This window comes from Dromiciops gliroides, chromosome 5 (assembly GCF_019393635.1).
Source record: "Dromiciops gliroides isolate mDroGli1 chromosome 5, mDroGli1.pri, whole genome shotgun sequence".
In the NCBI taxonomy this organism is placed as follows: domain Eukaryota; kingdom Metazoa; phylum Chordata; class Mammalia; order Microbiotheria; family Microbiotheriidae; genus Dromiciops; species Dromiciops gliroides.
In genome coordinates, this window is record NC_057865.1 from 200,085,112 (window position 1) to 200,146,059 (window position 60,948).

The window sequence follows — 60,948 nt, forward strand, 5'->3', positions numbered from 1 at the left end:
CACTACAGCAGGATATCTTTTAAAATAAAGTAGTAATAAATGTGAAAACTCCTAAAATTCTGTAAATAAGAGGAAACTCTACTATAGCACAAGCCAATGTATCATAATAACAATTATGTGGGGTTTTTCCGTTCTCCATATTCATTTTAGTTTTCTGTTATGTCTACACTGTACAGTATCTTCACATAAATCTCTAAAAATGTGTTTTTAGAGTTTTAAAAACATTTTAAACAGTGCCCAACACCAGTATCTTCATCAAAATGGTCATCATGATCCAATGTGTTCAGCAAACCAAAGGGTAAACACTGTCAAGTAGATAAAGGACCCGGGACCTGGATTCTTAAACCACCTCAGTTACCAACTGGCTATTTGACCTTGAGCACTTTCTGTAAGCCCTTTCTTTATGTTTCAGTTCTTCAGAGTGTCCTCCCCTTCTCACGTACTCATCTCCCTTGTCCTACGTACCAAGAGTAGGAGATGTTTCAGCTTCTATAGCACTGTGAGTTCCGCAGAAGAGATACATAAATCGGAGGTAACAGGAACATAAATATCTAGGATCAAAGTACCTGAACGTTTTCCTTCATTCAGAACATCGATAAGTACTGAAGCTGAGAGCTCCTTCTCCCTTGGGTTTAAAGGGCCAGCGACGTCTCCCTGCCTGCCTGGCCTTGGCAATGCCCCCTCGATGCAGCTGTAAGCAGCACCGTGTCACTAGTCCTAAGGGACACCTAAGTCTCCCCACGCCTCGTTAAGATACCCACAAGGCCAAAGCCCGAAATGGAGGAGTGGGAAAGCACTTGGAGCAAGTTAGAATCGAACCAGGGAGAGGAAGCTGGGAAGGAGACAACAACAAAGCGGCGCAGACGGAGCCGCCCCACCCTCGCCCCCCCGCCCCGTCAGCATCCCAGGGCGCCCCCTCCATCTGGACAAGACTGGGGGTGGAGGGGCGGGAGAGTTGGGGGGGGGTCACAGGAGCCTCCCTCCCAACACAACAGATGATTCAAGAGAGCCTTCTCCACAGAGGTGGCCGAGCACCGAGATCACCACTCCCCCGGAACCCGAGCCTCAAAGCTGCGGAAACTGAGGCAAAGAGCAGCCGACCCCACCCCCGTACCTTGGGAGGTCGGATCTTGCAAATGCCGGTTTTCTCGGCCAGGGGCCGGATCCGACCGATGAAGCTGAGCGGGTCGGTGAACTCCTCCCAACTGGGCTCGAAGACCGGGCACTCCGGGGGCGGCACGAACTCGGCCGCGTAGCCCCCTGGCCCCGCACCCGCCATGTCCACACGGAGGGGACCCCTCCCGGGGCTGTGGGCAAGAGGGAAAGTCAGAGATGAGGGGACGGCAGGAGCCCAGCCGGGTCCTTTCACGTCCCGCTGCAGGGAATATAGCTCATAGTCCAACGAGGACCAGAGCCGCCAGAGAGAGCCGGGGAACTTCCTCCTCCTCCTGTTTGTTATTGTTTCTTTAGGGCCTTTTTCCTCTCGAGCCCCCACGGACGCCCCCGGAAGTCAAAGCGGAGTCAGATCCCTCCGCTACATCATCGAAACGCAGAATCCTTCCGCCGCTGCCTTAAAGACCCCTTAACTAGATTGCTCACAACTCCGCCGGAACGAGGGCTTCACCCGCCCCGCCTTCCCCCTCAAAGGGGCACTCGAGCCCCTTCCACAACCCTCCTCTGAGGGAGCTGCCAGAAGAAAGAGGAATTGGGCGGAGGGAGGAAAGAAAAAAAAAAAACGCCGCGTTCTTCCGGCGCGGAGGAATGTGTAATCCCCTAGAGGGTAAAGGTTTTGCTTCCGCTTACAGGTTCCATTTCCTCTTTTGTGTAGAGGTGGCTACTGTGGAGCCCAGATTCACTGAGCCAATGGCATCAGTTTGGGGTCACTTCCCTCGCCAGGTCCACAACACTGCTGCTGCTGCGTGGGCTGGGTCACTGCACAACGAGCGGGCCCAGTTTCCACCACAGCCAGTTTCACTCAAACCCACGTCGGAACCTCTCCCCGCCCCCCACCCCCACCCCCGGCTTTGCTACCTACCAATTGGATTAATACCCCTGCTTCATTCCCACGGCAACTCACTAAATTAAGGAATTCCTTCGCAGCAGTCAGGGTCACGGCGTGTTCTCCTAGCTGCCTTTTCTGTCATCACTCAAAACCTTCATAATCTTCCCTGAGATGTACAAAGGTAGAAAATAACTGCTACTCCTGTGGACGTAAGCGATCGTGGATAGAAATCCACCCCCTAACAATGCGGATTGCACCTGTTCTTTCTGGGTAATCCTTAACCTTCATTTAGCAGAGGATGATCCGTGCAGTAGTAAGATGGGAAATACCTGCTGCCCTTGTCGATGTGAGCATTCCTAATTGAAAGCACTGACATTTTAATACAAGTACACCCACTAACAATGCAGACTGCAACTGTTCTCTTTGCGTGATCCTCAGTTCTGCAGAGATTTTGATATTCACCACTGGAAGCCATAGAACATCAGTTCATAAACCCTGAACAGACACACTGCAAATGGATAATGAGCTGTGCTCAGAACTGAACAGGAGGAACAGAAGGGAGTGGATTGCATTTGGGAAACTTGGCGGTTCTTTTACTGATTCCACACTTCTCCCTAAAGCAAAAACCCATATGTTTAACACTAACATTTTTCCTGTGCTATTGTTGATTTTGATATGAGATACTATCTAGGTAACCTCCAAGAATGGAAGTTGTTTATCCACCTAAAAGGCAAGAGAGAGGTTCACAGTGAGCAACCCTAAACAAATTAAATGATAAATTATGGAGAAGTGGTGTAAAGAATGTCATAAAAACATATAACCATGGGGGGAAATGGACTGGTCATGTTAGGAGAGTTTTAGTCAATAAACAATCCATATGCCTCACTGATAACCCAGAAGTGGGAAGAAAACAAGAGGAAGTCCCCCAGGAGTTTAGGGCAGGAGGCACTGCTTGTGGCAAATTTATGGAAGGACGGGAACAAATATCACACAGGAAGGGCAGGGTAGAGGAGTTGTACATCACTGAAGAGACTACTACCCTTATTAATGAGATCACAGAAATATTGAAATTTTGGAGTATATGCTCTACAAAGAACATAATAGAAGGCACAAAAGAAGAAAACTGAGTGAGTGGTTATGAGCAAGTATAAATATAAGAAATACTATAATAGTTTAGATTCACAGGTTCAGATAATCTGGAATTTTTTCTCTGACATTCATACATGATCATGGTCAAGCTAGAGAGGGACAGCATAGAAATAGAACTATGTATAACAATGATAATGAATATTGATGCAAAAAAGGGAAGGGAATAAGCATCTGTATACTTTGTTATACCCATTTAACAGTTGAGGAAACTGAGGCAAACAGTTTAAGTGACTGCCCAATTTCACACAGCTTACTAATGTCTGGGGCCTGGTTTGAACTTAGGAGCCCAGCAAAAAGGCAAAAAGACTAAACAAAATCTTCACAACAAGAATGTAGCAATATATCTGAGAAATTATTCATTATGATCAAGTTGAGTTTATACTATAGAAAAATGGTTCAATGTTACATAGATTCAGAAACAACCTTAGACAAAATAAACCACTCATTTAATTTTTTAAATCCTCAAAGCCATAGATGCAGAAGGGCCATTGTTTAATATAATCAAAAACATATATCTGATACCAAGAACCAGTGGTATTGCAATGGAGAAAGATTGGAAGCTATAGCAATAAGTTTGGGGGTTAAGCTAGACCTAGCCACTATCAACCAGCTATGAGGTTCTTCTGGTTCAAAGTAACAGAACTACAGACCACACTTTGATCTGAGATTCCTGCCCTGATTATTCCAATGTAGGCTCCAGGCTGATGTGGGTGCTCCTGGGGTTTGAGTCACATTGCTCCTGCTTGCTTCTAAACTTGCTCCTCTGTTTTACCTCCTAAGACCTGAGACTTGAGAGTAGGAAGATAGAAGGGGGGAAAGGGGGAAATGGAAGGGGCAGGGCCCTTCATTGATCACTTTATTTTTTTATTTTTATTTATTTTGGGGGGGGTGAGGCAATTGGGGTTAAGTGACTTGCCCAGGTTCACACAGCTAGTAAGTGTCAAGGGTCTGAGTCCAGATTTGAACTCAGGTCCTCCTGAATCCAAGGCCGATGCTCTATCCACTGTGCCACCTAGCTGCCCCCCATGGATCACTTTAGACCCAGAACTTCGTAGTGCACAACAAAGCTTCCAGTTCTCACCTGTCCCCATAGTGTTATGGATCTGGGACTAGGCACTAGTGTGTTCATCATCAGACCTGATCATTGTCTGCAAATACTACTGTCTCTGTCTCCCTATACTGATTTGGGCTAGAAAATTATCACTTTTTTCTTGACCTTCCTCATCAGTATTCAGTCTGGTGCATTTTCTAGATCTGTTTGGAGGAGTTTGGGGAGGGGCTCCTCTCTGAACTACTTCACTCCATCTATCAGAGATTGACCCCTCCAACCACTACTTCCAATGCCATCCCTAAAGCTACTCATCCATGGCCACTGCCAACCCCATCTTTTACTTCAATGTTGCTGTCAGTAACCCCCTGGGCTGAAGACAAAATTTCAAAGACAAGAAAAATTCTGTGCTCTGAGCAGTAGAAAGAAGGGATTTGGCTACAATGAAGCCTGCTTTCACAGAATCATTCCTGAGTTCATGTGCCAGGGTGATTGCATGTGCACTGGTGGCTAATCCATTTACAGGAAGGAATTGATTGGCTAATGAGAACTTCACCCTGGAGCACATGGGTTCTGACACCTTGTAAATGCTGGCCCCAACACAAATGGTTTTTGATTTCTTCATCTATATTTCAAAAACTCCATCAGTTCTTTGTCCTGGAAATGGATGATATTTTTCATCGTAAGTCCTTTGAATTGTCTTGGATCATTGTATTGCTAAGAATAGCTCAATCACTCAGTGTTGATCATCACACAACATTGCTGATACTGTGTACAATGATATCTCCTGGTTCTCTTCCCTTCATTTTCATCAATTCACATAAGTCTTCCCAGGTTTTTCTTCTAGCAACCTACTCATCATTTCTTATAGTACAGTAGCATTCCATCACAATTATATACCACAATTTGTTGAGCCATTCCCCAATTGATGGGCATTCCCTCAATTTCCAATTCTTTGCCACCATAAAAGGGCTGCTATAAATATTTTTGTGCATATAGGTCCTTTTCCTTCTTCTTTGATCTCTTTGGGATACAGACCCAGTAGTGGTATTTCTGGATCAAAAGGGTATGCACAATTTTATAGCCCTTTGGGCATAGTTCCAAATTGCTCTCCCAAATGGATCGGTTCACAATTCCACCAAAAGTGCTTCAGTGTCCCAATTTTTCCACACCTCCAACATTTGTCATTTTTCTTTTCTGTCATATAAGCCAACCTGATATGTATGAGGTAGTATTTCAGAGTTGTTTTAATATGCATTTCTCTCATCAATAGAGATTTAGAGCATTTTTTCATATGACTAGAGATAGCTTTGATTTCTTCTTCTGAAAAATGGTTGTTCATATCCTTTGACCATTTCTCAACAGGGGAATGACTCATAGTCTTATAAATTGGATTTAATTTAGAAATTGATATTTAGAAATATAAATATCAATTTATAAATTTTGACTTATATTTGAGAAATGAGGGCTTTATGAGAGAAACTTGCTGTAACATTTTTTTCCAAGTTTCCTGCTTTCCTTCTAATTTGACTGTATTGGTTTTGTTTGTGCAAAAGACCTTTTAAATTTTACATAATCAAAATGATCCATTTCACATCCTGTAATGATCTCAATCTCTTGTTTGGTCATAAATTCTTCCCTTATCCATAAATCTGACAGGTAAAATTGTTCATGCTCCCCTTCATTTGCTTATGATATCACCCTTTATGTCTAAATCATGTACTCATTTGTACCTTATCTTGGTGTACCTGTGAGATATTAGCTTATACCTGTTTTCTGCCAAACTGCTTTCCAGTTTTCCCAGCAATTTTTGTCATATAGTGAATTATTGTGCCAAAAGCTTAGATATTTGGGTTTATCAAATATTAGATTATTAAGGTCATTTTCTACTGTGTATTGTGTGCCTAATCTATTATGCTGATCTACCACTCTATTTCTTTCTTTCTTTCTTTTTTGGTGGGGCAATGAGGGTTAAGTGACTTGCCCAGGTTCACACAGCTAGTAAGTGTCAAGGGTCTGAGTCCAGATTTGAACTCAGGTCCTCCTGAATCTAAGGCCAGTGTTTTATCTACTGCGCCACCTAGCAGCCCTTACCACTCTATTTCTTAGCCAGTACCAGATTGTTTTGATGATTACTGCTTTGTAATACAGTTTGATAGGGGGCAGCTAGATGGCGCAGTGGATAGAGCACTGGCCCTGGAGTCAGGAGGACCTGAGTTCAAATCCAGCCTCAGACACTTAACACTTACTAGCTGTGTGACCCTGGGCAAGTCACTTAACCCCAATTGCCTCACTAAAAAATAAAATAAATAAAAACATAAAAAAAATACAGTTTGATATCTGGTACTGACAGATTCACATTTTTTTTCATTAATGCCCTTGATATTCTTGACCTTTTGTTCTTGGGTGTGGTGATTTAAATGTTCTTGGCATCCATATTGATTCCTGGAGAGAGTAGACTCAAATTTAAAGCTTCTACATAGCATTCAACCTACCAAATTTAATTCTTTTTTTTTTTTTTTAAGTGAGGCAATGGGGGTTAAGTGACTTGCCCAGGGTCACACAGCTAGTAAGTGTGTAAAGTGTTTGAGGCCGCATTTGAACTCAGGTACTCCTGACTCCAGGGCCGGTGCTCTATACACTGCGCCACCTAGCTGCCCCAAATTTAATTCTGAATGTAGCATAGCTGAGTCACTATCATTCCCTCTTGGCAACATTGTACACAGTATCAACAACATGCTATGATTATCAACTGTGATAGACTCAGCTATTAAGAAATGAGAATGTAGGGGCAGCTAGGTGGCACAGTGGTTAAAGCACCGGCCCTGGATTCAGGAGGACCTGAGTTCAAATGCGGCCTCACTTACTAGCTGTGTGACCCTGGGCAAGTCACTTAACCCTCATTGCCCTGCCAAAAAGAAAAAAAAAGAAATGAGAATGTTATACATGTTATCATTACCAGACAACCCATATACTCCTGGGTGTGATGCCTTCTCTTTTACACAGCCTTATGTTGCATCACTACCCTTCACTCCGTCTATATTCTAGCTGGATGACTACTTGTTCTCCAAACTCAACATTATGTTCTCTTCTTTCATGCATGGTTGCTAGAGTGGGAATGATGGGAACCTTGGGGGGAAAGTGTCCACTCCTTTTTTAGAATTTGTGACAGAAAGAGAAGGAAAGTCTAACATTCATCTAAATTTTAGTAAAACAAATTTCAAAGGGTTAAGGCAAACAAAATCAGTAAAATAAAGTTCTACAGAGGAAGTCAGTCCAAGACATATTAGAAACTCTAAAGAAAGAAATTCCGAATATGGAAATAGAAGAAATTCTAATGAATGCCTGCCACAAAATGAGCTTTTAATAAATGTCTATTGGTAGATTTAAAAATGGGAAATTATCTAAAGAGGTTCCTTGAATATATAAGGAACTAGTTGACTAAATTAGATTTTTTTTCTTTAGTCTGTGTTTAATCAGTCTCAGTTCTTTCTTTGGAGGTGGACATGCTTTATCATTAGTCCTTTGGGATTGTCTTGGATCTTTCTATTGCTGAGAATAGTCAAGTCATTCACAATTCATCAAAAAATATTACTGTCACTGTGCACAATGTTCTCCTGGTTCCCAGCTCTTTCTGAAATCATCCTGTTCATCATTTCTTATAGTACAATAATATTCCATCACAATCATATGCCACAGCTTGTTTAGCAATCCCCCAATTGATGGGAATTCCTTTGATTTCCAATTCTTAGCCACCACAAAAAGAGCTGCTATAAATATTTTTGTACAAATAGGTCTTTTTCTCTTTTGGGGGATGTCTTTGGGTTATAGATCTGGCAGTGGTATTGCTGGATCAAAGGGTATACACAGCTTTATAACCCTTTGGGCATAGTTCCAAATTATTCTCCTGAATGGTTGGATCATTTCACAACTCCATCAACAGTGGATTAGTGTCCCAGTTTTCCCACATCCCTGACAACATCCAACATTTTCCTTTTTTGTTATATTTGCCACTCTGGTAAGTGTGAGGTGATACCTCAGAGTTGTTTTAATTTGCATTTCTCTTATCATCAGTGATTTAGATAAATTTTTTATATGACTATAGATAGCTCTGATTTCTTTGAATTGCCTGTTCATGTCCTTTGACCATTTATCAATAGAATGACTTGTATTTTTATAAATTTGACTTATTTCTCTATATATTTGAGAAATGAGGCCTTCATCTCTACTCTTTTTTTTTTCCCAGCAACAAACATTTATTTTATTTTCCAGTTACATGTAAGGGTAGTTTTCAACATTCATTTTCATAAGATTTAGAGTTCCAAATTTTTCTCCCTCCCTCCCTTTCCTCCCCCCTCCACAAAATCGCAATCAGGTTATATATGTACAATCCACAAGTGTTCTTTTTATCAGTTCTTTCTACAGGGGTGCATAGTAAGCTTCCTCATTAGTTCCTTGGGATTGTCTTGGATCATTGCACTGCTGAGAGTAAGTAATTCACAGTTGCTCATTGAACAATACTGCTGTCACTACACACAATGTCCTCTCAGCTCTGCTCACTTTGCTATACATTGATGTTCATTAGTCTTTCCAGGTTTTTCGGGGATCGTTCTGTTTGTCATTTCCTATAGCACAAGACCATTCCACTACAATCATATAACACAGCTTTTTCCATCATTCCTCAATTGATGGATATTCCCTTGATTCTCAATTCTTAGCCTCCACCAAGAGTTGCTATAAATATTTTTTGTACAGTTTTCCCCCCTTTTCTCTTTTTCATGAATACTATTGTGTCATGGGGTGCAGAGCACCCCAGAATTTCTCTGGGGCACATCAAGGAATCTTCTCTTTGAGAAAATAAACCAGAGGACAGATAAGACCTAGAGAGATAAGAGGAACCAAATCGGACTGAGCTAGCTTCGGATTCCTACCCTTTATTCTGGTCTCCCTTGGGTGTGGCTGTGGCCTTTGTGTCCTGAAGAGAGAGCCACCCCTCTAGTCACTACCAGTGGGGGATGGTCCTCCACTCCTCACCCAATTCCCCCAGCTACCACCAGTTGGGGATGGTCCTCCCTCACTAAAGGAACTTTTCACAGGCAGATGGTCCACCCCATCAGTCCTCTATAAAAGTATCTTCCAGTCTCCTGTTCGAGGAGATTGGTACCTCTGAGCCATGTGCTTTGTGCCTATCTCCTGATAAATCCAAGGATTTCTTCCATGGTTTCCCTCCCCCCACCCTACTCTTCCCTTGCTCCTAAATAAACTACCACCTTATTCTAACTACTTTGTGTGCAAGAGGGTGTAATTCTTTAAAGAGGAATTCCTAAGAACCCCAACCTCATCCCCTAACCAAACCCATACCCCATTTCCCCCGTATCAAATTGTTAACTGTTTCCCTTCCATCTTATTCCCTTCCCTATGAAATTTATTCTATTATCTATCTTCTTTCATCCTATCACTCTTCAAAAGGGATTTGCTTCGGTCTGTCCCCTCCCCCACTCTGCCCTTCCTTCTTTTGCCCCTCTCTCTTTATCCCCTTCCCCTCCTATTTTCCTGCAGGGTTAGAGAGATTACTCCACCCAATTGAGTGTGTACATTATTCCCTCCCTGAGCCAATTCTAATGAGATTGAGGTCTTTGAGCCAATTCTGTTGAGTGTTAGTTAGTCAAATGAGTTTAAGGTCTTTGAGCCTTTTCTGATGAGTATAAAATTCATCTACTGCCCTGCTCCTCTCCCATCTCTTCCCTCACTCCATAAGCCTTTTCCTGTTACTTTCATGTAGGATTTCACTTCTGCCCTTCCCCCTCCCCCAGTGAATTCCCTTCACCCCTCAATTTAACCCTAAAGGTGTTATCATCTAGCTAAGTGACACAGTGGACAAATCATCTGATCACTTTTTAAAGTCTAGATAATAAAATAATTAATCAAGCCTTGATTTGTGACATTTGTAGATTTTGAAGGTGTAAATGCTCAAAATTTAACAATTACCTGTCAGAGCTGGCTCTGTCACATCCAATAGCAAAAACTTGGAAACAAAGTACATATTCATGGGTCAAAGAATAGTTAAACAAATTGTGATAAACAAGTTGTGGCAGCTACGTAGCGCCTAGATAGGGCACCGAGCCTGGAGCCAGGAAGACCCCAGTTCAAATTTTACTTCAAATATGACACTGGGCAAGTCACTTAACCTGTCTGCCTCAGTTTCTTCATCTATAAAATGGAGATAATAATAGCACCTACTTCCCAGGGTTGTTATGTGGATCAAATGAGATCATATTTGCAAAGTACTTAGCACTCCCTGGCTATGTTTGGTCAGAGAGACACTATAAGTTCCTGAAATGGGGCTAGGTCTTGGGTCTTTCCTATGTGTGGCCCATGAATACAGGCTTCTGATTTTTCCTGATTTAAGGGAAGATTATCGACAGCTCTGACTTTGAGAGCTTCAAATAGTCATGTTTGGGGAAAACTGCCTCAGTTTACCCAAATAACTCGAGGAGACCACCAAGTCAGGCAGAGACAGATTTATTACATTCCCATGGGAATGGGCAAACTCAATAACTGAGTCGCAATAGCTAATACATGCCTTGACCTTTTATAGGAATGTTGGTCAGAGGGGAAGTCCCCACGCACACTAGGGCGAGCTCACAATCTAACATCCAATCCTGTCTCACCCAGGGTGCGTGTTTAGCTCGTGATCAATGTATGGAGATATGCATACGTGTTCTAGGAACAAGAGGGAAAAGGGGAGGGGGAACAAGGTCAAACCGAAGGAAGAAGGAAGGGGTGGGTGGGGGGGGTGGGGAGTGACAGTCAGATGTTTCAGACCTCACAGTTCCCACTGACTCCCCTCTTCTGGCCTCTATCTCTAAAGATATTCAACTTGAATAACAGGAAGAGTCACTCAGGTGTTTCAGCATTGTTTTGTAGTTGTGTTACTTTTAGAAGGATGACAGGGTTAAAATTTATCTTCGGCTATGTTGGGAAATCAAAGAAATAGAATAAAGAATAAAAGAATAATCCATTGTTGGGAACCTAGGGTCAAGGGGATTCTGCTCTGAGAAAAAGAGACATATCACTTAACACCTGGTCTCAACTTAATTGCCGCATCCTGTGCTGAGCCTTGTCCTTTGTTCTTGAGTCCCGAGTATTGAATTGGTGGGCAAACTCCCCGACCCACTCAACAAGGACTGGGGTTCTGACACATGATGGATTCCAGAAAAAATTAATATGTAGCTGACAAGTGGGGAGACTGAGCAGAAGTAAAAATACTGTTAATTGGCAATAAAACTTAAAGGAGACAGTGAGAATTTGACAAGCAATAAACTTTTAAACTAACTATACCGGGGCAGGGCTGGGTACCTTCCAGACCCCATCCTCAGAGTTTAATCTGACTCAAATCCATAATCATCTCATACAGTCGGGAGAGAAAGCCACTAGAAGTCTAGGAGTAGGGGGGGAAGCTAGATGGCACAGTGGGTAAAGCACTGGCCCTGGATTCAGGAGGATCTGAGTTCAAATCTGACCTCAGACACTTGACACTAGCTGTGTGACCCTGGGCAAGTCACTTAATCCATAATTGCCACCCTGCCACCCCCCCACAAAAGAAGAAGTCTAGGAGTAGCAGTCCATCCTGGGATTTGCCAGAAGCTATATGATGAGGGGCCAAGTTCTTCTTCTTTTTTTTTTTTTTTTTTTGGTTTTGCAGAACAATTGGGGTTAAGTGACTTGCCCAGGGTCACACAGCTAGTAAGTGTTAAGTGTCTGAGGCCAGATTTGAACTCAGGTCCTCCTACATCCAGGGCCAGTGCTCTATCCACTGCGCCACCTAGCTGCCCTCAAGGAGCCAAGTTCTAATCAACCTACCAGTCTAGGTCTAACCAGAGCAGAGCTGCAGATTCATGGGATCATTGTGTATTTGATAATGAGTGATTATAAGAATAAGTTGTCATGTGGCCTCAGGCCCATTGTAGGGTTCCCGAAAAGCTTTGTTGCTGAGCCCATCATTGAAGCCTTTCTGGCTCCTGCCAGAGCTTTCTTTCTTCCATTCCTCATTGGTAAAGCTGCTGGATTAGTTATTAACAAACTAAATTTAAATAGCCTTGGAGTTAATAAGTGTGAATCAAGCCTCAAACACTTGCCTGAGGCAAGGGTTTTGCAAACTTTAAAGCAATATGTTAACTCATTATGAAGTAAAGGAGAGAGATTTTAAAATTAAAAAAAATTTTTTTTTTTGCAGGGCAATGAAGGTTAAGTGACTTGCCCAGACTCACACAGCCAGTACATGTCAAGTGTCTGAGGTCAGATTTGAACTCAGGTGCTCTTGATTCCAGGGCCGGTGCTTTATTCACTGCGCCACCTAACTGCCCCGCCCCCCCCCCCCCCCCCCCCGCGGCCCCCGCACACACACCTAGCTAGCGCCAAGGAGGGAGAATTTGTGGTGAAATATCCACAATTTGTTGGGTGGACCTCCTATAGTTTATTTGTGAAAGGATATGGACGAGAACCTCCCAGTATCAACAGGCATAAGTGTTGTGTTGTGCATAGGAGAAAAGAGAATGTTTGAAAGAATTTGAGTAGAGAAAACAGTGATGTCCGTATTGATGTTTAGGGAGAGAACGTAGTTTGGCCAAATTTAACCCGGTGCACACTAGAGCTGTGGTGGGCACATCTGGCAAGCCGGCCGCGTGACTCCCCACTAAGTGGTTCAGAGAAAGCAAAAAATTCCTGGAAGAGAGTAGGGGGTGAGAAGAGAAAAGACAGAACTACATTTCCCAGAGATCTTTGCGGAAGTTAGCTGATACAGGTGAAATGCCTTGTGGGGTGTGGAGGAAAGGCGTGCCTGAAATTCACCACGCCCTAATCCGCTTTACCATTGGTCGGGAACCGAAGAACTTTGTAACCCTCGGGGCGATTGGTTGGTTTCTGTGGCGCCATGTTTCTCTCTCTTTCAACTTGGGTATTTCCGTTGGGACCGCGTACTTGGATAAATCGTGGTTTGTTTTGAGTATAGGTACCCCGGAACGTGTAGACTGAGGGAGACGTAGTTGGCCTCGGTTCGGAAGATCCGGTGAGCGGGACGAGGTCTCGTCTTCGGGGCCTGAATTTGGGGTAGGAGGACTTGGGTGGACGCCAGAGACCTCTGGGCGGATTAGTTTCAGCTCGCTTATTTTACAGATAAGGAAGCTGAGGCCCAAAGAGGCGACCCGACCTGTCCCAAATCACAGAGGTACTACTAACTAAGCCTAAAAGTTAGGATTGGTAGGGGCAGCTAGGTGGCGCAGTGGATAGAGCACCGGCCCTGGAGTCAGGAGGACCTGAGTTCAAATCCGACCTCAGACACTTGACACTAGCTGCGTGACTCTTGGGCAAGTCACTTAACCCCAATTGCCTTACCAAAAAAAAAAAAACACCTTAGGATTGGAACCCAGGCCCCCAGATCTGAAGGGACGGCGATGCCCTCGTCGCTACACCGGTCTGCGAAAAGGACAAGTAGAAGGGTCTGGGGGTCAGCCTCAGGAATGGCGAGGGACATTTGGGGGTCAGCCAGACGTTTGTTGGGGTACCTCCTCTCCACTTTTTAGTCAGACGAATAACACAGGGACAGGACATTTCAGAGCCGGGGCCTGATTTCTAGTAGTTCCAGATGAACAGCTCCTCCCTCCCCTTCCCCCCGGTTTCTTGGTCATTGCAATCAGTTGTGAGCAATGCCCATCTCTGAGAAAGAAAAAACGAAATAAAATCCAGGTCCTGCCCCCAAGGAGCTTACTTTTTAGTAGGGGATACAGGCCATGTACACAAATAACTTGTAGATAATGGAGTATGGTGAAGTGCAAAGGAGAGAGCTACACAAAGTGCTGCTGGAGGAATTGGTCACAGTGGGTTGGTAGAGTTGATAAAACTGCACTAAAGCTAAAGCATTGTGCTGTAAACAGATTCTTGTGCATAAATTTCATTAACATTGTGCCAGAATTTTACTGGTTCTGAAACAGATGAAGAGTATTATTAATAATGAACAATTTGGGGGGCAGCTAGGATAGAGCACCGGTTCTGGAGTCAGGAGGACCTGAGTTCAAATATGAACTCAGACACTTGACACTTACTAGCAGTGTGACCCTGGGCAAGTCACTTAGCCCCAATTGCCTCACAAAAACAAAAACTAAAACAACAACAAAAAGATAATGAACAATTTTGCTGCTACTTTCCAAGCCTTTTCTGCTTATTTTTCCTAGGAGGGAGAAGTGAAAAAACCAAAAACCAAAATAAGCCAAAAAACCCATTGTTTAAATCTCTATGACACCCAGCCATTAATCAATTATGTCATTAATACCCATTCTATTTAATTCTTGTTAGAAATTGAAAGGAAAAAAAATTGATTGGCCAGATTTTATTAAGGAGAGAAATTGAATCCTCTTCATCCAGTTTCCTAATTGAAATACTGCATATTCTGAAAACATCTTGATAGGAAAGTAGAATTTCTTGAGAATTCAATCTAGTGGTCGATTTTCTGGAAACAGGTGGGCATGTTGGATGTTGAGATGCTGCTGAGGAAATGATTAACACTGACTGGGTAATAGAAATTTTGTGCTGCACAATTTCTTTTATGTTCACATATTCTGAACTTTTGTTTCTTTGGCAGGTGCTGGAGAAGGCAGTATGTACCAGGGTACCCCACCCTCTACCCCCGTCTCCAAAAAGTAAGAAGAAGTCTTCCCATTTTAGAGGGTTTAAGATGATGAGACACATTGACTCTAACCTTTGTCCATAATAACACTTTTCTTATGGCAGCCCTTTTGACCCCCATATTTTGGCTTCCCTAGTCATCATTTTCATAGCATGGTATGGGCAAGTGGGTATTGTCTATAGAAAATTGAAATTTCTGTACCTTAATGATTTCTATTCATATTTATGTAGAATTTGCAACAAAATAACTTAGTATATTGATACTACTAGTAACCAATAGTTGGTAATACTGGGATACAAACTCTTTATATTTAGCTGTGTCAACCATATCTGTAGCAGTAACTCATATTTATATGGAACTTTAAGTTTTACAGTTAACTTCCCCTCCCCCACAACAACCATTTACGATGAATATTTCAAATATTACTAGTCTTCCAACAGTGTCAGAGCCAGGGTTTAAGCCCAGGCCTCCTGACTACAGATGCAGAGCTCTTTCTGATACACCACACCACTTTCTTATTGTAGAACCAGGAATTGTAATCCTGTAAACTAGTCATATATGATTCTTACCCCCTATTTCAAACCTCCATCCACAGCCCCTACATCTGCAAAATGTCAGCAGTACTCGTAATACTAACTTGTTTCCCAGAGCTGTTATAAGGGATAACTGGAGGTAATGACATCTTTTGAAAATACAAAATTAAAAAAAAGAAAGAAAATACAACATCTTATGTAGAATGATAATTCCCACATTTTAAATGATTTTTAAAAGGTTGCTTCCTCTCATATATTTATTTTACTGTCTTCTACCTATTCCTAAATGTTTTGTATGATAATAACAACACAAAATATATCTGGAACCATCACTTCCTTTCCCCCGTTTGAGTCTTCATCCTCTACTTCTTTACACATCTTTTCATAGGAGATTGTGATCTTAAACTGGCAAGCACTGGGTATAAAATGAATCTGCCAAACTCTTATGTCTTGACATTCTGTAAGGTAGGGACACTTTAAAATTTTCAGATCAGGGTTTCTGGCTACAATTTCGTATTTGCTGAAAACGTAATAACTTCTTAGACCTTTGTTGATCAGGGTCCATTGCCATTTAGAGCACCCTTTACTTAAAATTTAAAAATTCAGGTGCTAATGGTATACATTTGTTAACTAAATAGTACTTTTTGGAGATTATATTCATTTTAAATTACCATAACCAGTCCAAGTATTCAAATGCATAAATAAAAGCATAAGAAAATTTAAGAACTAATGAACCCTCTTCAAAGGAGAGGTCCACGTTTGGAGACTTATTTACTAAATGTGAACTTTTATTAATTAGAACTCTGTTCTAACAGTCATTGTTCTTGTTTTTATGATGCTTTTTGCCTTTTGTTCTTTTTCTTTCTTTTAATACTTTTATTTATAGTTTTGGGTTCCAATTTTTATCCCTCTTTTCCTCCCCTCCCCCTTCCCCAAGGTAGCAAACAATCAAATATGGGTTATACATATATGATTATGTAAAACATTGCCTTGCTTGTCATTTTGTACAAAAAAATTTGATTAAAAGAAAAAATGAAAGTGAAAAATAGCATGCTTCAGTCTGTTCCATCAATATCAGTTCTTTCTTTGGAGGTGGATAGTATGTTTCATCAATAGTCCTTTGGGATTGTCTTGGATCATTGTATTGTTGAGAATAGTCAAGTCATTCACAGTTCTTCCTCAAACAATATTGCTGTTTCTGTGTACAATGTTGTCTTTGTTCTGCTCACTTCACTATGCATCATTTCATACATGTCTTTCCAGGCCTTTCTGAAGTCATCCTGCTTGTCATTTCTTATAGCACAATAATATTCTATCACCATCATATACCACAGTTTATTTTGCCATTCCCCTATTGATGGGCATTCCTTTGATTTCCAATTCTTAGCCACCCCAAAAAGAGCTGCTTTTTGCCTTTTTCAGTGTATTTAACATGGATTTCTTGCTGTTATTGTAGTAATCAATTTATATAGTTGTAGGAATTACACATAATCTTTTGGTTTTGCTTTTTTTGTTCTACATCATTTCATGTCATATTTAAATACTTTGTAATTTCTTATGGTACAATAATATTCCAATAAGTTTTGACATCCATATCTGTTGTATGCATGATACTATACTAGGCCCTAGGAACAAATACAAAGGCAAAAATGGAAAAAATCCCTGTATTTCAGGGGCAGCTGAGGGAGGAAAGAATATGCAGGAAGAGGAGAATGAGGTGGTCACTATTGTAAAAAGCTGCTGAGAGGTCAAGTTAAATAAGAAATTAGAAAAGGCTGTTGAATTTAGCAGTTAAGGGATCATTGGTATCCTTGGAAGGAACAATTTTCATTGAGTGTTAGGGTGGGAAGCCAGGATGTAAGAGTTTGAGAAGAGTGGGAGGTGAGGAAATGGAGGCATGTAGATGACCCTTTTAAAAAATAGAATTTTTTTTTGCATCTTTTGCTTTAACATCGATTAAATTTCCTCTTTTTTGTTTTTTTGTTTGTTTTGGAGAGGTAATGAGGGTTAAATGACTTGTCCAGGGTCACACAGCTAGTAACTGTCAAGTGTCTGAGACTGGATTTGAACTCAGGTACTCCTGAATCCAAGGCCAGTGCTTTATCCACTGCGCCACCTAGCTGCCCCCACATTTCCTCTTTTATCACTTCCCTCCCATAAGGATATCCTAACAAAGTATTTGTTTTAAAGAAAAAAGTAAAAAAAAATTAACATTTTTTTTTTAATCTGAAAAAAAAAAAGCCATATTCCATACCTGTGATCTCCCACCTCTGCAAAGGAATTGGGACAGGGAGGAAGAGGTCTAATCATATTTCTGCTTTGGGACCATTCTTGTTCTTTATAATTTTGCAACATTCACTTTCAACTGTTTTTGTTCTTTCCATTTCCATTATTGTACTCATTGTGTATACCAAATTCTAAGAACTCCATAAATATTAAAAAGCTCCAGTTTTCACTTTGGTGATTATTTGAATTAGGTTACCAACGTCCCAGAGCCCCTCCAAACGCTATGCTGCTTCTGGAACAAGATCTCCTAGAGATTCAGAAGGGTCAACTCCCCTGCCCTCCATTACTGAGCGCCTAAACTTCATCTGCCCATCCAAGGAACTGTTGGATTATTACCGAAGGAAGATACTTGAGTTTGATGAACAAAATGAAGAACTATTGAGTAAACTGGAAAAATATACCCACATATACAAAGACCGGGTAAGAAAAAACTATGTAGTCCTCATTCTAGCCTTTCTCACTAGGTTTGTCCTTTAAATTATAATTAGAATGTGAGTGCCTGTAGGAAGCATCAACTTGTGGGTAGCTGTAAAGAATGCCGTGTTTTAGTTGTATGGAATCCTGGGATATGTATTCTCTATAGGCTATATACCTCAAAGGGAAGAATAGTGTTTTATGTAAGATTCTGATTCCTGATAAATTGCTCACATAACCCCTGTATGGAGCAAATTTAATTTAAATGGTCCCTCACATATTTTGTACCATCTGGTACAAATAGTACAGATACAAAGATAATCTATTAGAATATTCTGTATTGATAACAACTACATCTCAAAGCATCTTTTCAGGAACACAACCTTTTCAACACAACCTGTGACATGGTAGCTAATTGACTTACTGTGGTCTCATAAAGCATTCCACCAACACTTAAATAATATGAAGTTTTTTATACTCTGGAACTGTATTGAGTGTGAAAGAGTTATGTTTAAGAAGTAGCTTCTCTGAGGCTCAAGATCATTTCACCTGCCTTTCTTTCTTTTTTAGCACAAACTGGAGTTGGAAATCCAGCAGAGGGAGGAAGAGATTGCTGAGTTACAGAAAGCCCTAAGTGACATGCAGATCTACCTTTTCCAGGAGCGAGAACATGTGTTACGCCTCTATTCAGAAAATGACCGATTAAAAATCAAGTACTGAGTATAAAAAGGGACTTATAATACCATAGAATTCAGAATTGGAAGGGACCCTAGATATCATCTAATTTAATCTCCTCTTTTTTTTTTTTTAAAGTGAGGCAATTGGGGTTAAGTGACTTGCCCAAGGTCACACAGATAGTAAGTGTTAAGTGTCTGAGGCCGGATTTGAACTCAGGTACTCCTGACTCCAGGGCCGGTGCTCTATCCACTGCGCCACCTAGCTGCCCATCCCCTCTTTTTATAGATAAGAAAACTGAGGCCCAGAAAGTTTAAATGCATTGTCCAAGGTCACACAGATAGGGATTTGAACCCAGAACCTCTGTTTCTTAGTCTAGTGCACTTTTTACTCTGCTGGGAGTTGACAATGGTGGAGATTTCAAATATGCACTGAACAGAAAGATTTTTTCATTCTTTGTAGTCATACTGTATAACATTGCTTTTACTGATTTAAAAAAAAAGACACACTTAAAAGCCTGTACAAATCCCATTTCCTTTCCAGTGACAGCTAAGAAAACATTTCTAAGTTTTTACTTCTGAACCTCCATGCTTTGTTATCTGAACTTTTATGGGATTAAAGCTGAAGCCTCATTGATGAAAATGAATGAGAAACTGCCTGATTGGCTTTCCTTTAACCACTAAAATATATATTGCTTTTCATTTTAATTAAAGTTGTAGTAAGCCATAAGTTGTTTGGGGGTTTTTTTGTCTTTTTTTCCCCCCTGGGGCAATGGGGGGTTAAGTGACTTGCCCAAGGTCACACAGCTAGTGTCAAGTGTCTGAGGCTGGACTTGAACTCAGGTCCTCCTGAATCCAGGGCCGTGCTTTATCCACTGCACTACCTAGCTGCCCCCATAAGTTGGTTTTTTGGTTTTTTTTAGTGTATAAGTTGTGTGTTTTTGTTTTTTTTTTTAGTGAGGCAATTGGGGTTAAGTGACTTGCCCAGGGTCACACAGCTAGTAAGTGTTAAATGTCTGAGGCCGGATTTGAACTCAGGTACTCCTGACTCCAGGGCAGGTGCTCTATCCACTGTGCCATCTAGCTGCCCCCAGTATACGTTGTTTTTAAGAACAACTGCATAGCAGTAGAGCAGCACAGTAACTTAGCAAGTGGATTAGAAATCTTTTGTCTAGGCATTTTCACAGTTCATAGCATCCTAGAAATAAGGAATGGAATAGTCATTAGATAAAGCCTACAAAAACTTCCAGAGAGATCTTTACTACACAAGATACAGCAGAAGTGATATAAGAAAAGAGCAGGCATGCTGCCAATTGAGAATGAGCTCCAAGGGCCACAATATTCTAAGAGTTCTGACCTGTTTTCATTTTCATAATAATGTTCATTTTGCTGAAGGGGCTCGCTCTTTTTTTTTTTTTTTTAATAGTGAGGCAATTGGGGTTAAGTGACTTGCCCACGGTCACACAGCTAGTAAGTGTTAAGTGTTTAAGGCCGGATTTGAACTCAGGTCCTCCTGACTCCAGGGCCGGTGCTCTATCCACTGTGCCACCTAGCTGCCCTGGGGCTCTTTCTTTTTAAAAAAAATTCTTTAAAATATAGGAATTGGGGCAGCTAGGTGGTGCAGTGAATAGAGGACCAGCCCTGAGTCGAGGGCCTGAGTTCAAATCCAGCCCCAGACACTTACTAGCTGTGTGACCCTCAGTAAGTCACTTAACCCTGGTTGCCTCCTCCTTCCCCTCTCAAAAGAAATAAAGGCGTGTAGTGGTACTATTTATAGTGGATCATTCAATTTGGAATCATGAGATCTGGATTCATAATCAGACTCTAACACTTACTAGCAATGTGACTGGGCAAGTCAACTTTTCTGAGCTTCAGTTTTCTAATTATAAAATTGAGGATGATAATAGTTTTAGAACCTTCTTCATTAGTTAATTGTGGTAAAGAAATTTCTTTGTAAATTTTAATGCAATATGTAAATGTGAGTAGTTATTATATCATTCAGTCCTGTAGAAATAGGCTAACTTGGTTTCTTTCTGCAAGACAAAATGTCCATCAAATGAATAAGGGTCTATATTCTAGGAACAATTCTTGATAATATTCTCTGGTGATTGTAGGGAGTTGGAAGACAGAAAAAAAATTCAACATCTCTTGACCTTAGTAGGAACAGATTCCAGAGAAGTAACTTATTTTCACAAGGAGCCGCTACACAAAGTAAGTGATTATTGGGACAGCCTGGTCCATAAGGTTTTTGTTTTTGTTTTGTTTGTTTTTATTTTGTTTTGTTTTTAGTGAGGCAATTGGGGTTAAGTGACTTGCCCAGGGTCACATAGCTAGTAAGTGTTAAGTGTCTGAGGCCGGATTTGAACTCAGGTACTCCTGACTCCAGGGCCGGTGCTCTATCCACTGCGCCATCTAGCTGCCCCTGTTTGTTTGTTTTTAAATGAGGCATGGGACTCAAGGTTACAGAAGCAACCTAGAGCAATCAAAGCAATTGTGACCAAAATCTGTATCGGGTAGAACTGGATGGAGAATCAAATATAAATACCTTTAATCCTCGTTTTTATGATGACTGCGATTTAACATAAATAATTCATTTGACAAATATTTATTGAGCAACTACTTTGTGTAGGGCACTATGAAGATTGTTTTGGCAAATAAAAGAATGAGGCAGTCATTAACCTAATGGGATTTATACTTTGTTAAACTAGTAGCTATTAACACACATGATATATCTATGCCACACACACACACACAAAATAAAACATATAATATGAAAGTATAATAAGAGTCAGGGTAGATCATAAGAAGGAGAGATTACTCCCAGCTAAGGGGATCAGGACAAATTCCATGGCAGAGATGGCATTTGAAGTAAGCCTTGAATGAAGGGTAAAAACTGGATAGTCCAGGCTGTAGAAGAGCATTCCAGATGTAATAATGTATAGGTATGAAAATGTGGATATTCTTTCTTTTTTTTTAAGTTTTTTGTAGATTTCCTTATGTTGATAGTTATTATTTCCTCCTTTGGGATTCTCTAACTACCTGGTCAGTGTTGTGAGTGAAATTGCTTTGTCCCTGGGGTAGGGAATATGGAAATAGAAGAATCTACCTCTGCTGTCAAGTTTCTGTTTGTGACACATCCATTTGTGTATCAGATGAGTTTTCAGTTCATTAGAGAAGGAAATCATCATCTAGTGACATGTGGTAACTGCACCATGTGGAACCAGCACGAACTCTGTCTTCTTTCAAAGATTAAGATCCTGGCCCACAAAGAAAATAAATGGCTTTCCTGAGCTCAGAATCAGGTCCATGCTTTGGTATAAAAAGAAGTGCATTGGCTGGGGTGGGGGGCGGGGGGGGTACGGGGGGGGCACTAACTGGCACAGTAGATAGAGCACTGGCCCTGGATTCAGGATGACCTGAGTTCAAATCCGGTCTCAGACACTTAACACTTACTAGCTGTGTGACCCTGGGCAAGTCACTTAGCCCTCATTGCCCTGCAAAAATAAATTAAAAAAAAAAAGTACATGTCCCAAGTCTTAATTCCTCTGTGTTTGCCCATGAAGTCTCATGCTTAATGACGTGGTAAATGTGCTATGGGGAGGATGTTTGATGTTAAAGGTATTGCTTGGAAAGTGAAGTGTTTTCTCTAAAGGGAACATCCCTTTTAATTCTTTCAGGTCACTATTCCCCAAAAAACTGTTCATTTCAAGCAGCCACATGAAGGTGAGTTCATTTCCAGAGCAGGTACCAATGAATAGACTTTTTTCTTTGGAATCCAAACAGTTAAATTCACATTAAAAAAAATACAATAATAGTTGCTACTTACAATGATGACCTGGTGACACTCTTAAGATTCTGAAAAGCTTTGTAAATAGCTGAAGAAAGATTTGGTTGTGTTCAGTGTGGTTAGTGTTGTATATTATATACAGTTCTTTTGAAAATTAGTAATCCAGGGCAGCTAGGTGGCGCAGTGGATAAAGCACCGGCCCTGGAGTCAGGAGGACCTGAGTTCAAATCCGGCCTCAGACACTTAACACTTACTAGCTGTGTGACCCTGGGCAAGTCACTTAACCCCAATTGCCTTACCGAAAAAAGAAAAAAAAAAGAAAATTAGTAATCCAAATGTGATATGTGTGTGTGTATGTGGTGGCTCAGCTGACCAGATTGTTTAATCAATATGAATATCCTCAAACAACCTGGATAAACAGGAATTGCTTTAAAAAAAAAAAAAGGAATTGCTAAGAAAAGAGATACAGCTCAGAAGCAGTACTCCAACTCAGTGCGATGTTTGGTAATGAAATGGGTATCATTAGTCAGGAAGAGTCCCAAAGAGTTCTGTACTATGTTTTTAGGGGAAAAATACTGTGGTTGCTGTAAATTTTTCTTTCTCTCCTTTTTCTGCTAGACTTCTTTCTGAGATCAGTCTGAGCCCCTCTGCCTTTCCCTGCTTAGAATTAAACTGGTAACTGCCTATCTGGAAGAAAAGCCAAATAAATTATTTTCCCAACTAACCTGTTTTCTACTGCAGGTGCTAAAAGAAACTTAGGAAGATCAGTAAAAGAGACCCAAGAAAGTCCTGAGAAATACCAAAGGGACAATCAGACACTTGTACTGCAGGTAGAAAATATCTGTTGGCAAACAATGACAGCTTCTGACTTGCACAAAATTAAATTCTTGTGATATTTTAGGCACCCACTTACAGTTCTCTACTGTATACTGTGAGATTAAATAAAACAGGCATAGTTTAAACATTTCAAAACTCCTGCTTCCTGACTGTGTAAAGTCCTTCTTTGGGGTACTCTAAATTCTTATCCAACATTAAGTGTGGAATTCTATTGTTATTGGGACAGGGAATATAGAAACTGAGAGGAATATCCTTTCTGCCAAATTTTCATATATGATGCATCCACTATGTAACAGGTAGATTTGGAAGTTCACTAAAATAGTGATTCTTCTTACAGTGGCATTTTGGCCATTTGGTAACTGAATGCCACGTGGAACCAGGATTCTTTATCTAATTACATTGGAAGTCCTAGACCTATCAAGTAATCCAGTTAAGTCATAGTTTCTAGGTAATGACTATATTTGGACTTGACAGCAAGATCCAGAGAGGGGAGTTGTATAATTATTTGGTTATAAGTTGGCTTTGTTCTCCTCAACCAAAAAAACTAAGGAAAGATTCTCTATATTCCCTGCTTAGCTAGAGGGCTCTTAGCTTATCTCAATGCCCAGAAGGGAATGCCAGAATCCAAGGATTAGGAAAAAATTGCTGGATTTTTCGATAATACTGTCTTAACTAATTGTGTACAGTTGACTATTTTGTTGTTTTGTAGTCTGGCCACAATAAAGACATAATGCAGAGAAAGTTCTATATTGAACATTTTTGCTATTTTGTTAATGTTACTATTGATTATTAATTTTCCTAGAAAAAGGGGATTAGAGCTAGGTGTTTTACCCTTTGTTCATCATTCTAGGTGGAAGCACTACAAGCTCAGCTTGAAGAGCAGACCAAACTTGCCAGAAACCAGGTCGAAGGGCTTTTAGAAGACCGACGCATCTATATGGAAGAAGCACAGATTCAGCATGAGAGAAACCAGGAGAGGATCAAAGTGCTGACAGACAAGTGAGTGCCTAGGAAAGGCTCTACTCCTGTCTTATTTTCCCTGAGTAGTTTAAAAGTAAAAGATTTTATGCTGTCATCATTTTTGTTATGAGTATGGTTAATTTGGCGAAATGTAGAATCACAGAACTAGAAGGAGTTTCAAAAGGTCAGCATCATAGATGTGAAGCTGAAAGAGATCTTCAACAGAAAATAGTCCAAGCTCCTCATTTTGCAGAAGAGGATGCTTAGACCCATTTGTCCAGAGTCACACAGGAAGCAGCAAAGCTAAGATTTGAACCATATCCATTTGATAACAAATCCAATATTGCCATTATATCATTCTGCCACCCTGTGCAGCCCCCTGTCAATATAATTTTTTGAAAAATTAAATTGTTTTCCATGATAAAAAAAATTCTTTTCTTTTCCTTTCCTCTATCTTTCCCCATTGGGAAAAAACCAAAATAAAACCCTTGTAACATATGTATGATCAAGCACAACAAATTCTAAGAAGTCTATGGCTCACCCTGGGCCCATTACCTTTTTGTTAGGAGATAGCATGCTTCATCACTGGTCCTCTATAATCATAGTTAGTTATTGAAGTGATCAAAATGTTAAGTTTTTCAAAGTTATTTATCTTTACAGCATTGTTTTTGCATTAGTTGTTCTCTTGGTTGTGCTTACTTCATTCTGTATGAGTTCACACAAGTTTTCCCAGGTTTCTTTGAAACTGTCGCCTTCATCACATTTTACAGTACAGTAGTATTCCATTATAGTCACGTCCCACTATTGGTTTAGCCATTTCTCAATTGATGGACATCCCCTTAGTTTTTTTAGCCCTTTAGACCACAAAAAGGGCTGCTATAGTTATTTTTGTACATAGGGTCCTTTTTTCCTTTAATTTCTTTTGGAATATAGACCAAGTCTATCACTGGGTCAAAGTAAATGCACACTTTATTAACTTTCCAGATTGTTTTTCAGAATGGGTGGACCTTTGCACAACTCCACCAACAGTGCGTTAACCCCAAGCCCCTCCCACATTTGTCATTTTCTTTTTTTTTTAAATTATCTTTGCAAATCATATGAGTATGAAGTGGCACCTCAGATGCCTTAATTTATATTTATCTGATATGCAGCTAGATGGCACAGTGCATAGAGTTCATCTTCCTAAATTCAAATCTGGCTTCAGACACTAGCTATGTGATCCTGGGCAAGTCACTTAACCTTGTTTGCTTCATCTGTCAAATGAGCTGAAGAAGGGAATGGCAAACCACTCCAGTATTTTTTTTTTTATTTTTTAGTGAGGCAATTGGGGTTAAGTGACTTGCCCAGGGTCACACAGCTAGTAAGTGTGTGTTAGGTGTCTGGGGCTGGATTTGAACTCAGGTACTCCTGACTCCAGGGCTGGTGCTCTATCCACTGCACCACCTAGCTGCCCCACCACTCCAGTATTTTTGCCAATGAAACTCCAAATAGGGTCATGAAGAGTTGGACATGACTGAAAAATGACTCAATAATAATAGTAATTTGAAGCATTTTTTTCATACATATTTATATATATATATATATGCTATCATTACTTAGAATAGATAGTTGTTTCTTTTCTTCTTGAAAATCTCCAGGAATGAGGACTCTGAAACTTTTCTTGTGAATCCATTCCAGGGATTTTTCTTGACCTTAATGGTCATTTATAAGCCTTTCAGCTGCTTTGCTATAAGGTCATTTCTCCCTTCCACTGTGCCTCTCCATAGGCATTCCCTTAGTCCTAAATCTTTTCCTTTTCCACTCCTTTGTGTGTGTGTATGTGTGTGTGTGTGAGAGAGAGAGGGGTGGGGCAATTGGGGTTAAGTGACTTGCCCAGGGTCACACAGATAGTATGTGTCAAGTGTCTGAGGCCGGATTTGAACTCAGGTCCTCCTGACTCCAGGGTTGGTGCTCTATCCACTGCGCCACCTAGCTGCCCCTCACTCCTTCTATGTTCTAGCCATTTTCTGAAATCTGGCACCCCTTCTGATGCCATAAATTCCCTGGTCATCCTTTCCTGTACTGGCTGCACCTTTACTTTTTCCCTTCAGCTCACTAGTTAAAGCTGGGAAGTAGGAACAAGTGTCACAATTGAGTGTATTTGTGACCAAAGATTTTAAAAGTAGTTATATTTGGCTTGTAGTCCATGGGAAAGTGGGAGGTCCATAATGAAATCAATAAGTAGATAAAGTGATGTCAGGCTCATGAAGTAGTTATTTTAATAAACATGACCTACTAGTTTTACAAGAAAAAAAAACCCAGCGGCTTATCCCCAAGTTCCCATGCAGTCTGTCACTCTTTTTTTTTTTTTTGAGGCAATTGGGGTTAAGTGACTTGCCCAGGGTCACATAGCTAGTAAATGTCAAGTGTCTGAGGCCAGATTTGAACTCAGGTACTCCTGAATCCATGGCTGGTGCTTTATCCACTATGCCACCTAGCTGCCCCTGGTCTGTCACTCTTTATTCCAATGCTGACTGGTAACTGTATTGTAAAAGTAGATTCTCTTTTCCCTCAGGAACAAGTGTCACAATTGAGTATATTTGTGACCAAAGATTTGGCTTGAGATGCATCATAGATATAATAATTATAGAATGATATATATCAGAACAGTAATACTTATAACTGACATAAGGCTCTTCTGTTTTACAAAGCTTCATATATATCATTTCATTTAATTCGTTTGTTTGTTTTGTTTTGTTTTGCGGGGCAATGGGGGTTAAGTGACTTGCCCAGGGTCACACAGCTAGTAAGTGTCAAGTGTCTGAGGCCAGATTTGAACTCAGGTACTCCTGAATCCAGGGCCAATGCTTTATCCACTGTGCCACCTAGCTGCCCCTTCATTTAATTCTTAATAACAGCTCTGTTCAATACAAGCAGTATTATAAATAATGTGATGAAAGCAAAGCTACAATAACCATAAATCTCTCGTCCTATCAATAGGAGGGAAAAGTGCTAATTGCTACTGTATGTGCTATTCCATTTTCCTTTTAATGTATTTCAGACCTATATTGGGTATTTTTGGTTTTGTTTTTACCACTACTGTCTTGTATAGAAGTTGTATTCAATCTGGAGTCAGCTATCATCCTCACATTCTTCTCTTTTTTATATGTGCTTTTTCCCATTCCTATCCTTTTTGGCACTTGCCCATAACCTTTTACTTTTTCTTATTGTTTTTAATATTACTTTTTTCTGAATTTAAACACTCCCCAAAAGGCCTTTCTATATACACAGCAAAACAAAAAAAGAATTATCTATTTGAAACAAAATATTTCATTTTGCTTGCTTTTTAAAAAAGCGTAATTCCCTACTTGTCTGTACTTCCTTCTGTTGTCTGCATCTTAAATATTTCAGTGGCTCTTCCTTTTTGACATCATTGTTGCTAACTCTTCCTTTCCCTTAAAGGATTCCTCCGTACCCATAAAAACCTAAAGAAGGGGGCAGGCAAGAAACCTTGTAAAAAGAAGTATAGTCAAGCAAAACAAACCTTAACAAAACGGCCATGTACAAAAATGTATGCCTCTGCACCTTGAGTCTATCACCTCCTTGTCAGGAGGTGCGAATAATAGATTTCCTTTGGAAACTTGGTTGGCAATTTCTTTAATCAGTGTTTAAATCTTTTAAAGATGTTTTTCTTTACAATGTTGTTGCTCTTGTATAACTATTCTACTGATTCTAATCAATTCACTCTACATCAGCCCTACTACCTAGGGTTCTCTAAAATTATTTTGTCATTTCATACAGTGCAATGATATTTTTATTATATTCATATACTATAATGTGTTTATTCCTCAGCTGATAAACATCCCACTTCCATTCTAGTTCTTTTCTTCCCCGTCCTTTTAATCCCCTCTTCAGGATCAGGAATTTTGTTTTGCTTGTGATTATTCCCTTTTACTTCTTCCATATTCTACCCTTTCCACCTCAGTGATGAGACCTAGCAAGTTCTACTTCCTTCTTCCAGTTTTCTAAACTAAGAGTATTCCTTTAATCCTCTCTTCTCTTTCCTTCCTTAAAATCCTCAGAATGGGGGGCAGCTAGATGGCACAGTGGATAAAGCACCGGCCCTGGATTCAGGAGTACCTGAGTTCAAATCCGGCCTCAGACACTCGACACTTACTAGCTGTGTGACCTTGGGCAAGTCACTTAACCCCTATTGCCCCACAAAATTAAAAAAAAAAATCCTCAGAATGGAACAGAACAACTAATCCAGCCTTAATATTCTCAAGGGACACACTTATTTCTTCTCCCCCTATTATAATGTTAGCATTACCTCATCATACAATGCCTTCCAGTTGCTTAAATAAATTTTCATTTTTAGGTTTCTCCAGACTCTTGTGTTTGCTTTTCAAAGTACCTATTGAGCTCTAGTGTTTCCATCAGCAGTGCTTGAAAGCCCTCTGTTCTATTAAAGGTCAATTTGTTTGCCTATAGCATTATATCAGTTTTGTAGGAAAGTTATTCTTGGTTGTAACCTTATATCTTTTTTTGTTTGCTTGTTTGTTTTTTGAAGGGCAGTGAGGGTTAAATGACTTGCCCAGGGTCACACAGCTAGTAAGTGTCAAGTTGTCTGAGGCCAGATTTGAACTCAGTTCCTCCTGAATCCAGGTTCACTGCTTTATCCACTGCGCCACCTAGCTGCCCCCCTTATATCATTTAAAATACTTTATTTTAAGATCTCTTGTAGTTTATCTTAGGAGCTACCAGGTCTTGTGTAATCCTGACCATGGTTCCTTGGTGCATGCAATATCTTCCTGTGTTGCTATGGATTTGGGCTAGAACACAAGGGGGACTTTTTGTTTTGGGGTTTCTTTTCAGGAGGTGATCAGTGGATTCTTTCTGTCTTTATTTTGCCATCTAATTCTAATAGATCTGGGCAGTTTTCGTTTATGATTTCTTGAAATATAAAGTCCATGTTTGGGTTTTTTTTTTAATTATAGTTTTTAATAAGTCCAGTGATTTTTTTTTTTTTTTAGTGAGGCAATTGGGGTTAAGTGACTTGCCCAGGGTCACACAGCTAGTAAGTGTTAAGTGTCTGAGGCCGGATTTGAACTCAGGTCTTCCTGAATCCAGGGCCTGTGCTTTATTCACTGCACCACCTAGCTGCCCCAGTCCAGTGATTCTTAAATCATTTCTCCTTGAACTATTTTTTAGGTCAGTTGTTTTTGTTATTAGATTCCTTATGATTCTTTCAATCTTTTGATTCTGTTCTAATAGTTCTTGCTCTCTGATTTCTATTTGGTCTTTTCTGGTTTTCTAGGGGCACATTATTTGTTTTATTATTTATTATTCTTTCTTCTAACCTATTCTCCTTTCATTTCTTTTCTCTAGAACTTTTATTTCTTATTTTATTCTTTCATATTTACTAGGTAGAAAATCGATTTTTCTCCCCTTATAATTCACTGCTAACAGTTGTTAAAGTTACTTCCGCCTTCTTTTTGGGAATTTCTAGATTTATAGTAATTTTTATGTTGCCTGGTATTTCCTTTGATTTATTAATCTCTTCAGCTTTAGTTCTTGAACGGAAACTTTGTTCCAGGGTCAGGTTCCACCCCTTCCAGCCCTTTTAGGTGGGGTAGTGGAGTCTGCTTGGTCTTGCCCTGTGTTTCCTGTGTTGACCTCTAGCTCCTGGGTTGGAACTCCCCATGGTCTTTGAGGCTCAGAACACTGGGTCCTTGGTCATTGGTGGCAGGGATTCTTAATTTGGGGTCTGTGAATGAGTTTTTAAAAAATGTTTTGATAGATCCTTCCCAGATCCCATGATGCATCCCATGCCACATCACATAGAGCAGCAGATTCTAGCTTGGCAGGTCTTTTCTGTTTGTTGACATGTCTATAGTTTTATCTGCTTCAGTGGTTCCTGTTTGAGGTGGATTACTGCTCTCTGCTTCTGCTGATTATGAACAAAGCATGTTAGTGTAGCAATACAAAAAGTGCTTTAAATCACTTGAAGAAACTTGGTTGGCTTCCTGATAGATGGACGCTGAGAATTGGATGATAGAATATTAATTTTTTAGCTCCCTGGGAGTGAGTTACATGATGCTGTTCAGTGAGAATTACCAAGATGTCTTGGTTTTCCCTTTCCTGGATGAGCTTCAAAGGAATTCATCAGTACTTACTGTAAGGGCCAAATTTAGTATGGGAAGAGTTCATTGGATGGCTCGCCTTAATATTGAGGTAAGAAAAGAAACAGCTTCTTTCAAAAACACAAAACACAGGTTTATTAATGGTAACAAGTTTAAAACACAAGTGAAATTAATAGAACTAGAAACAATGTATAAATCTCTGGGGTGAAAAGCCCCATGGCACCCAAACCTATCTCCAGCCCAGCTAGCAGAGCTAGCTCTGCCTAAAAAATCCCACAAACTCACCAATACCTGAAATCTGTAGCTATTAGCTGTGTAGTCTCTTCTGTTTTTGTCCAAAGGTCAAACACCAGCAGCTCCTCCAATTGTCTGTCTTCCATCCTTCCCTGTTTCTCCCAACTGCCTCTTTATTTGTTTTTTTTTGTTTTTGTTTTTGTTTTTGTTTTGCGGGGCAATGAGGGTTAAGTGACTTGCCCAGGGTCACACGGCTAGTAAGTGTCAAGTGTCTGAGGCTGGATTTGAACTCAGGTCCTCCTGAATCCAAGGCCAGTGCTTTATCCACTGTGCCACCTAGCTGCTCCCTCTAACTGCCTCTTTAACTGTATCCAACTGAATCTAACTGACTCCCCCAGAGGAAGGGGAGGGGCAGTTCTTAGCCATGCTGAGTCTCCAATTGGCTCAGCACATCCATTATAATCTCTCCCCATTAAAATCTAGCCAGACTCATGTGGGCGTAGGGGAACTATTAGTTACTTAGTTTCAGTAAATGTTCCCCGTGGTCAGAGTTCCTCTTGTTCAATTATCTCCCAAAGTACACACCCAAGCTTACATTTTTTTTTTCAGTCTGACCATAATAAAGCAAAGATAGGGTTATGAAAACCCCAAATCACAATTAATTCCTTACATTACAACATGATGAAGACAATTTGATAACTTCATCCAAAGGATCAATCAGTGACATAGGAATTCCAGGTCTCTTTCAACAAAAAGAAATCTTTCTGACATGCAAACTGAAATCAAGCTGAGACCAACCACCTTATCAAGTTTCCAGGTGTGAACTGGGATCAGCCAGTGGATTCACATCTTTCATTTTCTTGGAATGTGAAAGTGCTAGTTAGATTTCTTCTGCTCACCTGCAACTGGAGCCAGTGACTCTGCCAGGCATTGTGGTATTTATTCTTAGTTTCTTATGTGGGGCTCTGAATTTAATTTGAGCTTTTAATGCCATAGAAAGTCTCCTTCAGAATGATGCTAAGGATTTCAGTTATGGCATTCCATTTTTCCTTGGAACAGCAGCTTGTTTATACCACTGTTGTTTGCTCTTCTACAGCACTGTCTGGAGGAATGTTAAGTCTTTCTTGACTTTTGGCTTAATTTGTCTATGCAATATGTATCTATCTGAACTCTACAACTTCTGGCAGCCTCCCTTTATGTGACTGTGGGAGTTAGTGTTTTTGACACTATAAATCTGGCTAAGGCAACTCCAGGGCAAGTCCCCCAATTAGAATGGGGGAAGCCCAACATTTGCCTACACCAGCTGCCTAAAAGGGTAAAAAGAGCCTCCCATGTGTCAGTGGAGATTTCCACCAGACGTTAGAAGCTTTATTTTTTCAGCTTTCCTTTTGTTGTGTGAAAACAACATAAGCTGCCTCTGAGTATACCTGCCATGGAAGTCTTCCAAAACTCTGAAAACATGACTGGCTGAGGGATCATCATCACAAAGAAGACAGGCCTTTCTTTTTGTTCTGCTGAACTTGGGAAGGACAAAGTAAATTTGGAAGATAACTAGTGGCAAGCAGCACATAAGTCTTTCTGAAAAATTCAGTGAAAACATGAATATAGTACTAGGTCTCCTGACCAAGTAGGAACCTGTAGCAATTTTGCTTTTTGCTTCTGTGAGGCAGTAATGTAGATTAAATAAAAAGATGCTGTGGCATGCTGGCAAACCATATTTGAAATGAAAAAGTAGTTAATAAATGTCAGACTGTTTGATTATACATTGAAGGGAACATACATTCATGTATCTAAAGGTGATTTTTAAAAATTGGTTCTTTTAAAGTTTTCACTTGAATCTTTAGCCCTGGAAACCACCTAATTATGAAGATGATACTAGCAGTCTCACCTAGGGAGGAGCTTTAGAAATATTTGAGGAGATAGTGATGTTTATAATTATTTGTGTGTAATTTCAGAAGTGACCATTACTAACAAATTTTATTAGAATTTGCTATATGGCAGAAAATTCACCTATATCTCTAGAACTTTATTACCTTTCAGTGCTTGCAGAGTTAAGCCATTAACTGTCTCAGTGGCCCTCTTCATAAAGTTGTAAAAGATGTCCAAATGCATTAAGCCAGGCATAAATAAAAGCTGCCTAGAGTTGTAAAATCTGAGAGACATTAATCCTGCTTTTGGCAGCTGTATTCATGAATGTCTCATTTTTTAAAAAAAATGAAATCAAAGTTTTCAAGCAGAAAATTTTAAGCCTGAGATAATAGGAGAAATGCTGGAGTGGGAGTCAGGAAACGCGTGTTCAAATCCTGGCTCTGCTGCTCACTGACCTTTGGCAATGAGGAGGAGGTTGATTGTGAGAATTTCCAAGGTTCTTTTCATTTTATAATTTTATGGAATTTGGTATCAATGAAAAATCATGGACTAATGCTGCTGATCAAAAGATACATTTGCAAGTAAAATGAGATGTCTAAGAAAGTCTGAGGAAAGATCAGGACACATAGGGAAAATTATCATGGTGTGGTTTTAATTACCATGTACCTCTGTATAGTTTTTAAACTTTTATAGGTACCCTACCCAAGCATCTTTATTATATGCATATAATATATATACAATATAAACCTTGATGAACCAGAACTTCTTTACTGCATTCCTTTTTTTTTTTTTTTTTTTTGGTGAGGCATTTGGGGTTAAGTGACTTGCTATGGGTCACACAGCTCGTAAGTGTCAAGTGTCTGAGGCTGGATTTGAACTCAGGTCCTCCTGAATCCAGGGCCGGTGTTCTATCCCCAGCACCACCTAGCTTCCCCCTGCATTCAATTTCTTTCTTTCTTTCTTTCTTTTTTGCAGGGCAATGGGGGTTAAGTGACTTGCCCAGAGTCACACAACTAGCAAGTGTCAAGTGTCTGAGGCCGGATTTGAAGTCAGGTCCTCCAGAATCCAGGGCTGATGCTTTATCCACTGCGCCACCCAGCCGCCCCCTGCATTCAATTTCTAAGAGAAAAGAAGCAAACGATGAGAAAAGCTGTTATCAGGATTTGATTTTAATTAGAAAATACAATACTGGATAGGTGCTAGGGTCAGTACATATTCAATAACTATAAATAAGATTGTGTAAGAAGAACTGATGTTCAGAATCATGACCCTGAGGCATGACAAGATCATAAATCATCAAAGAAACAGTATATGATATTGTTAAAAACACAGCCAACAGCTTGAATAGTGTTGCACAGCTCAAGTGTTAGCAGCTCAAGTGTTGCTAGTAGCTTGAAGCTCAAAGAATCCAAGCAGGGAGCAGAGGATGGTTGAAGGCTTCTTTATTCATCTTTGAGAAGATGCAGGCTCTTCTGAATGTGGGAGAGAGTGCACTGAAGTAAGGTCCCACACTGCTATTTATATTCATTAAGGGTCTCTCTTGACCAATCACATTACAGTTCCTATTTACATACAGCATTGCAGAAACAACCAATCTGTGGATAAAGCACCCGCCCTGGATTCAGGAGTACCTGAGTTCAAATGCGGCCTCAGACACTCGATACTTACTAGCTGTGTGACCGTGGGCAAGTCATTTAACCCCCATTGCTCTGCAAAAAAAAAAAGAAAGAAAAGAAAAGAACAACCAATCACAGCATATAGTGCCAACCTCCATATATGGTAACTGTAATGACCAATCAGATTGTATCAGTTGACTAATCAGACTGCCCTGTTAGCAACCAATCAGATTGTACTACTCAACCAATCCGATTGTGACACTAGGCCTTAACCTTATTCTGGGCAAGAATGTCCATTCCTCACTAGAACAGTGCTGTGTTAACATACATAACTATATATAACTTTTCAAGAAACAAAACTTAAGTCGGGGTTTGAACATCAGTGTCAAGTGGGAATCACCTCAGGGGCCTCCAGGTGAACTCCCAGCTTAGCTCAGCTCCCACAAAGTACAGGCCCTTTTCCAGGCCCTGCTGGGGCCTAAGTCCCAAGGGCCTTGGCTTTGGGCAACAAAGTTGTGAGGCTTGAAACCAAACTCACTCTCTGTCTTTAGGGCTCTGAGAGAAGTCCAAATATGGTCTCTTCTCTCAACATCACAGAATGTATGGACTAATAAGTTTTTCAACAAGATTTCAATGAATATTTTCAACAGGAATTGAAGCAATGGTTTAAAAAATATTTATGTCAGAAAGATTTTATTTCTTCTTTCATCTTTCAGTATCCACTCTGTATATATCTAACATTCTTGTTTCAGCCAAATTGGGGATGATTTGTTGTCCAGGATTCTGTAAGTTTTTGAGGGAAAATAGATATTTGCTAAGGATACAAAGAAATCCTGGATTCTTGAATATTTGTAATAATTATCCTATAGTTTTTTTATATTTTTGCTTTTAAGAACAATTTCTATTTATATCATCACCACACTACCAGGTGTGACATGGAAGATGCTTATTGTTTGTCCAAATTGTATAGAGGAGGAAACTGAGGCACAAAAAAGTTTTGTGATTTAGTGGAAGCCCTCCTTAGCCAGTATTGATGTGTTCATGTCTCCAGGTTCAGGACTCTTTCCACTACAATGGGAATCATGAATGGTATATTACAGAGAACATATCTTTCTTGGAAAGAACTAGAGAGTTTAGACCTTTTGGTAAAAATGAATCCACACTTCCTTCTGCCAAGTATTGGTATGTTTTTCCCCCAGGTGCTGTCATGGCATAAATATTTATTTTCCATGAACCTGACCATAATATAACTTATTTGCTCAGTAGAGCTGTGCCTTGATTTTTTTCAACATGTCAGCACTAAGGGATTTTCATTTTAGGTCTCCCACATATATGTAGTAAGCGCTATCCTTTTGACTAGGGCTAGAAACAAGTATATTGGAACTTAAAGAGCTGTTTCCTATAAATACTATTGCCTTGAGACCCAGAATATTTTTCTTCAATTTTGAAGTTTTGCTATGAATATACCATCTGCAAAGTAGGAGTGTTTATCACAGTTTTTAAATATGTGAAATGTTATCTTTAATTAAGGATCAAAGGCCATAGGCTGAGTTAAATTCTGCCAGAGGAATGCATCAGATTCAGAACCCCATTTCTATTGTGCTTCCGCTGAAACTCCATTAAACCACCAATGTGACAAGATTGCACAGAGGACAGAGTACTTTTAATTTCACCCTTTTCTTGCAGGCCACAAGTAACCTCCCTGGTATTAGGTACCTCATGCCAAAAATGGTCTAGGACAAAGCTTCTTAAACATGGATCGTGACCCCCTATGGGGTAACTGAATGTGGGAGTTGTGAAAAATTTGGCAACAGTAAAAGGTTACGTATACCTATTTTATGTACCTACTATATACCCAGGGTCACATAAAAATTTCTCAGGTGAAAGGAAAGTGGAAAAAGTTTAAGAAGCCCTGATCTAGGAAAGCAGTTTTTATCTATCTTGTATTCTGTATGCATTAATAACATCCCTGGTGACTTGTCCTGGGTTGTAGGAATTACTGAGTATACAACCAAATTGTATTTTAGTTGTTCTTTTGGGCTATTTAAAACCTGCTTTTGTTGGCAAAGTAGTTTTGTGTTCTGTGAGAGAGGAATGAAATGATTATAGAAATTATGTACAATCCGCACCAACCAAAGTAGATACAGCCCCATTCTAGAGATAAGCCTTTTGAGAAAATTCCTTAAAAATTTGTTATTCATGACTATGCTGATGCTTTCCCCTTTTTCCTCAGTCTTATAAGTGCATTTCAATATATTTGTCTTCCTTTGCAATTCTACATATTTTATTTTATGCATTTAAAAATATTCTGAGTAGGGGGCCATATGCTTCACCAGCCTGCCAGGAGGGCCCATGACACAAAGAAAGATTAAGAACTCTTATTCTGTTGTATCTCAGTGCAGGATGCTAACACTTTTATAGCCCCCGAGTCCCTGGGCAGTCCAGACCTGAGGATTGCAGAGTGCCTTTGGTTCCTAGCATTCCCTGAGCTTTCTGACTTCCACGGATCTTTTTCCAGAGGACCCTCCATTCCTGTTGCCTCTTGTCCCTGAACAACTTGGCTCTGTGTTTATGCTGGCTTTGCTGGTGCCCCCTTTCCTATTGCTCATCGACTTCTGGCTGATTTTGTATAGTTTGGAGGTGGGAGAAGGTATTTATAAACTGTAAATTCTCTTTGGGTTTCTCAGTCATTATTCTGATGCACGTTCCACATTTTTGCTGAAGTAGGACTGTAAGACCTGGGCAGTGCGCCTCCATTCACACAGTTATCTTGAATTTCAATTGCTTTTGTTGCTATTTTTCCAATTTGTCATGGTCATTTGGAATCTAATAGCAGTTTTTGAGTGTTAATACCTATCCTTAGTTTGACATCATCTGTATATTTAAACATTCATTTTCTTCCTCTGATTTATCCATAAAGATAATGAAGAGAATAGATCCCAGGTTTAATCTCTATAGGATGCCACTTATTGGGTTGTTGTTTTTTCTCTCCACCCTTGAGTCACTTGTACAGTAATAGTCACAGTTTTTAAGATCATACTTTCATAGATTATAATTGAGAGTGCCATTGTGAAGTGCCCAAAAACCTTGTTTAAATCAGAATATGCTTCATTTTTTTCTGTTAGGCCTGTTGGCCTCGTACAGAAGGAAACCAATTTGGCATAATTTGCTTTTTACAGAACTATGTTGCTTTATTATGTCTTCTACTCTTGTAGATTTGTATTAGTGTTTTTTGAGGTATTGGTACTAAGTTGAACAATTTATAACATAGGGTTTTCCCATTAAAGATTTTTTTAAAAAAGGTTCACAATATTTACCCTTTTTTAAATCTCAAAGGACTTACTATGTATTTATTGTGCTATGTGTGCTGTGTGCTATTAATATGTAGCTATGTGTCTAGAAGTAGAAAAACAGTATATGTGATATAAAAACAAATTTGTGAACTTTAAAAAAAAACTTTCAAAGTATAAAAAAATCTAGTGGAACACACAAGTAGTATAAATCCTAGTCCTTGCTTTCAAGGAATTCAAGAATCTGGTTGAGAGAAAAGTAAGCTAGCACATGGGATAAGAGAGCATATAATTTAGTGCTAAATTGTGTGATAGACTACAAGTGATAGTTGATAAAGAACTAACCTCAGGGTCTGGAAGACCTTATGTTTATGCTAACATAAGTTTGCTATTATTTCTCATTGCTACTTCCAGACTCTCCCTCTACCATTCATTCTCAGTCAGAAACATCTGATCCTTTAAGGTTCATTTAGTCCATATTTATCATCCCATTAACATTTGATAACTTGTAGCTATGGACCCTCAGAACACTCTCCTCAATGAGTTTAGTATCTTGATCACTGTATTTCTTTCCACCTTAATTTCCACCTTCATACTAGGCTTACTGGTTTACCCTGCAACATTTGATTTCTCACTTCTTCAACTTACTAATTTCCATTGCCTATTCTTCCATTCCACCCAGCTACACACAGAAATGTTCATACCCTAGATTTTGCCATCACCCACAAGTGTTCTACTGTGGGGACCAGTTTTTAATTGAGAGTGTTAGCTAAGCGGCTTGCTGCAGTATTGGGGCAAGGAAGGAGACCGGCAGCCTCCCTCCGAACAGAATAGGATTTATTTTAACAGGAACAAACTTTAAAAAAAAACACAAACAGGATCAGTAGGATCAAGGGAAAGGAAATGAAATGGGGAAAGAGAAATTATACAACCTGAAAAACACCAGCACCCAGGAATCAGCTGAGAAGACACAGCAGCGCTCCTGTTGCCTTCCAGCTTCCAGCTAGAATGGCGACTTCTCCCCGTCCCCAAAACCCCACATAGCCCCCAACCAATTGTCTGGCCACTCTGACAGTCACATGACTGCCCTCACTAGGCTTCCAGTCATTATAATTTTGCCAGGCCCATGTAGGCATCTGCGAGTGGTGATGACATGAGGTGCCATCCCCATGGCAACGGCTACAACCAGTGGGTGGAGCACCGTGTGGTTTGCAGAGCCCTAGGCCAGTGCGTACTGAGGCATTAAAAACCTCAAATAACAATTAATTCTTTACACTACTTACACATTTACGAATTCCAAAATTCCTTTATCTGACCATAATCTTTTATGTCCTCACTGTGACCTTCATTCCCTCTATCCTTCACTTTTTTTTTTTTGCCCATTATGCTAAAACTTTATTAATAAATCCCAGTTCCTGCATCTGGATGTTGAGGACAATAACCTTTCTGATTTATTAATCATAAAAAAATATTCTTTTTTTTTTCTGTTTGTCAAATCTTTATTATTTCTTGGGTAAGTGGGGCAAGGCAGGCAGGGTCCAGTCTAGTCCTTGGCAGCGGCCTTCCTCATGGCAGCCAGGACGTTGCTGAGCTCCTCTCTCTTCCTCTTGGCTTGGATGTGAGTTCCCACCCTTTTTTTGATGAACTTTAGGGCTCGCTTATCCTTGGAGACCTTTAACAATTCCATGGCTCGCCTCTCATAAGGGGCAAACCCACACACCTCCCGGATCATATCTCACACAAACTTGGTGTTTGGTCAGGCGCCCACGGTGGCTTCGAAATGTTCTTGGTAACTTTGTGGCCTTTGTTGAGGCCCACGGCCATGGGGTAGCGGATAGCCATGGCTGCGGCGCAACTGTAGCCTCAACGGCAGCCACAACAGAAGGAAGGAAAGAGCGTTGAACTCTATAAAAAATATTCTTAATTAAATTCAATCAGCAATTTACAACTAGCATTTCAGTTTCAAAAATTATCTTCATTCAGTTCTAAAAATTGTCTCAAACCTCAGCTTCAATGAAGACTTTGTAGATTAATTCACTTATAGTCAGTGCAATAATGCCAGCAAATGTCTAGTTCTCCTTGCTGTATCAAGCCTGCAATTACTCTTCTATATTTTATATATTTCTTATCTGTCTGTAGATTTAATGGAAACATCCATTTTATAGGGATCATATTTTATCTCTCACTTCTTTCCCAAACTATAACCCCATCACTGGCTCAGTCCCTTTCAGTTCACTTCTCCATTCTTTTCCTTCCTTCCTCTGACCTTTCCCTGCCAAGCTTTAGCCTTGGAGTATGCCTACCAGCTAATGCCTTTGCTTCTATTTATCTGCTGCTTGAACAAAGCTGGAGAAAATCATGAAACCGTGCTGCCTAGGTCTACTGCAAATTTGTGCTACCTAATTCCAACTGAGCCCTCGCTTTGGAAAGGCAATCTTTTTATACTTACCTAATCAATTCACTCAGTGCAGCAGGTTTTCCAGACCTTTTTGTCCCTTCTCAAACCTCCTGTTATTCCATACTCCACCTCGCCCGCAGCTAAGAACTTTCCCTCACATTTCACTGAAAAAAATCAACACTTTACCTTACATGAAGAGATTGGCCCTTCTTGCCATGGGAAAGTCTATCAGTATACACAAGTGATCCTATTTCTGTCTTTTCAGCTCATTGGTCTCTCAGCCCCACTGTCAGGAATCTCTTCCTGGCTGCTTCCTTGTCATTTAGAAGCTTGCTCATATTGTCCGCATCCTCAGAACCCTTATTTGATGCATCCATTCTGAATAGCATCTTTTTCCTGTCATGGCCAAAGTTAAGAAGGCCTTCTAAGGGGCAGCTAGATGGTACAGTGGATAGAGCACTGGCCCTGGAGTCGGGAGTACCTGAGTTCAAATCCGGCCTCAGACACTTAATGCTTACTAGCTGTGTGACCCTGGGCAAGTCACTTAACCCCAATTGCCTCACTAAAAAACCAAAAAAAAACAAAAACAAGAAGGCCATCTAAAATTGGCACTTAGGCTTCCTTTCCTCTTAACTCTCTGCAGTCTGGCTACTGATCTCATCATTAATTGATACTGCTCTCTTATTACAATGTTACAATGATCTCTTAATTGCCCAATCTACTCAGCCTTGACTTCTCTGCAGCCTTTGACACTATTGATCACCCTCTTCTCCTGGAACAGTGGTTGTCCCTCAAGGCTCTTTTCTCCCTTTATGCTATTTCATTTAGTGATCTTATTAGCTCCCCTGGATTCAGTTATCACTGCTATGCTGATGATTCTCAGATCTATAGATATAGCCTTATTCTTTCTAGGCAGCTAGCTGGAAGGAGGTGCAACCAGGCGGTGCAGTGGATAGCACCTTGGGCTTGGAACCAGGAAGCCTCTTCTTGAGTTCAGATCTGACCTCCACTACTTACTAGCTGTGTGCCTCCAGGCAAGTCACTTAATCCTGTTTGCCTCAGTTTCCTCCTCTGTAAAATGAGCTGCAAAAGAAAATGGCAAACCACTCCAGTATCTTTGCCAAGAAAACCCCAAATAGAGTCACAAAGAGTTGGACACAGCTGAACAACAACAAAAGCTGGCACAATGGATAGATTGTTAGAGCTGGAATTAGGAAGAACTAAGCAGATCAAACTTCAGACACTGGGTGTGTAACACTAGGCAAGCCTGCCTCAGTTTTCTGAACTGTAAAATGGGGGTGATAATAGAACCACTCTCCCAGGGTGGTTGTGAGGATCAAAGGAGATATTTATGAAGTGTTTAGAACAGTGCCAGGAACATAGGTGCTTAATAAGGGGGAAAAAAGTAGATTAGAAGAATATGATCAATGTGACTGATGAAACTCGGACATCTAAGATATCTAAAGAACCTCAAAGGTAACAAAGGCTGCAACTTCTAGTCTGTTATGGTCAAAGTATATGAAAAGATAATTTTTCCAAAAAAAAAAAAAAAGAAAGAAAGACATTTAATTATCTCTTGAAAAAAATAGTCAACCTGAGCAAAGAGATTCAAATTGCAATAACTTTTTTTTTTTAAGTGAGGCAATTGGGGTTAAGTGACTTGCCCAGGGTCACACAGCTAGTAAGTGTTAAGTGTCTGGGGCCGGATTTGAACTCAGGTCTTCCTGACTCCAGGGCCGGTGCTCTATCCACTGTGCCACCTAGCTGCCCCCAAATTGCAATAACTTTTGAAGTATCACCTCATACCTATGAAATTGGTGAAAAATAATCAAAAGCAATGAAATTCAGTACTATTGGGATTATGGAGAAATAGGTTTACTCATTCGTTACTGATAAGATTGGAATCTGGTATAATCTTTTGGAAGTCAGTGTGGCAATATATAATAAAATTTATCAAAATAATCATATCCTCTGACTTAATATTTCCTTTATTGGGAATATGCATTGAAAGTTTGCTCTTTAAAAAAAAAACAATTAAAGTTAAATTAAATGTACAATTAAAATCGTCAGAATTTGAGGAACAGAGGAAAACCTTTCTGAATTATTTCAGAGTGACCAAAGCAAAACAGAACCCACTAACTGTAAGCATGTAAGAGGAACAATGGATGGAAAGAGAATTGTGTTGGAGACTTAAAAGGATCATAACATAGTTGTTAGTACAACTTATGGGATAAATTTTGATATCTGAATATAAAGTTACAAAATAACTATTGATTTACCAGTTATTTGATGGTACTAGTGTAAAGTATTACTTATGATCATCAAAGTAATCCATGAGAAGGGTTGTTTACTAGGACAAGGTGCTGAAAAGGGAAGGGGGCAATTGGATAAAGGGTGTGGGTGGAGTAATTCACATTAGTTAAGATACTTCTTTAATCTGAGGGAAGGAAGGGAGTATGAGTGATGATGCTGAGAAATTTTGAGGAGTAGCAACAGGGAGAAGGGAAGGAACTCATGTTCCAAGCCTTAATCAGAAGATTGGGTAGGAAAATAGGGGGCTAAGTCATCTGCTGCAGGTGGGAGTGGGTTGGAGGAAAGATAGAGTATAGTGATTTTTGAGCAGCAGTAAGTTCCCAGCTGGAGTCATTCACCATTAATTTATTAATAGCTAAAATCAACTGACAGAAGAAACTTTTAGGCAAAACAGTCTCCTGTTTTGGACCAAACATGTCATTCTGACTGTTCTAGAGTGGTTACTAGTGACCTTTGACATACCTCTATATCTTCCTTTGATTCTTTATGTCACCTTTGTCTCTCCTTTCAGTTTTAGTGTTGAACAGATCATAAGATGACTGGAGAAAAGAATAAGAAATTTTATTTTAAAGTGACAGATTTAATGGGGTCAATAATAATATTTAATTTGCACTGTTCCTGAGAACTTTTTTTTTAATGCATTTATGGATTTTCTTTTTTTTTTTCCTGAGAACTTTTTAATCCAATCTTGGCATATTTGTACCTGTTACATAATAAATATTCTTTATAGTCCTTGATGTGAGCAACAGGAAATTCATTTTGTTTTTGTTATGAATTGGTATGTACTGGCAGAGCTGTTGTATTTTTCCTGTTCCTAAATTATGGGCCTCACAGTTGAGGAAATTGAGATGCTGCTATACAATATTCCAGAGCACTTAAATCCTACAGTTGTTAATAGAAGTGTGGTAGAGTGGGAAGTACACTGGACCAAGATTCTAGCTCCACCATGTGGCTTTGGGCAAGTCAGTCATTTAAACCTCTCCAAACTTCAATTTCTTTAAGAAATGGGAATAAATACCCAGTTGTTATGGGACTTGAAAAATGTACATAAAAGCCCTTTGTAAACTAAAAAAAAATGCTAAGGTAGGACATTGTTTTTAAACAACAAAAGCCTATGTGTTCCTGTTGTGTTTGAAATCGCATCCTATGTATCCGATGTACAATGGGAGCACAGAGAGAAAGGAACTCACTTCCTCATTCATACCTTTGTCAGTCTTCAACGGACCCAGGAGTTTCTTTATGAGAGCACCAAGGACTTCCTGCATCTCAAATTTGAAAATCAAGACAAGGAGAAGGAGTGGGTGACTGAAAAGGACCATTTACTTTGGAAATTGAGCCAGTACCACAAGCAGCAGGAGCAGTCACTACGGTATAATGAGGAGCAGTGTCAGCAGCAGATAGTCGACAGCCTCCTGCCGGCTGTACAAGAGCTTCAACAGGAGCAAGACAAGTATATTCAGGTAACTGCTTTTCCACTCAGTCAGTGGCGTTATTCCCCTCTTGTGGAAAACGTGCAGCTTTGGGGAGCATTGAAAAAATTCAAAAAGGAGATCTTGGCTGAGTGCCAGCAAGGAGAGAGACTGGACCCTGTTTCTATTGGCACAGTGAACCCCCAGGTGAGCAACCTCCGATGACCACTACAGGTCGTTAGCACCTTCTCGGCAACTTTTATTGCTTAGGGAGTGGCCCAGAGCACTGAAAGTTTAAGTTTCACAGCCAGTATGTGTCAGAGGTGAGACCGGAACCCAAGTCTTCCTGACTTTGAGGCCAGTTCTCTGTCCACTGTACCACACTGCCTCTCAGTGACAGTACACATAGAAATTGGTTGTAGCAGTCCCAATGGATGAATGAAAAAAGAAATGACTAGATGAATAGATGTTAGAAATTCTGCTAAACTGAGGGGAGGACATAGTTCCTCTTCTTGGCATCAGCCTTAAAGGTTACATTCCACCTTTTCAAGTTCATTTAGATTTTTTGCTAGCACCTCTCTTACAGTAATGATATTAAGTTTGTTCTCTGTATGAAGTGGTACTTTGATTTGTCTTAAATTTACCTCACTAAAATTTCTTCTTTCAAAATCATAGTTACCAAAAGTGAATTTAACATGATGTTTAAGCTAACAACAAAGCCTTCCTATTTGTTTCCATTTACATAAATTATCACCATCTTCACCATTATCATCAACTTATATTATCGACAATTATATTATCAATATATTATATCAACACTTACCATGTGCCAGGCACTCTTTACAGTTATTCTCTCATTTGATCCTCACAACAGCCCTGGGAGATTGGTGCTGTTATTTAACTCCATTTTACAAATGAGGAAACTGAAGTTGTATTTTTCTGGATTTTGTGCTATTACTTACATAGTTGTATCCAGTGTGTATATTGTTATTTAGGTTCAACTTTTTTCATTTTGCAGTTTGTATCTTCCCATATTCATTTGCATTCTTCATATTTGCCATTTCTTACAGTGCTGTAATAATCCACTACTTTCATAAACTCATTTGTTTGGTCATCCTTTAATGGTTTGGATGTGTATTGTTTGTAGCTTAGGATCATTATGGATAATGCTGATGGGAATATTTTTCTAAATAGCCTTCTTGTCAACAACTTTCTTAGGTTATAGCCTTAGTAGTAGATTCAATGAGTCAAAGGGTAAGAATAGTTATATAACTGATTCTATAATGCCATATTGCTTTCCAAAGAGATTTTACCAATGTACACTATTACCAGTTGTTCTTAATTCTCCATAGCCATGTAAGCATTGATTGTTACTGTTTTTATCTATATTTAAGTGGTATTAGGGTAAATGTTGGTTATTTAAGCAGCATCGTAGCACAATAGATAGTACATTAACCTTAGAGTCCGGAAGACCTTAATTCAAGCCCTACTCCTGATACTTAACTAGTGATGTGACACATTAGATCACTTAACCCAGAATTATGGGAAGATTGTTCTGTATTAGGACCTAGAAGACTCCAGATCTCTCACAAACAGTCCAATAAAGCTCTTAAAATGTACCAGAAGGAACAACAGCTAATCAGCTCCTTCATGTAGGATTGCATGAAAAGATTACCAGAATCTCGCAAAAGCTTTTGGAGAGATAAGCCAGGGAAAAGGGAAGAAGGAATGCATTAGCCCTCAGGTTCCACAGGAACAGAAAGGGCCAGACCAGTACTTAGCACCAGGCAACCTGTGCTAAAGACAGGTCCATGCCGGTGTCCAGCTTGAGCCTCAGGTAACCCATTCCTCAACCTCTGAAATCATCAGCTTAAAACAAGACTAGGCTAGTGCTCAGCACTGGGCTTGAGGCACTGCAGAAAATAAGATCAAACCAGTTCCCAGGCAGCCTCCAAAACCATACAGTGTCTGGACTGCCCATAGCCCAACCACAGAAAAGCCATGCAGCTGGGTTTTTTTTGGTTTTTGTTTTTTTAAGTTTTTATCACTGTCTTCTTACATCATCATAGTGATTTATCCCTAGATTTCTCCCACTCCTGGAGAGCCTTCCCAAGTAACAATTAGTATTTTTTAAGGAGGGAAAAATCGGTGCAACTAAATGATATATTAAAAAAAAAATCCAAAAACTTATGCAATGTGTAATACTTATAAACCTCCTACCACCATGAAGGAGTAGGTATGGAGTATCTTTTCATATTGCTTCTTTCTAGTCCTGCTTGATCTTTATAATTTTGTTACATTCACGTCTGGTTTTTTGATATGTGATTCTTTCCATGGACATTGTTATAGTTATTGTGTATATTTTTTTCATAGCTCTGCTTCATTCTGCATCAGTTCATGTAGGTCGTTCCATGCTTCTCTGTATTCATCACGCACATCATTTCTTACTGCACAGTAATATTCCATCATATTTATATACCACAGTTTGTTTAGTCATTCCCCAGTTGATGGACAACTACTTTATTTCCAGTTATTTAGTATCACAAAAAGTGCTGCTATAAATATTTTGGTGTATATGAGGACTTTCTTTTTCTCAATAGGTTCCGTGGGGTATACCATTAATATAATCCCATTAATGAGTCTCTGATTCAAAAGGGTAGAGACATTTTAGTCATTTTATTTGCATAATGTCAAATTGCTTTCCATGGTAGTACAATGGTAGTACCATCTTATAGCTCCACCTGCAATGTATTAGCATGTCTGTCATTCTACAACCCCTCCAATAATCTTAAGTTAACATTGTTAAATTTGATAACCTCTGTCATACTTCATTTTTTTTTTCAGAAGAAAATTCAAGTCTTCCTTATTTTACTAATCTTATTCCAACCTACACATTACAAACACATATTTATGTCAGTAAACATAGCTTTTAAGGCTTTGAATTCTCTAAATTTTGCCAAAATTAAGCTTTCCTTCCTATCTTAAAATTTGAAGTGGCTCTGGCATTATCACTACCATTGTTTCACCATCTTTGCCCTTCTGAAAAAGAAGGCTGTCTAGAGATGGGATCAAGTGCACAGATAGAAAAATTAGCCTTAGTGAGAGTAGGAATACTATTCTCATATGACTGTATCAATGTGCCTGGATGTAGGAAGTTGCTAAGAATAGTGGAGAACAGAATTTTTTTTTCCCTTTCTATAAACATTTTTATTTAAAGTTTTGAGTTCCAAATTTTATCCCTCCTTCCCTTCCGCCTCCCCAAGGCAGTTAGCAATACATGTGCAATTATATAAAATGTTACCATATTAATAATTTTGTATAAGAAAACTTGAATAAAAGAAAAAAATGAAAGAAAGTAAAAGATAGCATGCCTCAGTCCATGTTCAATCACTATCAGTTTTTTCTTTGGAGGTGGATAGTATGCTTTATCATTCATCTTTTGGGATTGTCTTGGATAATTATTTTGCTTATTTTGTCCTAAGATGTAGATCTCATTCTGCACCTCTAGTTTATTACCTCCAGGTAAAGAGGTAGGAAATATGATTCATCATTTGTGTTCTGAAATCATGATTGGTCAGAGTTGTTTTCCTTTACAGTATAGTAGTAATTATATACATTTTTCTTCTGTTTCTGCTTGCTTTAACTCTATTCATTAAAGACTTTCTAAATTTCCCATAAACTGTCACTTTCATCATTTTAATAATATTTATAATATAACATTTTAAATATTTCATTATATACTGTAATTCCCTTACTGTCAGTGACTTGAAACATTCTTTCACATGGTTCTTAATAATGATGCAAATATTTTCATCAAAAACTTGGATGATAGTATAGTATATTGAATTTAAAGATGTTACCAAGATAAAGAAATGGGAGTAGAAAAACCCTTAGAAGATAATTTTAGAAATTAAAATACCATATAACTTTTGGAAAAATCGTCGGAAACCAACAATAAAATTCAATTGCTGTTGCATGGTATTTCCATAAAAAAAGAAATACAGATATGCAAAGAGTAGATATTGGAAAGAGGAGGTAATGTAACAATATTCTTATTTGTAATTACATTTGTAAAAAGATTTTGAAGTGTGCTAAATTATTTTGCTAATCAATAAAGATTAAAAACACTTTTGATAATTGCTTTTACACAAATACCAGAATTTTTACCTCAGTTTGTCTAAAACATACAAATTTAGATCAGAAATTTGAAATTGACAAGTGCACTGTCAGAGTCAAGAAGTTAAGAGGGAAAAATGCGATAAATTGACAATAAAACTTAATCACCTCGGTTTAATTTAATAAGATAGAAGGAAGGATGGGAGGTTGTGGTTGGAAAGTGAAATTTCAGAGTTCAAAATCTTTGACAGAGTTGCAGTTATGATGAAGAAGATGTGTGACCATATAAATGTGGGGCTTTAATGGGGTTGGAGGAAGGAGGCACTTGAAATTGAAGAGGTTAAGAAATTAGTTTTATGGTCAGGTTGGGTCATCAATATGAGTATTTAAGACCCTGAAAATTAAGGGCTATATCCCATCCAGGCTACATTCAAGCCCTTACATTGTTTTATCCCGAGTACATGTTTATCTCCTAAATGACAGAAACACATTCTGTTACCTTTTTCTTTTGAGCCAGAGGGGGGGGAATGCCCATTTTTACCAGACCACAGGACTTGTACGTAGCTCAGGAAAAAATCATCATCATTGTAATAAGTTATTGATCACTCTGTTTGATCCAGTGATTCTACTATTAGAACTATGTCCTTTTTTTTTTTTTTTTGGTGGGGCAATGAGGGTTAAATGACTTGCCCAGGGTCACACAGCTAGTAAGTGTCAAGTGTCTGAGGCCAGATTTGAACTTAAGTCCTTCCAAATCCAGGGCTAGTGCATTATGAACTACGCCACCTAGCTGCCCCCAGAATTATGTCTTAATGATATAGTTTGTTTTTTTTAAAGACTGACTAGATAAGCTACTTAATTTGTTTTAGGGAAAAACTAAAAACAGCTTCTATGTCCAGTATTTGAAAGCAAATTATGGTCTGTAAATGGAATATTATACTATCAAAAATGACAGTTATAAAAATATATAATGCGGTTTGGAAAGAAAAAATGCAAAAATGAAGAAAGTAAAACTAAACTAGTAGACACATTGACTTGTAACTATATTTAAAAAACAAAGCTTAAATAAAAGGTGACACTATTTAGAACTATTTACATTTCTAGTTATATCATCTTATTATTTTTTGGTGGGGGGGGGGGTTTGAGACAATTAGGGTTAAGTGACTTGCCCAGGGTCACACAGCTAGTAAGTGTTAAGTGTTAAGTGGCTGGATTTGAACTCAGGTCCTCCTGAATCCAAGGCTGATGCTCTGTCCACTGTGCCACCTAGCTGCCCCTCATCTTATTTTTTCTTCCGTCATATTCAGATTTTTGTTGAGTTTACAAAACAATTTTAGGTCTGACTTTTAAAAATTATGCATCAATTCATACAAGTTTTCCATATTTATTTGAATACTTTGTATTTGTCTTTACTCATGACACAGTAGTAGTCCTTAAGATTTATAAACTCCAATTTGTTTAGCTATTCGCCAATTGATGGGACATATAATTTATTTATAGCTTTTTGGTACTACAAATAGTGTTGCTTTGAATATTTTGGAACAGTTGAGACCTTGGGATATAAACACAGTACTGGGATCATTAATCACTATGAATAATTTTGGAATTATGTGAGCAAAGTTACCTATTCTTTTCCAGAATGGTTGGACCAAATTCACAGCTCCACCAATAATGGGTCAGTATGCCTGTCTTCCAAAGTCCCCCTGACATTGAATATTGAATATTATCTGCCAATGTGATGAGTATGAAGTGATATCGGTATTGTTTTTAATTTGCATTCTTATTAGGAATTTGAAGCATTTTTCGTATAGGTGAGAGTGTGCATTCCTTTCAAAAATTGCTTGTTCAAATTCTTTGCCCACTTATCTATTGCTAAATGAACTATAGCATTATGAATTTTTTGTCAGTTTCCTATAAATTTTGGATGTACTTTATAGATATTTGATGAAACAGTTGTTTTTCTCCCAATTAAGAGTATTTCTTTTATTATTGATTTATCTTCCATGATAAAGTATCTTAATTTGATAAGTCAACTAATCATCTTACTTTTTGAGTAAGGGCTTACTATGTGCCAAGTACCCAAGATAAACTTGAAATGATCTATTTTATCTTTTAAAAATTTCCTCTGTTCCTGATTAGTTTATGAATTTTCCCCCTGGAATATTATTGTGGTGTATAGTGTGAGAATGGGTCTAAATTTATTTTTCACCTAACTGCTTAACAGTTTTCCAGTGGGTGTTTTTAAATATGGAATCCTTTCCTAAGTAATATCTGTCCCTGTGTTTACTGAATTGCTGTATTAAAAATAATTAAAAGTCTGAGGAAGTTGGAAGAGTGTCCTGGAGATCAGTAGATAATGGCAACTTGTATGGGAAGTTGATATAAAACATTGTATAAATTTTGAAGGAGAAAATGTATTAAAAATTGTAGTAGATGCAAAAAACAAACAAGGGGCAGCTAGGTGGCGCAGTGGATAAAGCACCAGCCCTGGATTCAGGAGGACCTGAATTCAAATCTGGCCTCAGATACTTGACACTGTGTGACCCTGGGCAAGTCACTTAACCCTCATTGTCCCACAAAAACCAAAGAATTGTATTAGAGGAATAGATCAGCAGCAGCAGTGAGGAATAAAGGATATGCTAACCTGTTCTTTTGTCCCTGTGAGTCCAGGGAAGAAGCAGAGGAGTTCTTCTGAAGAAGCTTGTAAAAGATATGGTAGTCTCAGCAGAAAGTCTGGTTCTGTTAAAGTTAGAAGGAATATATGAAACATATAATATTTTGGGGATGATTTGTGGAGAATAGAACTGTATTGTAAATTAGTTGAAGAGCAGAAAAGAAGAGTTAAGTGAGGTTGTAGTGGGCTTGGAAAAGAACAGGGCTCTTCTGAAAAAGGTTCAGGAGGACATAGAGCGAAGCAACTTCTATCACCTGTATTCTGTGATGTTTAAAATCTAATGTGGGTCCTTACCTGCCGCCCCCCCCCCAGTTTTTGGTGGGAAATGGGCTAAGATTTACTGATAAATTCAGCAAGAATTTAGATTTTTAAGGATTTATTAAAGAGTAAAGACAACACATGGGATCCCGTTACGCCAGAAAAGTCTATCTACTGTCCTCTCTTTTTCTCTGTCTGCCTTTTCTATCTCCCACCAAGCCAAAGTCCCATACGAAAAGAGGGACCCTCCTTTCCTAGCAGCCCATATGAAGTTCTGCCGTCAAGCTGATGTCTGAATGAAAAAGAGGCCGATCCTCAGCAGCTTCTCCCAGAAGCCCTCTGTGAAACAGGAAGCAGGGCTGTACACACACACACACACACACACACACACACACACACACACACACACACACACAGAGCTCCAAGCTAATTGGTTGGTAGCTTTGATTGACATGACTACAGGCTGTTCTATAGACATAACTTCCAGACGCCAAGTCACATGCTTTGTCCTCAGGGCAGTTCTCTGATTCTCACATTTCTCACCAACTGCCCTAGACTTGATGGGAAAACCCAGAGAGAAGGAAGACTGGATGAGTATGATTTAGCCCTAAGATTCTCAATCTACATAGTACTTTTAGATTTGTTAAATTATGTTATGGTAGAATTATCATTTTTATATGTCATTTACATAGAGACATGGATACACACGTTACAATACAATGAGGCCCTTTATGCAGACAATCCATGCAGTTTTATTCATTTTTTGTACTTTTAAAAGGAAGCAATGTAGAATAATAGATTCAGGTGTTGGACAAAATAACTCCAAGTTCTCTTCCAGTTCCACCTCCACAAAAATCCTACTCTGATGTCTGATTATAGTTTGGAAGTCAGTCCTGGGCATGTGTCAGTAGTCCTCAAACTTTGATAAATCCTATCAAAATGAAAAAAAAAAACCTGAAATGGTCTGTATACATCTATTATCTGAAGCCCTAGGGTAATGAATGTTTTAAGACCACAGAAACTCTTGAAACCATCTTCTGAGTTCTAGAAGACCTATAATTTACTTCAGTAGAGGGAACATCTACATTTATTTTTGAAATACAGATCTTTAAAGGTTTTGTCTTTAAAATAATATTTCATGAGCTCAGTCCTGAAATCTATTATATAATGGCTTCCCAGAATCAAATACATAAAGCCTCCAGAATGTGACCTTTAAATGTGGGAAATTTTAGTTACCTGAGGTTCCATACTATCTGATTCCATGAATCAATATTTAATTCCTAAAAATTCTCCTTTGCTTTCCCTTTTTTTTTTTTTTTATGCTACATGCAACTCTGCATTTATGGCCTTCTTTCTTCCTGGCCTGTAGTCCCTAAAGGAGAAGTTGTATCAAGAACAAAAGTTGTCCAGTATGTACCAAGAGCAGTGTATTGCTCTGGAGGAAGAGCTGGCCCGAATTCGAGAAGAAGATGATATGAGGCGAAAGATATTCAAGGTAGAAAAAGTAGCTTCTCTTTCTGTGTGGCTTCCTTTCTTTGGGGTTCTTCCTTTGTTCACCAGAAGTAACTTGGTGATTTCCTCTACATAGGACCGTTCTAACAAGATGGGGAAGCGTTTGAAAGAGATAATGCATCGGTATGACACCCTGCAGAATCGTCGTCGCTTAGAAGTGGAAGGTTTTCAGAGAGACATCAAGACCCTGCGTGAGAAACTGAGGGGAGTTGAGCAAATGCTTTATAAGGTGATTGTTGCCTTTGGATCTGTGAAGAGAGCAAAGGCTGATTTTTTTTTTTTGGTGAGGTAATTGGGGTTAAGTGACTTGCCCAGGGTCACACAGCTAGTAAGTGTCAAGTGTCTGAGGCTGGATTTGAACTCAGGTCCTGAATCCAGGGCCAGTGTGCTATCCACTGCACCACCTAGCTGCCCCGCAAAGGCTGATTTTAAAACCCAGCATGACCATGAGTACCCATGGTCCCCTTCCCTAAGGTGTCCAGCTAGATTGAAAACTTTAAACACAAGGGTGTGCTAGAGTGAAATCATCTAATGACTGTCATTTATAATTAAGAGGCAATATAGAGTGGTGGATAGAGAACCTGCCAGATAACAGAAGTTTTACTTAAGGTGCCACCCTGCATTGGTTAGAAGGAGGTTACTTATTCAGGCATTCCTATACCAAGGAAATCATAAATCTAGTCCCTATCTCTGTCCCAGTTATAATTTGCATTATCTTTAATAACTCCTCCCAATCAAGAATAACTATAGACATTCTATATATCTTCTCTCCTCCCTCCAGATAGTAGAAGAGTGATTAATAGGATAGTCTCCATTTCGTAAATCACTTTTATTGCTTGACTAAAGAAGTTTTTCCCAGAGACTATTTTACTTTTTACTTAAGGTTCCTCAAAAGCCACCTTAAATTCAAAGCATATTTAACCGGTAATCAATATTTACAAAATTCCTAATGTTTCTAGCACATTATGCTAGGCATTATGAGGAGTAGAGAAGAGGCAGATCCCTGCCTTTGGGCCTTTAGCAACAGTGTCTTTCATGATTTTAGTTGCTTATTGGTCTCCATTTAAAGGATCCATTTTTGTTCTGCTAGGAAAATGAGATGTCCATATTCTCTATGGTCAGGGCTAGAGCTTCCTTTCTTCTTCAGCATAATCATATTCATTAAAGATTATTATGATACATATTGTATATAATAATATATAAAGATTAATTATAAGGTCTTTCCACTATAAAAAAGGTCAACATTGCCTTTGTCTGTGCCTCAGGACTTCTTTTGCCTGGCTCATGCTACAACTGTTATTTTTTCCTATTTTTTTTCATTCTGTAGGCAACCCTCAGTATTCGACCAGACCAGGATCTTGCCATTCTTAATGAGGTTCGTAAGAGCAACAAACGGACTGTTAAGATGCAGGGAGAACTGAAGGACCTCAAGGCCAAATTATATAGTTTAGAGAATGAACTTAGGGTGTGTTAACATCTGTTTATAGATAGAGGCTTGAGGCTGGTAAAGGACCGTGTCCTAAAATCTGAAAATAAGGTTATCAGCTACCAAAGAAAGACTTTCAACAAAAGGCCTGCTATGCCATTGTTGGAAGCTCATCTTCCATCTACGTGAAGGATCAAGGATCTTACTGCAAAGGCTGCTCTTAAATTCATGGACCTGGTAAGCTCTACAGGTATTTCCCTTGCACTTGTTGCCCTTTTCTTGAGCCAGTTTGTAACCTAAAAGAGTGGCTTGAAGTTTTTCCCATGTTGTTTTCACAATTCATATTGTGAGCTTTGGGATTAAAAGGGTTTAGGGGGTCTAGTGCTAACGTGGCTTAGGGATTATAAAAGAAGCTTGTCCTTCCCCAGGAGCTGGGTGCATCCACTAAGGCCACATCCTCACTGGCTGGGAGAAAAGGCAGCACTTTATCCTGCCATTAGTACTGGGAAAAGATCTCAGGCTTTCACTGTCCTCTCATAGTGCTCATTTTTGCAACATGTCAACTAGAGGTATTAATTTAGAGTCCTCAAGCAAATTTCAGAAGGGTCTTTGTATAGATTGTGGGTTTTTTCAGTTGTATATACTGCACTATTTCATTATATAATTTGGTCTCATCCTACCAATCATGTTTCCCTGATTTGTATATTTAAAGTTAGAATTTTAAAAAATAAAATTTAAGTATTATGAGTTTCTAGAATTGTTTATTGGGACCACCTTACTCTTTTGTCACTTGGCTCACTTATTTATTTCATTTTACTTATTTGGTCTAAATGGCTTCCCTGAACTTTCCCACATAGACAAACTGTTTCCATATTTTCCTGGACACATTTTTTGTAGTAAATTGCTGTTACTTTAGTACTATTCAATTTATCCAGGATATAAAAAAAGGATTTCCCAGTTTTCCATATGTCTTGGTAAAAAATGAGATTGAGCTGTGAGTAGCAGATGTGATTTAAAAAAAAATTTTAGTAAACCAGAAATACTGGAATCAATTTTCCATTTATTAAAGAAGCTAACGAATCTTGGGTGTCATTGTAGGAGGTGGGATCATACGACAGAGGAACAAGTGTCAGACTTTGTCAGGGTTTCGACTGGGGTGGTATGTACTCTATTGGCACAGCCTGGATTGATAGTTTATATTTGTGTTTTGTTTTTTTTTAATCATAGTCCTAACATTTGAAGAGTTGTTCATATGTGGAGTGTGCTAATTCTTTTATCTGAACAGCAAACAATTCATAACAATGAAAGATGAATATTAAACTTAGAAGTCTCAACCTGCTTTATCTTCCTATTGCCACTTACCTCTCCCACTTCTCTAAACAAATGTTTTTTGTATTACCAATCATCCTCAAACACAAACATTTCAGCACATGCACATGCAGAAGCGTACATATAAAATTGTAAACCTCTGTTGAATACTGTTTTGTAAAAAAATTTAATTTAGTAAGGCACTAACAAAATTGCTCTATTTTTTTCTCCTTGTAAACTTTTTTTGTGTATTTTAAGAAATGTTTTATTAATGCTTTTTTTCATCTCTTTTGCTACCCAGTAACTTTTTCCTTGTAACAAATAAATATAGCTGAGAAAAACAATTCAACTTTCTACTCATTGAATATATCTCAAAATTTGTTTATTGTGCTTTACTTCTAGTCCATAACTTCTCTGCCAAGAGGTAGAAGGCATGCTTCATTATCAGTCCTCCGAAATCATAATTGATCACTTCATTAATTAGAGTTAGGAAGTCTTTCAGAGTTGTTTATCTTTATTGTGATCATTGTACAAATTATTCTCTTTGATAAGTGTTATTTCACTGTGTATTAATTCGTATAAGCTTTCCCGAATCTGAATCTTTCATTTTCATCATTGTTTACAGCTTAATAATATTCCATTACATTTATATGCCATATTTGTTCATCCATTCTCTATTTGATGGGTACCCCCTTAGTTTGTAGTTCCTTACTATGGCAAAAACTGAACTACAGTTCTTTGCTACAGCAAAAACTTTGTTACAGTTCAACTGGAACTGCTCTGTCCAAAGTTACAAGTAATCTCATAATTGCCACATCTTCTTAATTGACTATGAATTTTACTGTGTTTAACAGAAAAGCTTGTTGCATTTTGTCAAAAGCTTTTTCAATATCTACTGATAACCGTGATCAATTATACTTGTCTTATATATATATTTTTTTGGGGGGGGGGGCGGCAATGGGGGTTAAGTGACTTGCCCAGGGTCACACAGCTAGTAAGTATCAAGCGTCTGAGGCCTGATTTGAACTCAGGTACTCCTGAATCCAGGGCTGGTGCTTTTATTCACTGTACCACCTAGCTGCCCCTGTTTTCTATATATTAAACCAAATTGTATTCCTGGTATAAATCTAACATGATCATAGTGGATAGTTTTTGTTCTTGTTTTTTTTTAAACATGCTGTTGTAGCTTCTGTGCTGACAATTTTTATTGAATACATTTGTGTCCTTGTAGATCATATTGGTTTCTAATTTTCTTTTTCTGCTTTGTCTTTCCCTCTTGTAGATCTCATAGGAGTATAGTAGTATCTTTGGTGTTTGAGATTTTTTAATGTGCTTTTTTAGTTACATGAATTCATTGTTCATTGAATTTTCATTTTTACTTTTGTTGATGGTGTTTTGCAATATAAATTTTTCCCCATGGACTGTTTTGGGTGCATCCTCAAAACTTTGGTATGTTGTCTCATTATAATTTTTTAAATGAAATTGTATATTTTTAAATTTTGTTCTTTGACCCACAAATTCATTGGGATTAAATTATCTATTAATTTAATTAGTTTTTATCCTTTAAAGGCTCTTTGTGGAATTGCATTGTGGTCAATAAAGAGCGTTTAATATGTCCGTTTTTCTGCATTTGTTTGTGAGATATTTATGCCCTAATAGAAGGCCAGTTTTAATAAAGGTGCCATACATAGATTTTAAAATATAGTTAGCCTTTTCTGTTCCCATTTGGCAATCACTAGAGATCTATCATGTCTAACATTCCTTAAATTCTATTCAGGACCTTAACTTCTTTTTGTTTAAATCTTAAAGAGGTACATTGAGGCTCACTGTTGCTATATTTTTACTGGCTATTTTATTTTATTTTATTTTAATTTTTTTTTTTTTTTTTGGTGAGGCAATTGGGGTTAAGTGACTTGCCCAGGGTCACACAGCTAGTAAGTGTGATTTGAATTCAGGTGCTCCTGAATCCAGGGCCAGTAATTTATCCACTGCGCCATCTAGCTGCCCCTTTACTGGCTATTTTAACCAGTATATTAATGAACTTTAAATATTTAGATGCTGTCATTCACTATATATATATCTATATTGTGTTGATATGAATTCATTGTCCATATAAGAGTGATTATTGGATTCATGGGAACTGATGAGATCCCCAAGTGAAATGTCATAGAAAGAAAAGAGAAGAGGGCCCTGAACAGAACTTGTGGGGGGTACTTAGAGTTAGTATATGTGATCTAGATGAAGGGGACTGAGAAAGAATAGTTAGACAGGTAGGAGAACCAAGAGACAGCAATGTCACTAAAGCCCAGAGAGGTAGAAGTATCCAGGAAACTGTAAAGAGCAGTGTCATTCTGTAGAGAAGTAAAGGAGGTTGAAAACTGAGAAAAGGCCATTAGACTTGGGAATGAAGAGATTGATGGTGACTTTGGAGATTTCATTTTCAATTGAATATTGAGACACACTGCAGAGGCTTTAAAAGAGAGAGGAAGTATAGTAAATGGAGTTACAAAGTAAATGTCTTCCAAGGAATATGGTTGAGAAGAGGAGATTAATAACAACAGTTAGCAGAGATTAGTTGTTTTGTTTTCTTTTAAAAGAGAGACTTGCTGATGTTTGCAGGCTCAAGGAAAGGACCTAGTAGATAGAAATCAAAGATTATGGGTGAGTAAGTATTATATTAAGATAGGAGGAGATGGGGATCATGTGTATCTATAGATATTATGGCCTTGGTAAGGAAAAGGGGCACCTCTTCAGAGAATGGAGTGATGGAGGAGATAAGTGGGTGGTTATCTTAGAGGATGTGAGATGAGAAAAAGGAAGGTCTTAGTGAATAGTCTCAATATTTTCTATGAATTATTAGGAAAGATCCTCAGGTGAAGGGGTTGGGGATGGTGTTCTATGGGAGACATGAGAGAAAATCAGAGTTTGGTACAGCCTTTGTGGTGAGTGGGATAAAGAGTCAGGGAAGAATAGAAGCATTTCAGGCCCTGTTGAGATTAGATAATTTAAATTTGTAATGGCCCTCTTCAGCATGTTTATATTACTTGCAGCCCAGCTCAGCAGCATTTGAGTAAGATAGAATGTGGTGGATGGTGAGAGTGATCCAGAATTAGTGTTGGGCAAGGCATGATCAGCAAAAGGACAAGGGAACAAGGGATTCCAGAGTAGAGGATAGTGTAGAGTAAAGGGTTAAGGGATGGAGATGAAGTTTATTAACCTGGAAAAGTAGTGATGAATAAATGGATTAGAGGTTATAGTGAAGACAAAGAACAGTGTTAGAGATGTAAGGCATAGGGCAAGATTTAATGATAAAAGATTATGGTCAATTAATAAATTTTAGAGTTCATGAACATGAAAATAAATCATTTATACACCACTTTGAAAAATGTTTCAGGGTTAGAGTCAGAGGCAAAAACAGAATTACGGTTAGAGTTGGAATTAGAGTTAGGGTTATGATAAGGGTTAGCATGATCAAGGGTATGACCAGATGGTCATGTAGCTGACTGGATGGTGTATAGCTAAAGTAGAATGGAAGAGCAGATTGTGGAAATTGAGTAGATTGAGGAACTGAACAATTAAAGTATTTCTGGGAGCATCAGTATGTCTAGTGAAGGCCATGGGATTCTACCCATCTTTCCTCTGAATTCTCATACCTGTACATAGAGTACATGTTGGACTATGGCAAGATTTCTTTCATCTATCACAAACTTTAGGAGAAAATGATTACTTCTCCCCAGTATTCCCATTATTTCTACCCCAATTCCTTCATGAAAGTGAGTCTCATATTCAGAATAGAATTTACAATGAATGTGAATGGTATTAATTCACCCTCTAGGAGAATAGTAGAATGTTTAAAGGAAAAACACTTGAAGCTGAAAGATTTCCACAGATTCAAAATAAGAGGCTTGAACAAAATCCATTATCCTTCAGGCTAACTCAGAAAAGCAAGAACAGCAATCATAATCTTAGACAAGGTAACAGTAAAAATAAATCTAGTCCAAAGAGATAAATAGGGAAACTGTATTATGCTGAAGGGAATGAGACAATAAAATAAGTACTTGATTTATAAGCATTTAAATTGTATACTAAGCACTTTAGAATAGTTAAATATGATAGATCTCTGCCAATTACTGAATGAGAATAGATTTTAGCTTTATATGACACTTTTATAAAAGCCAACCATATTCTTGGATGTAAAAACCTCATAAGCAAATGCAGAAAAGCAGAACTATTAAACTCATCTTTTACTGACCAAAAAAACATAACTATAATCAATAAAAGAACTTGGAAAAAAGGATTCAAAATGAAATGGACATTAATCCTAAAAGACTGGCAAGTCAAAAACCTTAGAAATGATAATTTTATAAAAGAAAATGAAAACATTGAAACACTATACTAAGACTTGTGGGATCCAACCAAAGAAGTCCTGAGAGGAAAATGTATGGCTCTAAATTCTTTCATCAACAAAAGTGAGAACAGATGAATGAATTAGGCATGCAACTTTAAAAAGGAAAAAAAAGCAACAAATTAGAACCCAAAGTAAAACCCAAATAGAAATTCTAAATGTGAAGGAAGAGATAAGCAACTCTGAATATTTAACAAAATTTTTTTAAATTAATAAAGTGTTTTATTTTTTTTCCGTTACATGTAAAGATAGTTCTCAACTTTTGTTTATACAAGCTTTACAATTTCAGATTTTTCTCCCTCCCCTCTCCCCTCGACAGCAGGTAATCTGATATAGGTTTTATATATATATATATACACACACATAATAACATTAAACATATTTCTGCATTAGTCATGTTATAAGAGAAAAAATCAGAGCAATGATGAAAAACTTCAAAATAGAAAAAAACAACAGCATCAAAAACAAAAGAAATAGTATGGTTCATTCAGCATCTATACTCCGCAATTCTTTTTTTTTTTTCTTGGATTTGGAGATCCTCTTCCATCACAAGTTCCCTGGAACTCTTTTGTGCTATTGCATTGGTGAGAAGAATATAGTCCATCACAGTAGATCAACACTCAATGTTGATGATACTGTGTACAGTGTTCTTCTGGTTCTGCTCATCTTACTCATCATCAGCTCATGCAAGACCTTCCAGGTTTCTCTGAACTCCTCCTGCTCATCATTTCTTACAGCACAATAGTATTCCATTGTATTCATATACCACAACTTGTCCAGCCATTCCCCAATTGATGGGCACCCCCTCAACTTCCAATTCCTTGCCACCACGTAAAGAGCAGCTATAAATATTTTTGTACATGTGGGTCCCTTTCCCCTTTCCATGATTTCTTTGGGGAAAAGACCCAAAAGTGGTATTGCTGGGTCAAAGGGTATGCACAGCTTTATCGTCCTTTGGGCATAATTCCAAATTGCTCTCCAGAATGGTTGGATCAGTTCACAGCTCCACCAACAATGGATTAGTGTTCCAATTTTCCCATAGCTTCTCCAACATTTATTATTTTCCTTTTTTGTCATTTTAGCCAATCTGATAGGTGTCAGGTGGTATCTCAGAGTTGTTTTTATTTGCATCTCTCTAATCATTAGAGATTTAGAGCAACAAAAATTTTTTTTTAATGGATGAATGAAAGTAGGGTCTGGTTTGTTTTTTTTTTTTTTTTAAATAAAATGGGTAAACCATTAGTCTGATTTTTTTTTTTTTGCGGGGCAATGGGGGTTAAGTAACTTGCCCAGGGTCACACAGCTAGTAAGTGTCAAGTGTCTGAGGCTGGATTTAAACTCAAGTACTCCTGAATCCAGAGCTGGTGCTTTATCCACCGCGCCACCTAGCTGCCCCATTAGTCTGATTTTAAAAAGAGAAGATCAAACTGTTTATATAAAAAATGAAAAAATTCACAATATATGAAATTATTAGAAATTATTTTGTGCCCATTACATGCCAACAAAATCAAGAAATTAAATGGATGAATATTCAAGAAAATATAAAATACCAAGATTAACAGAATAAGAATTAGAGAATTTCAATTAATCCAGTCTCAGAAAAAAAAAATTTAATAAACCATAAAGG

The 60,948-nt window shown here is 38.7% G+C and overlaps 1 protein-coding gene and 2 pseudogenes across 1 annotated transcript; 2 read left to right on the top strand and 1 right to left on the bottom strand.

The window, feature by feature from the left end:
- Window positions 1-13,360: 13,360 nt before the first annotated feature.
- CCDC77 (coiled-coil domain containing 77) lies at window positions 13,361-55,471 on the top strand. Its single transcript, XM_043965149.1, has 12 exons — window positions 13,361-13,425; window positions 14,836-14,893; window positions 17,891-18,119; window positions 18,684-18,826; window positions 20,902-20,998; window positions 22,465-22,510; window positions 23,316-23,404; window positions 24,262-24,410; window positions 43,427-43,673; window positions 52,040-52,165; window positions 52,259-52,411; window positions 53,510-55,471. The coding sequence occupies exons 2-12, from the start codon at window positions 14,853-14,855 to the stop codon at window positions 53,654-53,656; spliced, it is 1,467 nt and encodes a 488-aa protein (XP_043821084.1). The 5' UTR covers window positions 13,361-13,425; window positions 14,836-14,852; the 3' UTR covers window positions 53,657-55,471.
- On the top strand, window positions 30,237-31,998 carry LOC122727951 (annotated as a pseudogene).
- On the bottom strand, window positions 39,046-39,344 carry LOC122727551 (annotated as a pseudogene).
- Window positions 55,472-60,948: the final 5,477 nt, after the last annotated feature.

What these genes read in the sequence shown, in the direction of transcription:
- CCDC77 (XM_043965149.1), top strand. Translation starts at nt 14,853, where the DNA reads ATGTACCAGGGTACCCCACCCTCTACCCCCGTCTCCAAAAA. An exon ending in TCTACCCCCGTCTCCAAAAA is followed by an intron (nt 14,894 to 17,890) that starts GTAAGAAGAAGT and finishes TATTTGAATTAG; the next exon opens with GTTACCAACGTCCCAGAGCC. An exon ending in AGCAAGACAAGTATATTCAG is followed by an intron (nt 43,674 to 52,039) that starts GTAACTGCTTTT and finishes CCTGGCCTGTAG; the next exon opens with TCCCTAAAGGAGAAGTTGTA.